This window comes from Melanaphis sacchari, unplaced genomic scaffold (assembly GCF_002803265.2).
Source record: "Melanaphis sacchari strain LSU unplaced genomic scaffold, SCAv2.0 Contig111_pilon_pilon, whole genome shotgun sequence".
Classification (NCBI taxonomy): domain Eukaryota; kingdom Metazoa; phylum Arthropoda; class Insecta; order Hemiptera; family Aphididae; genus Melanaphis; species Melanaphis sacchari.
In genome coordinates this window covers 118711-187812 of record NW_020270431.1, presented here as the reverse complement: position 1 = coordinate 187812, position 69102 = coordinate 118711, and the positions used below count along the sequence as shown (strand labels likewise).

The 69102-nt window shown below is 26.6% G+C and overlaps 4 protein-coding genes across 4 annotated transcripts in view; 3 read left to right on the top strand and 1 right to left on the bottom strand.

Moving 5' to 3' along the window:
• LOC112603849 (homeobox protein rough-like) overlaps positions 1-13955 on the top strand; it is a 14676-nt gene extending 721 nt beyond the window's left edge. The window contains exons 3-5 of the mRNA XM_025352632.1: positions 1-25; positions 7482-7719; positions 13341-13955. The exon at positions 1-25 is cut by the window's left edge and continues 1 nt beyond it. Of these exons, the coding sequence (XP_025208417.1) occupies positions 1-25; positions 7482-7719; positions 13341-13383 (306 nt within the window). The 3' untranslated portion in view covers positions 13384-13955. The remainder of the gene's footprint in view (positions 26-7481; positions 7720-13340) is intronic.
• Positions 13956-23361: 9406 nt separating this feature from the next.
• LOC112603830 (angiotensin-converting enzyme-like) lies at positions 23362-62051 on the bottom strand. Its single transcript, XM_025352604.1, has 14 exons — positions 61583-62051; positions 60816-61179; positions 56190-56348; positions 55813-55909; positions 55578-55721; positions 55318-55509; positions 55149-55246; positions 54861-55030; positions 53118-53242; positions 52816-53059; positions 49704-49802; positions 29806-29946; positions 24213-24379; positions 23362-23673 (listed from the first exon to the last, which is right to left on the bottom strand). Exons 1-14 carry the CDS (start codon positions 61753-61755, stop codon positions 23522-23524), a joined length of 2325 nt encoding a protein of 774 aa, XP_025208389.1. The 5' UTR covers positions 61756-62051; the 3' UTR covers positions 23362-23521.
• Positions 39060-42842, top strand: LOC112603831 (nuclear envelope pore membrane protein POM 121C-like). The gene is made up of 2 exons (XM_025352605.1): positions 39060-39167; positions 40715-42842. Exons 1-2 carry the CDS (start codon positions 39150-39152, stop codon positions 42806-42808), a joined length of 2112 nt encoding a protein of 703 aa, XP_025208390.1. The 5' UTR covers positions 39060-39149; the 3' UTR covers positions 42809-42842.
• Positions 42954-49675, top strand: LOC112603832. Its single transcript, XM_025352606.1, has 2 exons — positions 42954-43463; positions 46886-49675. The coding sequence occupies exons 1-2, from the start codon at positions 43458-43460 to the stop codon at positions 48527-48529; spliced, it is 1650 nt and encodes a 549-aa protein (XP_025208391.1). The 5' UTR covers positions 42954-43457; the 3' UTR covers positions 48530-49675.
• Positions 62052-69102: the final 7051 nt, after the last annotated feature.

Sequence of the window (69102 nt, the reverse complement as noted above, 5' to 3'; positions counted from 1 at the left end):
TTCACCGCCGGCTTGACCGCTTTCCGTGAGTATTTAAGCTTGACACGGTATGTGGACCGGTTATGCGATCACGGTATACCATAATACGTATATAAATATTATATTTTACATGAAACAATGTGTAAAATCATATTTTTCCTATATTATTTTTATCGCATTTTAAGTTATTCGATCTTTTGAACGACGGCACACGTTTATGGTATTTTCATATTCTGAAGCAAAAAAATTATTCGAAACGTTTCGATCTATAAAAATAATTTGCGGACATTATTAGTAAAAAGTGTTTAAAGCTTAAAATAATGGCGTAGATCAGTCATCCAGCAAATCAGTCGAATTCGCGACCAACCAGTTTATCGCGGAGTACCAGCTCTGTTGTATCACTTATTCATTCCACTAATTTTAACCTTCGATTCTCCGTCGAAATTTGATTTTTACACATCAAAAATTATTTTACTTTGAAATAAGAGAATTAACGCATATAAGGATAGGTTAAATCATTTGTTGACATTAAATAAGTAAAAATAAAAAATTATTACGATAAAAAATTGAAAATATATTTATTTTTAGAAAACTTCTAGACGACTTAAAATTATAAAGAAAAAACAATATTATCGAAAATGTTAACTAAGTATGACTAAACAAATGAATTTGGTGAAAAAATTACCGAAGTCTTTTCACGCAAAAGTCATGTTATATTCACAAATATAGGTATATGATGATTGATTTTTTTGTGAGTCCACCACCGCAATTCATAAGAAAACATGATAAGTTTTTAAATTTTAAGTACAAAATGTCAATACGAGTATACTTTATTAAAAATACTTGAAAAACATAAAATAGATAATACCAATTTTCTAGAAAGTTTGATAAAAAATATTCAGTATGGTTTACGATAAAATAATTACCCTGCATAATATGATTGTAACCGCAAAAGGGTTATAGAAATCTTAGTCATTGTGTACGAATACGTTTAATTATTCTGATTCATTAATCTTATCGATTATTATGTAAACGACAGTACAACATGACTATATAAAATGTATTATGCTAGCAAATTATTTCTAGTGTGTAGTAATGTCTTATCTGAAACACTACATCTTGAACCACAACATTATAATGAAAATATAATTTTTAATATTGTTATCATACAAGACAATACATGTTGATATTCGATTTCGACTGACGGTGAAGTAAAATGAATGTTCACATGTAGTTTTGTAATTTTGTATATTCCTCTTACCCTAACTGTATTTTCTTGTTTATGAAACTTTTTTTTTGATACTCAATGTTTCCTCATAAGTCATTAACGTATTTAGAAAAGTAATTTGCATCAGATTATGAAATCGATAATTAATTTAAGCACCTAACAAATCACAACGATTAAAAATCGTAGTTTTATAATAGCTAACAATCAGGTATAACTACTTTAAACTATGTGTAAACATTTTTGTCGATAACACAACAGTTCTCAGATATTAAGCGTCCTATATATAAAAAAAAATATGTGTATTAGTTAACAAAAACGTCAAAAACAATATCGATTGAAAATCTATATCGTTATTTCATAATTACATAACAATTTGAGCTAAGTACCTACTGTATAACTAATTGTTTTGAACACAATGGAAAAAAGGGGAAAAGTGTAGGTAAAACCAATCTGATGTTCAGTAGGTGTTGACTGAACCCAATTATTGAGAAAGTTACTGTAATATGTATGTGTTAAATTAATGATAAAGATAAATTATCGCATTTAAAAAACGATTCTGAGCGAAGGCAGTCAGTTTTTACTTTTACTAAGTAGATTTATGATGTGTTTATATTGCTAACATAGTAATTTATTTTACTATAAATAATATAGTAGGTTTAATATATTTTTTCCGAAAATATAACATTTATTATATAATTATTATTAGAATACTATATATTTATATAATAATATTATATTTTATTAATTTTTAAGTCAATATCTACTTTCCATAGGTGTGAAAAAATTAGTGATTTAAATGTACAATAACATAAAATTAATTTAAATATTTATGAAAATGTTATTGTTAAATTGTATATATAAATAATATACATACATATATACCTAAAAGTTTCAAATCTCTACGAAAAATATTTTTGAATTACAACAAAATAAATAAAATTATTATTCTTCAATTAAATAACTGATTTCGACCAAATATGAATTTAAAATGTATTTTAGAAAAATCATGTTATATATTTTTTAATTTTTTGGTTTTGGTATGAATTAATGAGGCTCTTTACATTAAATATTCAAATTTTTTTAAACTAACCAAGTAAGAAATTTTTATCGATATTTATAGAAAAAAAGTTAAATGTCAAATATGTTTATACGTACCTCAAAAAAGTCAAAATACTTTTTAAATTATACCATGCATAACAAATGTTAATTTTAAATATTTTGTGAAAATTTCAAGAATGTATTTACAGTTATTTGTTTTTAAAACATAACAAAAATAGATTTTATTGAAAATTTTCGTTTTTTCTTTTTATCATTAATCTAAAAAAATACTGAGAATTTTTCTCTTTTGATTCCCAAAGTACCAACTACATTTAATTTCTTTTTAGACAAGATATCGAAGTTAAAAATCAATGCTTTTTTTCTACTATAAATTCAATATAGTTTTAGTTAAAAAAAAAGGAATGCAAGCATTATTGTGAATCAATATATTCAATGTTCCACTCAGAATCTAAAATATAATATTTGTCAGTATTTATACTTATAAATTGTATACCCATATAAATAGTTATAATAATTATAAATATTATAAATGTATTTATCCATATTATAATACATTCAAAATAAAATAATAATTTGTAATTCTTTTATATATATATATATATTTGTAACTTAAAGAAGTCAAGTTGAAAAAAAGTATAGAGAAGATTTAGTAAAATTATTATTCATTTTTATGGATGTTTAATACAATTCATTGGAAGTCCATTAAGGTACATTAGGTAATAATTTAACTTAAAGTATTATGTTACTTTTAAATATCATAAATTATATTTCGAAGGTCCACATGTAAATGACAGTTTAAGGATTTTTAGACAAAATATTTAATTTTATATTCATATACTTGTAGTGTAAATTTTTTTTTATTTTTAGTAATATTATATTATAAATCTATAAATGGTGTTTTAGGAAAATTATTTTTTGTCCTATATGCACTAATTATTATTATAACTACCTACCCTTTAAAAAAAGGAATGCGTCATGTTAACTATTGAAGAATTATATGATAAGCAATAAAATATTGTAACGTATATTATTATTATATTTTACTAAATAGTAATTAGAATAATATAAAAATTTAGGCTGTTACCAAGTTATTTATAATATTTAAAATTTAAATGTTACATTGGAAACTAACTCTATCCTAATTTTAATATTAAAAACACATTTACATGAACACCGTAGCATCATCTACATAATCAGTGTGTTTGACAATGTTTTATTACAATTTTTTTTTTTTAATAAATACATATTTATGGTAATTTGAAGAAAAAAACTTAAGTGTGTATATTAATAATATTATGACATAAAAATACTGATATTATCAATGTATAACCGGTGTCTTCTATGTAGGTACCAATAAAAATAAATACACCTGTAATTAAATAAAATAAACGCGAAAAAATTCGATTTTTTACATTACGCTTATTATTATAATCATACTGATGCGGTGATTTTAGAATACATTTTAACGTATGAACACATATTATTTTGAGTACCCTATTTAATTTTGTTATTTTCCATATTTACACGTTAATTTATTTGATGTATAATACAAAGCATGGACGCAATAATAATTCTGTCATTCAATGACGCAACATGATAATATTATTATATTTTATTGTCATACGAATTAAATAATATAATATGATATGTAACTTAACTGTCATGTTATATTTTTATTATAACATGTTGTGTAACATGTACCTATAAAAATCTCTTTTTTACCCTTCTAGAATAAAGTGTCATTACTGCAACAGTTTATTATTATGAACGGCAACTGCATATAAAAATGATACAATATCAATTTAAGTGTTGCAGTATTTTTATACACCAGAAGAAATTAATTGTCGTTGTAGACATGACGATATTACGGGCATTCGCAATATTTATTGTAATAACATTATGCATTATAAATTGATAATAGCACATCTACGATACTTTTTTAACGCAAAGTGTTCGTCCTGATAAATTTTTTTTGGTTTATCGTTCTTTACTTGGGTATAATATGCATCTAAGTTAAGTTTGAGAAGACACGTTCTACAAGAATAAACGTCGGTCACGTTTATTTCTTCTCTGAAATGCTGTATATTAAGTCAGATTATCCTTCACTTTCAATATAACAATTCGAAGAGCTCATTAAACGATGTAGGTGTTCTGTAGGCAGAACTCGTTTTGCACCTTTAAATGCACTCGTATTACACAAGTATAATAATTATTATTCTACGTTAAATATAATATTATATACGGTTTATATTTAATCCAACATAATATTATAGAAGTCAATCATCTTCGGCTTATTTGAAGAAGAAAAAAAAACAAAAAACATTTTCAGGGTTATACTGAAAACTAGGACTTTCAGTTTAACAAGGATTCGTGATTAACAAATAATGTTACATGTCGTAATTATCTAAATTAATTAACATGGTATTGTTTTAATGTGTAGTTATAATTTATCGATTGCAAAAAAATGAACCATTTTTTTCTGGATCAGTTAATATGCGTAACGCATGTAAGTTACAAATTTTAAATATAAAAATATGTTTTATATATAAAATATAATTTTACAACTAATAAAATCATTATTTCATATGAATTCTTTAGTTACAAAACAAAAATATTAGTATTAAATTTTATATTATTAGTAGGTAAATAAAGCACACACGTTAATTAAATATACTTTATATCAGATACCTACATTATGTGGAATCATTAATTTAAATTTAATGCAATTCATATTAAATTACAGCTAATACACGTTATAATATTTTAAGTTACAAATAATACGAATTGTTATAATTTTAGCGTGTTGTAATAATTTAACAACATAAAAACAAAAAGCATGAAGATGTTTAAAATAATAATATTTGATTTATGCAAATAATCATAATCATATAATTCATTAATTATTTTTTTTTTATAGAAATGTTAATCATGTAGAAATAAATAACTTCAAATACTTATAATGTATTTTTTTATATTTGTATCATTATTAAATTTAAAAGATTATATTATACTTTATTAACGTTAACATGTTTCAATTTTGCAAAATTTTCAATTTTAATAAGAATTAATGAAATACTAACTTTGCCATGTGTGTATCCAATATATTTTAAAGAAGAACGATTTAAAACAAAATATATGAAAATTATAATCCATTCTAACCTCACTTGAGGTATATTTAATATATTTTTGGATTATACATTTATATCTTCGTAGGAGGGAGGGAAGAGGGTTTTAACACCTAAATCCCTCTCCTCCTGACTATGTTCCTAAACTGTTTACACACAAAATTTATTATCAGTAACATTGATTATTACACAATAATGTGAAATATAAATAAATTATAAAACAATTCACAACATATTAAAACAAGTTAATATTGTGGCAAGATTTATTTAAACAATATTTTATAATAGTTTTTTGATTTCATACAATAATTTATAATATAAGTATAGGTGGATATATATTTTTGAAACAAGTTTATACAACATAGAATATAATTAAGTAATACCTATCTCAGTATGGTATATTCTAAGTACTCGATCAGACCGAAGTTAGGTAAAAACGATCACGACTGAATTGCGATCGGCAACTAAACGTTTTATCAGCTGCCAAACACCTTACATCCATACAGATTAATTTTTTTTTTCTTGTACTTATTATATCACCGTATATCTTAATTTAATCGTATAAATTATATTATGCATTAAATAGTGATTATTTTGTATAATAAAATTCTATATACACGTACTGCTATTGTATAACTTATATCATGTAGGTATATTGTATTAGTATAGTCATATAAAAAGATACCTATATACCTACTGTATATTATTATTTATTTAGAAACTTACCTTTATTATTTTGTTTAATATTATTATTTTATTTACTTATTGATACCTACTTAACCTATTAATAATCATAATAATTAAAATACGATTAAATTGTTTTAATTTTTTTTTTCTTATTTAGCAGTTCTCAAGTTATCCCATTCCAAATAATATACTGCTTCGGAAACTTTCAACCAAGATGAGTTTTTTAGGTCCCTATTCATATAATCATTTGAGGTCATATCTCAAATACACGGATAGTTTTGAACCTCGATTATTAATTTTTACGTTGAATATAATATGTTTATGTTTTAATATTTAAAAAAAAAAATACTAAATTCAAAAAATAACGATCACTGATAAACGTCCAGTTTAGTCAGCGCCATAAAAATTAATATAATTTGTAATAAGACGGGTATGTATCGTCGTTATCAAACCGCAACGACGAGTGGTTTATTTCAAACCGATTTTGAACAGTTCGGAGAATCGGTCTGGTCTGGTCGCGACCATATGCGGTTTGTATGTTAATTATAGATGTCTCAATAAGATCAGTCGCCGAAAAAACAATAGTCTTATAATAGCACTTAGGTAACAAAATGCATCATAATATAGCTATCAACAATATTTTAATACCTATAAATCATAAACTTATGTATTTTGTCGATTTTAAGTTTAAACGTAGACGCACTTGTGGTAATTTCATATTATATTCTGATAAATGTATGATGTATTAAATTTAAAGATTTCGTAGCTTAAGACTATATAATACTCAGTGAAGAAAGGAAATCTTTCTAATATTGACCCTTATTAGATATATACAAGTATACCATATGCCATCTAAAGTTTCTTAAATCACATCTTACAACGTATGGAATATGATACTCGGAAGTCGTATAGTTACCTTGACTGACTACAACTGGCATATTTATTATTATATTACAAGTTAATATACACCGTTTACTGTGTAATAATGTCAGGACACAACAATTAACCCTCATACTTAGCCGCCGAAAATATTTCGTAGGTTTCCTAATCAACTGCCTATACAACTTACTTGTTTAAAAAAAAAATAATAATAATAATAATAATAATAAATGCGTTAACATGGCAAACCTATTGTATTCAATAATAACACAATTTGTAGCTATACAATAGATATATTTTAATATATTGTGTGTAATAATAAAAAGTAAATAGTAATAAACTAATGTCAATACCGCGGAACGCGGAACGTGGAATGTAAAATTGTTGTTTAAACTATGAAAATGGTTAAATTTGATTGACCGAAATGTATAAGTACACATAGTTTTCTTGGCTAATACAATATACTTTTGAATCACTATAATTATGGTTTTAACGATGTGTCATGACGTGTAATTGGTTTTTAGTTGAAAGGAGACGACGGAAAGAAGGCCGGGCTCCTCGGCGGCAAAGGACTACCTTTAGTCCAGAACAAACGCTAAACCTGGAAATGGAATACAGGAACAACGAATATGTGTCTCGGAATAGGAGATCGGAATTAGCCACCGCATTAGATTTATCTGAAACGCAGGTGAAGATTTGGTTTCAAAATCGTAGGGCCAAGGACAAGAGGCTGGAAAAGACCCACTATGACCAACAAATCAGGTGAGATACATAGATTTTATATTAGGTACCTGTTTCGAGTACACAACAATAAAATATTACTCATTTAAAACGTCCCTTTAATTTTAATTTTAATTTGTATTTGATACAGAATATTTGAAAATATGCATATTTAAAAATATAGGTAAATACAATCATCATATAAGTATCTAATATAATATTTATTAATTAACAACATTTTTAAAAACTATAAAAAATACAAGAACAGAAAATATATGAATAATTCAATGTACTTAACCTTTAATATTTTAAATATTAACTCAACGATATAAACACATTTGAGAAATTATTTTTAACTGTTTTCTCAAAAAACAGCAATTAAATAACCTGTGCTAGTAAACCAATGTAAGTACTTGATAAATATACTGTTGTCGAAACACCACACACAAATTACTTATTCATTTGATTATTATTGGTGTACTTGACAACTACACCGAACTTGGAAAACCTGCTTCAATGCATTATGAGTTTAACAAATGACATTACGTTAAGTACTATTGTTATGTTTTTGACTTCACGTTTAACTTGCTAAAAAAGAATAAAATAGACCTGTGATTTGGTTAAATAAAATTACAATAATTGCATTCTTAAATACAAAAGGTTTTCGTAATAATGAGACGATAAATAGAAAGTAATAAGTTATTGGAAACAACGTTAAAATTTACATAGTGCCAATAGAAATAAATAAAAAATAACTATAAAAATATGATAATTTTTCATAACTGTTTTGATTTATTATATTATAGTCGTATTGTTGTATATCGTGACTAATTTTGGATTTCCATTACGATCACATTAAATTCCACACCGCACAGTGCGTAGCCAGAATTTATATTTTTTTCTTAAGAGAGGACACTTAACGTTTTTCCTTCGTTTTTGCAGTGCTAGAATACCTTCGTTATCACCTATAACTTTGTGATACCTTTGTTCGTTAACTGTTCATTACATTTCTACTTTTTTTCATGATTGTACCACTGTGTTAATAACAACTACGGAATACATTAAATTTAACATGACAAAATACATATTAATATTATTGTAAGCCGTAGATTAATATATTAACTAATTAATATAAGTATATTAATATGACGTGTTACAAATATGAAACTTCATTTTTAATTTGAACGTTATTATTTATTAATCACAGGAAGTAAGAACTATAACTTTTAACTTTTATAAACATATAATATAATATAAAAAAAACTATAGTTAATCTTATGTAATTGGGATAACTAAAAATAAAAAAGATTATTATAATGCAACTAAAAAAAATTTAAATGATTAAAAGCATAACAATAAAGGCAGTGGTGGATCTAGGATTTTTTTATGGTTAATAATAATAGTCCTAAATTACTTATTATGTACAATTTGTGCGTGGTCACCAACCGGTGTTTGCTACTCCACTGTGCGGGGCGCGCGTTCTGATAGCCCGTACCAAAAATTTGCCACTCGGCGAATTATTAGTAATTTTTAATAAAAATATGTGGAACGGTGGGTGCTTCAGCTCCCAAGCACCCCCCCCCCTCCCTAAATCTGCCAGTGAATAAAGGTTACAATTTGTATTCGAAGTTGCGATAAACAATTTACTGAGTGACCGCGTTAAGGTAAGGTCTCACTGAACGCGATTTGCGATGCGAGCGATGTTGTTCAGCGATTTTTACGATTTTAGTGGGGTCAAAAGGAATTAATCACAAGGAAACAAACTATTTGATTTATTTGCGTTAAAAATGATTTATCATCGTTAAACGGAAAACGTGAACCGCTCTCAGTGCGGTCATGTCATAATTTTAATATTCTAAAGTTTTGATAAAATCGCAAAATTGTAAATCGCATTCAGTGGAGCCGTACCTTTAGTTCGTTGTATTCGTACGACGTACTTACCAAATCTACAACAAATAAAAAATAAGAAGTAGGAGCAGGTTTCCAAGTTACATTATTTTAAATTTTAACATTATGTTCTAGAAATTATGGCTATACCTATTATATTTATATGTATGTAATACTGTAATAAATTAGGTACAGTATGTGGCGGGAACCTCGTATTTAAAAAGTAATACTAATGGTAACTATTAAATGAAATCGATCATTTATTTTAACATCATACTGAATACTTTATCATTCTTATTAAGTTTTCATGAATAAAAATTACGAATAATTTACCAAAAATATATTATATAACTTATAAGAAATGTTTGTACACTACATGATAATAAAAAAGATTTTATGGAGGAGGGGAGCACGTGATCCCCAGTTCTTCCCCTCATTGGTTACGGCACTGCCAAACTTTATCTGCAGTATGTATATTATTATACATTGTTTAAGCGATTAAACGTTATTGTGCATTATATTTTAACATAGACTTCAGATGTCTAAAATATATAAAAGATTTAGTACAATATGCACTCACTGAAATGATGCAAAGATTGGATTAACGCGCATGTTCAATATATTATGATCGTATGTGAACAATAATAATAAAAATAGATACCAAAGATACCTACTGTACCGGTATTTCGGTAGAATAAACATGCGAATTACTGCGAATAATGTTGAATCCCACAAAAAATAAACTTTTTATTCAAGCTGATGTATTCGATTTTCTTACAACAATACATCCTTATATTGACGGTTCGTCTATAGCAATATAAGGTATTGGCACTTGATATAATATAACAGTCACCGCACGGCACAAGGTAAAATTCAATACTTTGAACAATGTACAAACATAAAAAAACAATGTTGAATCCAAAAACCACAATATTTTAGTAGATTAAAATGGCATAAATAATTTAGTGGGTTAAAACCAGATATTTTTTTAAGGTCGTTGTATTCAGAATTGAACACTCTTTAATAATTTAATGATCATTTCTTAAAAACATAAATATTTTTAAATGTACTATGTATTAATTATAAAATAATATATATATATACATAATATAAATTTAATTAAAAAAATATAATAAGAAATTACCATCAAGTACCCATCTCGTACCCACTACCCGCAGGGCCAGTTGTATCTGTCTTGAAGACATCATAAACAAAATGTACGCGGGCTTAAATAGATGTCCAATACGACAGTTTAAGAATACCATTATAACTAATTTTAAAATCAAAATTGCGATAAAAGAACCGACCACAACGGACAACGTTCCATCTTTAGCATGGATTTTACTTTATCATACGATTATAATATTCATATTTCATACTAAATAATATTAAAAACAAATGCGTGTGGAATATTGAACGTACGTTTAATATTTCATTTGTGTGTGAGGCAGAGACAACGGATGTGTGTGGTGCACCTCAAAAGACATCTTAAGAGATTCGTCGTGTAACGACTAGGTAGGTACGCGTAGAGGTATATAATATTATTATTACGTGTGATTACGTACGATCCATCAGCTCTTGTTTTGAATTATTCACACATTTGCAAGAACAAAAATGCTCGTGCAGTGTTCACAATACGTACATTTTATATTATATTATACATTTATACATGGTTTATATTGACAGCAATTTTGCCCTTTTATCGCGATCGTATATATTTTAATTCGAAGAGAAAAACCAACGTATTTATGACGACGATGACGACTGTACTACATCATAATGTAACATACAACTCGATAACATAATGATCGCGTTGTGTATAATAATATATTGTTGTATAAACGCGCCGGGCGCAAAGCCGATTCGTTTCCGCGTATTTTACCTTCCGTCCGTACAAAAGCACTGTGCGAAAATTAGTCAGATGTCGTTATAACGTTTTATTTGCATTACTTTTATTGTTATTTCCATGTTTTTCGTGTACGCCCACGTGGATTTCACGGTTATTTACATCGGTGCTTGTTCTTTAATAAAACGGCTCGCGTGCGCGCGAACACTATACATTGCACTTACATTTCCACTCCCCGATAAGACCCTGCACCTTGAATTATATACATACACACACATATATATATATATTCACAGTAACGGCGTAGATCACAATATGCATAGTAACGAATCCTAATCAAATCATACAGCTCGATTGGTTTTGTGCGCGTCTCCGACAGCTGTTTAAAATGTTAATTATTATTTATTAACGAGTTATATTGATGGCAACAATTATTATTGGTCGCGAGGTGGTATTATAATACCTAAGCTATACACGACGTATGCGCACGTGTATTGTATTAATATGATAAATTCAGTTTCGAGTTAACGAATTTACCTCACTGAGAAAATGTTATGGGGTTTACCCCGAATTGTATAATTATTGTTCGCTTAAATATCAAAAAATAATTAAGTAACGATATTTATTCGAATGAGCGAACATGATAATATAATTCTCTTATATGTTCATCCTTTGGGTTAGATAAATTGGTAAAATTTCAAGTCACCAGCATGCTAGGCGATTCTTTGATCAATAATAGTCAAAAAATGTATTAATGTTTTTGAAAATATTTGTTTTAAATAAGTTCAAGTCAAAATAAAACAACATTTTTTTTTTATATTTTTTATCATTTATTTTTTTTATGTTTTTAATTTTTACATTTTTGATTTCATATTCCGAAGCAGACTATTATCCAGAATATTTCAATATACACAAATCGAATTTCGAATAAGTGGTTTATAAGTTATAAATATTTAAAGTTTTGATTAGCAGAACGGAGATACTCCACAAAATTTCGGTTTACTATTCCGCTCACCAAAACTTTAAATACTTTTAAACTCATTCACTACTTACCCGAATTTCGATTTTAATGTATTGAAATATTCCAAAAAATATTCTTTAAAATATAAAATTAAAAATGTATATTGTAATTTGAAAAATAAAAGCTTAAAAATTATAACAATAAATAAATAATTAAAAAAAAAAAAAAAAAAAAAATATTTCGATGAGAAGTTATGTTTAGAAAGTAAATAGATTTTAAATTATTAATGTGTATTGTTTAACAAAAGAATAACCTTGTATAGACGAGGTTAGGTCTACATGACACAAGAGTTTAAAAAATTCATTTCTAATTAAATTTATAAATATACATAATAGTATAAGAAATAAAAATTCTTAGTATAATAATTAACAATATAATTGTGTATTTACTGACATAATATTAAGTTATATATCAAAAGGGTTATTGAAGGAAAATTGAATATCAAATGTTAGTGCCGAGAATATAATATGTGACAAAAATGTTTTATGTTTCTATCTACGATTTTAAATCTGGTTAAAAACAGGAGATTAGGAATTAGGACAGTCAATAGTTAAGTACATCCAGAAACTAATTCATAAAAGAAATAGGAGAACGACTGTTAATAATTAACTTATTAAAGGGTGAAAAATTTAAGAGGCTCAAAAATATTTGTAGTTATACACAATCCATGAACCAGATTTATATCAAAAGATGTGTTTTAGCGTTTAAAATTCTCATTATCCAATAATTCTGTACAAATCAAAATTAATTTTACCACTTGATGAAACTGAGCCTCTTTTCGAGCACACACACAGCCATTTAAAACGTACTATATACTATAATAATTTTTATTATGTGTAAAACATAGCTGTTATCCTGTTACATCTTTTATCATATTATAATGACGACATTATTGTTTTTGTTTTCCAGGCAGATGTTTCAGCAAAACGGCTTCATTTTGCCAAAGATTTAACGGCGAGTTACGCGTGGTCAAACATTAACGATATAATATAATAAACCTATCTCGGAATAATCATCACGAAACCGCTGTTATACCATGCTCTACATAATATATGATATATATATATTGTATATAGCCAACGGCAATGGGCGCCTTAATCTTATGGGATGAAAAGTGTGGAATTCGTGAAATAAGACAGACGTGTTACGTGTATTATTATATATTATGCCGTCGTCGTTGTCATCTATCAATTTTATCATTCGAAAAGCAAAGAATTTCTCAATATCTAATATTATTACTACTACTGTTATTATTATTATTGTTTACGAGAGATCTCTCTTCGCGCCGTTTATGACTATTTTATTTATTATATTATAATAATATTGTGTAGGTACAAATAGTGAAATTATTATGTACGTTTAGGATTTTACCATTCGAAACTGTATTATATTTCGTAAACATAAAGGACGTTGTAAACGGACGATTTAAATGCTTGTCGTTTTGTTAACTGTATACGTACGAATGAAATAATGTTTACAGAATAATTGTTCAGGCGTATCAACTATGCAGTTACCTATATTATATTACTATTTAATATTTATACATATTTTATGATGTAAATTCTATTATACATAATATTATATACTCACGATTGTGTCGTATGATTAATATTACAGTTGTAATTAATATTACGTATGTTCTTACAATATTTACATATTCTAGTCATATGATATTGTTTTGTATCTTGGAACTACCAATGTAGTGTACGTGAAATAATGAATCGAATAAATCAAAATTTAACATAAAATTATTAACATCAACTGCGTTCATATTATCAATGTTTATTTTTGGTACGCGTAGTTTGACTTTATGATAACCAGTTATCCACGCACATCAGGGTAGTCAATTTGCATCAAAAATGACTCTAAATATTTACACACATGAGTAATTTGAACCAAAATAAAGATGTTTAATTTACACCATCTCAGGTAATAAGAAGTAGGAAAATATTTAATTTTCACCAAAATTGAAATCGATTATTATAAGATAAGCAGGTACTATTGAAATAATAATCTTACAAGTTTCCTTAGTAGAGTACAATTTATTGAGATATGAGAAGCTAAAGACATAGAATATTTCGTTTATAGATTCTGAATGGTTATTTCACTTACCATTTAAGTATATACATCGTCCTACAATACATCAATATTGACTTAAAAGCTATGCTTTATTTCTTATAATAATTATATAACAACAAACATATTTTATAATAATTTTAATAATTGCATTATTTTAGACAACAATTATAATTTGCTATGTACTTTTGTGCTACTAAAAAAAAGTCTTATTATTTAAAAAAAGATTAGCCAATCAAAAAAATAGTATAAAAATATTAATAAAAAAAGTGTAAAAATTGATGTTGCATTGATTGCTAGATTGTTTGAATTGTACTTTAAGTTTTACGATTAACTAAAGATGAAATTAACTAAAAATGATAATGATTTATTTAAAAAAAATTAATTTACATATTATTGTAATTCATTGTTTTAATACTTACAAGTTTTTTGTCTTTGTATGCAACTAATTCAATGAATTAAGTTCTTAATATCGATTTATTGTTATTCTGGTCTAACGCAATTTAAATTTGATTTGTTCGTTCATTCATTTGAGAAGTTATTTAGTTAGGTATATGTATACTTGATAGTCGTATGTACGAATCTGTTTGAAAATCGATGAGAACTTCAATGAAATTGAACATTTAAGGACGTGAATGATAAAATTAAATTAAATCTACTATGAAATGATTCACAGGCATTCATTGTAAGTATAGAAGATTATGATGTAATAATTACCAAATATTAGATAGAAATAATGAATTTTTGTCTAAGTAACAGTCAGTAAAATAGTTAACAAATATTTTAAATTTAATATTGACTGTTATTATTGATACAAAGTCATCAACAAAAAATAATCCTACTTCAATAGGATTTAAAAATATTAAAACAAAATTATTATTCGACAGATGGTTTTCTAGTGTTTTATTATTTTTATACACGTTACATAATACAAATTTTATATTTTTCCGTACCTAGACTGTGTTAAACTAAAACAACATCCAAAAACATCGACAGTATTTCAAACGTCTTATAATGCGACTTGAATCGATTCTACATATATATCGATCACATATAACTGTTTTAGGTTTTAATATCGAATCAACATATAGATATTCGTGATCGAAGATGTCAAAAATAATGTGAATGTTTGTTTGGTTTTATTGGGTAATATACAAGTAGAACGTAATGATTATTTTAATATTTGCGTAAAGTAAAAAGTTGAGTAAATAATTTCGACAGTAATCGAATATGCCATCAAGATAATTTATTGTTTTATTTTTACATAAGAAATCAACAATTGTTTAGAAAGAAAATATATTTATATTTTTATGAGAATTATTCGATAAAATAAATGGTTCATCTTTATGTGTTTTAATATCCATAGTCAACAGCATTGTATGAACTTTATTTAGTGATACTGGATATTTTGACAATATTTTCCTCTTAAAATTATAATATTTATTACGTCTTATATCAGAAACATTCTATGATGGTGAAAACATCGGAGAGTGTTGAACTTTAAACTATATTATTTAATAATTTTGGCTAGTTTTTCGTATGGGGTTTCTTGTATCTTTGTTTTATATAATCAGATAAATTTATAAATTTATAAATTTTTCTTATTGTTATTGATGCGTGAAGTTTCATCACGAACGATTGTTATATTTTCACCAATATAAATTATTTTACAGAACATTTTCTCTGTAAACAATGCCAACGAATTATGTTCGTTCTTTAAGTTATTTTTGTTTTATATGAAAAATAAAACGTGTAACTTTAATACTCTAAAAATCTTACCCACAATTATTTTTTATTATTTTAACTTCCACAATGCAAAAAAAGAAAAAATACTCATGGAAAAACGCACTACGCTAGATTATATTAATAAAATGCAAAGACTAAAGATTATATTAGTTATTTGGTCGAAATAATAAATTTCTTCATATATAATATATAAATTACGTGTACATTTAATAATATTTTGTTACAACGTGATGCAATGCGATTACGATGGAAAATCGGACGTCAAACTTCAATATAATTACCAAATAAGACGGCCGGTAGTTAAAAGTTCCGAAAAATTATTATTATAATTCGGGTCTGTCAAGTTTAATTTATAAATAGCTATTAATATTTTACAAAATTATGTTCAAATAGTTCAAATAGTTTATAACTCTATAACAACCGATTACTATTCGTTGCCCATCACTAATAGGTATTAATTTTGATGCAAATTATAAACTCCCATTTATTAACACCCACGGTCCAAGTCAAAATTATGCTGTACAACTAGTTGGGCAAGGTAGGCAACTGTCATAGCTTAACATTTTTACCTCTTATTACATATATTATTATATTATGATCAGTGATCACATAATGTATTGAATATATAGATAAAATTATTGTCGATTTTACTAATTTCTCAATGACTTAATAGATACATGTGATTCGTTTTAAATGATGAATAGATACCTAAACATATTTTAAATAAATAATAAATTGGTTAAAAAATATTATTTCATTACCTATAGATACTACTTTTATGTTCCTATGATTATAATAATAATAATAATAACCAAATAATAGAATTATATTCATAATTAAATCATTTGGCTGCATTTTTATAAAATAATATAGTTCAGTAATAATACAACTTACAAGCTAAAATGCATTGTATATTCAAATAAAAATCACAGAATATTTTTATTCTTAATTCAATACCGAAGTTCTGTAAAACTTAACATCTAAGTGGATATTTTTTATTGTTGTTATTATTTTTAATTTTGTGCATTAAAATACACTTATTATTGAATAATAATTGTATAAAGCCATTTTAAATAAGGATTTACAATAAGAAATCAGAAGGTACAGCAATTTGTGTTTACTGAATGCATCAAAATGTATAAAAAGGTATAGATATATAGTGTCGAGTACTCAAATGAATAACATTACAGAACGTATAATACTGGCAGTTCGAGCAAATGCTTCTTTTTTATATATTTTATCGATAAAAAATGACATAGGATTACTTTGGAAAATTATATTTTAAGTTACACTATCTACACACTGAGTATAAATGGCTAACATTATGGCGTGTTGCTTTATTGTTGCTGTATTTTTCTGCGTATAATTATAATATGATCTCGGAGTATAATACGAGAATGGTAGGTAGTTTATAGCCGAGACTTGGACGCATTGTCCAGCCATCGAAGTCGTGCACGAAAGACAATCCGAACTGGTATCGTCGTCGGACCAGTCTGCGTATCCGACACGAACAGAGAGACAAATACGCGGTCGTCTATATTTATTATTATTATTATTATTACGAGTATTCTATATTTGCGAATGTTGATCCACCAGATGCCCTTGAAAAATCGTTGTATATATATGGTGGTTGTATTCATACCATCTTAAATCCACCGAGGCGCACACCAGCACACCGAATAGTTCAACAGGATGTATGTACTGTTGCAGAGTGTATCTGTGTAAGCTAATGGGTTCTCCGACTATGACGATGAATTTTGTTCTGCTAAACAATCTAAACGATAGAAATTATTCTCGGCAACGTGAAATATATCGTAAAAAAATATGATTTAAAATACGAACTCACCTCTAAATTTTTCATAATTGTGTTTAATTGTTAAGACTGCAGTCAGTTAATCAAGGCATTCTAGGATAAATGGTTAGGTCAGATATAATTATCATTACTATATAGGTTTGGACATTTTTTGGTTCACAAAAACGTTAATTTACGGGTTGAAAAATATGTTAAAGGTTAATCGGTTCAGATACCTACTATTATGAGTTAATAGTTATTAAAAGTATTTTGTTTTTGTATGTATTTTAACTTTTTCACAATTGCAAAACGTTTTTAATAAAGTACATTTTAACGTTTTTCATAGTACTTAAAAAATATGTAAGATGAACATAACAAACCTAAAGTACAGTAAAATATGAAATTCGTTAAATTACAAATAATTGTGGTATTTCATGTTTAAAGTAATGTTGGAATAAATTATTGAAAGAAGTTTAAGACTTTTTGTGCTTAGATACATGCATGTATTATGTAACCCGCTGATAATATCTTTTATTTTGTGTACAACATTAATGCATTTTACAAGCCAATAACTGAACCGAAAATGTCCCCAGATTAATGATTAACTATTTAAAATGATTTCTTATAAAAGTAATTTCAACTGTTATTTCTGGTGTAAAATGTAATATAATTATAGTTTCTTTTTAATATAATATACAGGGATACTTGTAAAAATTAAATTAATTTTTTGAAGAATTTGATTTTTTGGTGATTTAAAAGGCATAGGTATACCTATGAGTTTTTGCAATTTTTTAGGACATTTAATACTCAGAACTTATATTATATGTATTTATTATATTATACTGTATGCTTGTCCGCTGAGTACAAAACGTGATATCAGAAAAATATTTGAACGCTGCACAGGACGTGAGGTGATTTCAACAACCTGCTACACAAGATCTCGTGTACACGCATCTCGTATATCCATATAGATATACATATTTAAATAAAATACGATCTGAGGACTTGCACGCATGGTAAAATGTGCAATATATAAATTATAATGTGTATATAATTAATAGTCGTACGTCACGGGGGACGAGCACGTTTAACGACGAATTTATTTTTACAGTCCAAAGCCGTGATGGAGGTATGGATTTTCGCCAAGTCCCGATTACGTTGCTCGGGGCATTGGATGTAAAGCCGATAAACGCGCGAAAATTTTATAGACTTTTTTCGCATATTTTATACTCGTTCTCAGATTTTTGGCGTCGGATCGTACACGATGATGACCATATCGTTAATAATTGCGCGGACAGTATTTTATAACGACGACGAATCGATCCGCAAATTAGACGTCAGGGAACCTAAGCCGTAAATGATAGTGACGATAGCACGCAAAATCCAAATCCTAGTTCGCGTGCAATAACACGCGACATTACAACGATAATGACGATACAGCTAACCGATTTTCACTTGTATGAAATCCGTGTCGCGACGTAATACGGCACGTAGGCTCATTATCGCGTGGTTTTACTTTTTATCTAACCCGTTACGGGTGACTCGTATTTATCCGACCTCCGGCAAAATCTGCAACCACAATACGGTATCACGGCTGCAACTAAACACGCTGATGCACGTGCGCGTAATTGAAAATTGTGAAACGACGACAGCCGCTTGTCGATTCGCGGGATAATCCGCGTCATCATAACGCCCACGCATCGGTGCGTGACATTTATGATGCATTATTTTACTATGGATATTGGCGCGAATAGGACGGATTTACGCGAAGTCTTCCTATAATTCAATATTTAGTATTTGGTATGAAACATTTTTGTAGTTTTTAGAAAATATTACGGGCGACTCGTGGCTATGATTATAATAACATGATGACTTTACGTAGGTATACAGTGATTACACGCAAACCATGATTTTTGAGGACACGTCAAATTATTTATTTATTTTTTTTTTTTTTTGATTTTGCACACCCAAATGGTATTAAACTTGCAACTTTTATTCGAATTTTAATCGAACCGAACCGTCGAGCTTTACATATTCTGTATCTGTACTGAACTCGTAATATAATAAATAGGTATGTCGACCAAGGTATGTCAGCAAAAATATAATATTCGCCATAAAAATATTATTTCATATATTTATTTTTATTTAATTTTCGAACCTATCGAACCTAATTATTTTATAGGTATTTTGTTTAATCCCGATATTTTCAATTTTCATTTCATTTTTTAAATTGAATTATTCAAACGTCTCGAGTTTGATTCGATTCGGTTCACATATTATTGTATATCGTTGATAATAATATAATGTAAATAATATAATAATAGTACGTTTAGTTTTTTTCTTTATTTTTCAACAATAAACTCAATTATTTTGGTTACAGCGTAAAATACATATTATAATCTTACGTTGATCGTATTTCTTTTTTACGGATCTATTGCACATGTCGCGTGAGCACAATATTATAGTGTAATATTATGTTAATTTAATCCGCACACGTGCAGATTTCGTATAAATTAAATCATTTCATATTTGATTTAAGTTTAGTACCTACCTATATTATATATCCACACATACGAATATTACAAATCAACGAGTTTAAATGAAGTGTTAATTAACATTGTTGTAAGTATGAAAAATAAAATATTTAAAAAAATAATCATAATCAATAGCCAAATTCAGGTGTTTTGTTTGAAACAAATATAGTTCCTTAAAACATATCACTTTATGACTATTTAACGCATTTTTACCATATATAATATTATAAAAAAGCAAAAAAATTAAAAAAATTGGGACTTTTATATTTATAAATACTTTAAGTGAGTACGAAAATTGTTTGATTTATTTGCAAAAATGAGACGCGTTTTGAATCCAAATCGGAAATATAAAATCATAAATTTTCAATTACATATAATATATATTATATAATTTTTATAAACTTAAATCGTCGAGTTTTATTTATCCACAACTGTTATTTGTAGGCTAAGTTGTTATGTGGCTGACGCTGCAGGGTTCGTCAATAAATACAATGGTTAAAAAACACAAAAAAAAACCAAATATCGTAAGTATCTACGCATAAAAATAGATGACGGTAGTAATAATAATGATAATGATAATGATAATGACGAATAACGTATATATGGTGCACACATCATCGACGGACGGAAATCAGCAAGGTATAGGTACATACAAGGTATATATATATAATACATAATAATATATGATATCATCTCACATGTCACTGACGCATTATCTCGGATCTGTTTCGCTCGTTAGTCAGTCTCGCGTTTCATCGTTTATATACGCGACGACAACGAGGAGTGGGTTTAAATAAAAAAAAAAAGACTCCCTTCTTTTGATTCGCGTTCTATATAAATCTTCCGATTAGCGCGGACAACACGCAACAGATTACACACGACCCTCTGGGAAACTGAGTGCATTGTTGTACGGGCCGGCACCGCTGCGGTAAATGCGGGAGTTAAGTGAGCTGTATATACCTATGATATGTATTCGTAATTGCAGATGACGAGGGGTGCAATTGAAACCGCAAATCGTTTCATTCACGACACACACGCGCTATTGAGCACGAAATGAATTGGTCATAATATTTTCGTGCAGACCTCCTAAGTCCCTGCAGTGGTAAATAGGGAGGGGTCGAAGCGTAATAAAGGACACAGTAAATGAGGTTAATTCATCGTGTATAGGTACAAACGTATAATAATAATACGTATAAATCTATATAATCATTACGCGCGCGTATGGAAAAAAAAACTCTAAACCCCCGCAAATGTCGCCGCGCGATAAAATTAAAATATAATAGAATTTTATTCTCCATAATCCATTAATTGTGTGTCAGACAATATCTTGTTGATCAAGAGCCAACCAACCGTCAGGTCTCGGATCATACTGATAATTTAATGTTATTGAAGCATAATAAATAATTTTTTTTTAAATTTATCACGGAAAAAAATTTTATTTCTCAATGTACAATAAATGTTATAAGTACGAAACCCTCTCCCCAAACGACAACATTATATGTATAATTAGGCATAATACATTATTAAAATATTGTGTTCCTGTTTTTGTTATAAAATATGTATATATCTTGTTTAGTTGGTATTTAAGTATTCAAAAAATCCAATAATTATGCTTTGATGGTAAATTCTATGAGTTCTTATATGTTTGCAGTTATTTATTCTAACTGAATTAAAAAAATATTTTTATTAGTGACTTAATATATAAATTTGTATACACCACATAAAAACTTACCTAGACAGTTAAACAAGTTCCGGTTCAGAAGACCGTTCCCATAAATAAATAAGTATTTATAAGTATTTACGATATTTTTAAATTGGATGAACAGTATATCCGCTTACATATATGTATAATGGGTAGATGTTTATTATTTCTATGGTTAGATTAGTTAATTTGTTAGATTTTGTTCTCGTATTTATTTACCTAGAGACTTGATTTTTTAATATTCCTCTTAAAAACACATAATACTAAGATTAGGTTGAATATGTATTTTATTTATATAATACAGTTTCCAGTATTTTATTGACCTGAAAATGTTTTCTCAAATGTTTAAATTTATTGTTGTTTATAAGGATTACTTTTTACATAATACATGCATCTAACAATAATAACAATAATTTGTAATTAAAATATATATATATCTATATTTAGTTATTTTATATGAAACATTTTTACAACAAATATATTTTATTTGAAATTCTTTAGCATTTCTTCCACATAATAATAGCGGAAATTAACTGTCTAATAATAATATAAAAGGTATTACAAACGTTGAATAATAACATGGTATGCAATTTAATTTGAAGTACGTTTAACGCTATTAACGTAAAATGTATTCATTTATATTCGCATAAAAGTAATATTATTGTCATGCTTTTAAATGGTAATATGTATCATATAAATTACAACATTTATATAACTAAGTATTTAAGTAGTAGGTAAATATTTTTTCTAAAAAAAAGCTCAATAATTTTTAGCTCCAGTCTTACAGTCTAATAATATCTATAAAACTAGAAAACATAATTTAAAAATATTATAATCATAAATATCATAAATAAAGCTTAAGAAGTAATAACATAAAGTTATGACTTTATGAGTTCATAAGACTAAATTAGTAAAATATAAAAAACGATTATTACTTGTGCGATTATACAATATTTTTTTAGTTACATATGCATAAGTATAAATTAAATATCAAGATATTTATTATATAATAGAATAATATCATATTATTATGTAGCCAAAAAAAAATTAATTTTTTTGTTATAATTTTGAATTAAAAAGACAAGTATAATCAAGAAATATTAATTAAAAACAAATTTTTGTTCACTGAAACTAGTGCCACTATTTTGATTAATAGATGCTGGTTGTAAGCGTGGATGTATCAAGGTATGTTTATAATATTAATATAACTTTGTACAAATTTTTTTTTATATAAAACTCATCACATTAAATATCCACTAACGCATATTAATAACGGAGATAGTAAAGATATTAACACTAATGTTGATGTTACTGGAGAATTAGCTCCATTGTAAAATCCTCCATAAACTTGTAGATTAGCCGTTTCAATACTATGTTTACAGTAGTCCCCATCTAAATGAAAAAAAAATATAAATTTGAAATATTTTAATTTTTTTTTAAATTCTCAAGTAAATTAAAATAATATTAAGTAAAATTTATTGGCAAAAATCACAAGCCCATTACATTATATTACACAGTTTGTATTTGGCGTATATATAATATATAATATTATACACTATTGGCAATGTATTATTTTTTTGTTACCATATTCCAAGTTGTGCAAGGTTAACTGGTCGCTCATCTCGATTTTTTTTTATATACTCATTAAAGTTAAGTCATTAAGTACCAGTATACTCAAATAATATATGGTCAAAAACATCTCCAGTTGAACCAATATTATAACTATTTACATGTTAAAAAAACCATTTGGCCACGTTTCAAATATTTTCAGAGTATAACATATCTCCCAATAGGATGAATCCTTTACTCATTAATTTATTTATGATGTTATGTGTTTTAGGTTATAATTCACATAACTATCATAAGTATTATATACATTTAAATTTAATAGAATATTAATATTTATGTTTAATTATTATATTGAGACATACCGTAATTCCAGCCTATGAACTGTCCTGTCCTGAGATTTTCATTTCGTAACCATTCTTCAAGTGGTTGGAAAAATTCTCTTAGAGCTGAACCGTCGAGTCTATTTTCACCAATTGCTAGAGATAATGTATCCCTCCAGTTTTCCGATGATCCGGATTCCATTATTTTTCTATAATATAAAAATATGATCGTTGAAATTTAAAATAAAATATAATGTTAAATAATTGAAAAATTGATACTTTTTTTTATAAAGTAGAATTTTACTATTAGAGATTGGTATAATTTAATGGTATATAAAAAAAAAAAAAAAAAATAATAGTAATATACAATTCCGAGTCTTAGTGTTGCGCGGAACGGGTTGCAGAAAGTCGTTGGGACTCTAACAAAAAAAAAAAATTGCTTACTTCGATCGCTTTATTTTTATTTATACAGCTTTAATTTAATCTATTTTAAATATTAATATATAAAATAAAATAGTTCAATTTATTATTATATAAAGTTATTAATAAACAAAATATATAGGTATAATAAAGTTATACATCACATATTTGAAATATTATTAAAATAATTCGGATAAGTTTCTCAGATGTACAAGTAAGTTATAGTATAGTATAATAGGTTTTACATGAACCTCGTCAATGAGTATAAATCACTGTAATGGATGTATTAAATTTGAATTCAGTAATAAATCAGTGATCAACTTTTCTTAACGAAGAACGTGTGTTAGTTTTTATGAATTAGGATATTCAACAATTAATTTATATTGTAAACTATTAATTATTCATTTTTTTATTAGTATTACGGTATATTGATCTAATTGTTGGTCAAAATTCACATTAATCTATTAATTATTATAATATAGGTTATCGAACAATAAAATTATACTTTATTTATATACACGTTTTAAGATCATTTTATTAAATTAGTTTGCAAAGATAAATTTCATTTATAAATCGTATGAATTTACTTGTTGATTAGTTTTCTTGAAGCCTTTAAGGTGTAAGAATTTTGATTTTCTAAATGATAAAGTTTGTTTTTGAATAATAATAATAAAATACTTAATACAATTAATTTTCTCAAAAATTGTTATTGCTTAAATATTTTAGTTTTCCATAATTTGTTTTTAGTTTTTTCCAATTAATTTCAAAATTACTGAGAATTTTTTATGTAGATATATAATATTTTAAAACTAATACGTTTATCTCTCAGCTCTGAATCTATAAAAGGTGACATTTTAAAATAGTTCTTCCTTTTTGCAACCGTACCTTCTTAATATCACAATATACTATATAATTTGTTTTACGTTGTAGATGTCCTTCATTCTCTTTCTTTCTCAATATTTTATATTGCAATGTCATCAAGTTTGCCAAAATTTGCCTGATAAAATGTGTTTAAAATAATTTGTTTACTAACTTTATTTATGAAAATATCACTAGACTCTTGTTTTTATGGCATTATTATAGGTACATTTGACAACTCCTGCGGTTATATAACGTAATAAGTAAAAAAAAATAGCTCACACTAAATATAAAGATATAAATAGTCAATAGATGATATTATATTTAATAATTTCCAATTGCAGTTACGATGATTTATAATTTACAACTTAGGTACAGTGTTCTGTAATTTTGTTAAAAGAAAAAAAAATAAAACAATTAAGTAAACCTTTCAAGGAAACGTCCTTATATGTATAAAATAATATAATGTACCGCAATAATATGATGGTCAAACGCGGTCGATCTTGGTCGCCGCCGAATATTAAGTATGATAAATCGTTCTATCATATAGCACCACGTCATTATATTATTATATTGTGAGCTTTATAGAATGTGGAAAAAATCGATATATCGCATAAGTCAGTGATATATCTATATAAATTATAAGTACACATCTCGCACTTGTTATAACGATGTATGATACAATCGTATCAGCCAGCTTTAATTTCCGTTCATATATCGCAATTTAAAAGTATGTATATATTATGTGTAATAATATAATATATACTGAATAATAATATGTATGTCACATACGCGCATTTCGGCCGCTGTCAAGAATATTATTATTATTGTAATTATTATGAAGTAAAAAACGATCGCAAACGACCTCGTTACATCATCACAATAATTATTAACAACCCGTTAAACGTTTTCCGTTGATAAATACACACATTATAGTTATACCTGTATGGTGTATAGTGCATATATGCACGTACGTCTTGCGCGGAGTACAGACCTATTCTCTACGATTATTATTTATTATTATTGTAACACTCTCCGTATTTTAGTCCTCTACAGGAAATACGTCTACCGAGAGTTTCACTTTTTTGTGTTCCCGCCGACAAAATACTTATTGCACCATTACAAGTATACAGTAGCGTACACTGTACAGCGTTTAACATGAGAGTACCAGCTGCTACAGTCGCATGACAAAATTCAACACGCCGAGCGCAGACCGGACGTCCGGACGTGGTGTTAGATAATAATAACGATAATAATAACAATATTATTGTCGCAGCGGCGGTCGACATATAACTGTGGCATCTTCTACCTATATAATGATATGATATTGCAAAAACGTTTCAGAAAGCCCGGAGGTGCGGTTGACGTGATGCGAGAGGAAGATACAGTACCTATACATGACACTATTTACATACATATCTACAATAATTCAACATTATGTAATTCGGTGTATCTATTTATGAAATTTTAATTTAATTTATAAATAATTGAATCGATCAAATTTATTTCATAAGCCCATTTATAAAAAGGCGATGCTTATTCGACAGGATAAAACATTTTTTTACTGGTTTTAAGGCTTTGATTACTGTTTAGTTACACTTAAAAAATAGATATTGCCAATTTTTAAATTTTTGAAGATTATGATAAAATCGTTAAAACTATAAATGGTAAATATTTATATAGACTCTTGAATAATTAATGAAACGTAGGCTTCGGATAGTATCACATAACAACTAATTTCAATATATCGCAATAATTTGCATATCATGAACATAATGACATAATTGTATGATATTTTTTTGTTCAATTTTAACAACACACTTATTTTGCCATTTAAATTATTGTAAAAAATAAATTGAACTAAGTATTTAAAAGTTTTAAATTTAATTTTAACTTTTTGTTGTAACAATCAAATATTATTTAGAGTATTTAACCAAAAATATAATATATTATTTGATAAGTTGCGATTTTTCAGTTGAAGGTAATTGGTTATTTTAAAATATCGGTTTGGCGTACACAATATAGATAAATAATGTTATTTATTTACTAAGTTAAGTTACTCAAATATAGTTTTTTGGTATAATTATTCATAATTCATTATACTCTGACCTTAAATTATACACATCTTATTCCGCCATCCATTTATTTTAATTGTATAATATAATATTATTCTGTAAAATTTTAATAAAATGTTACGATTCATATTTCACATAAATATTATTAGGTATATTATTATTATCACATAGTAGTCGTCCTTTCTTCAGAGCTATTTACGTCTGCACTGCGAGTATTACAATCGAATAGATTTCGTGGTAGCTCCCGAGTTCATATCAAGAGGATGTCACACCTATATCTGTTGTAGATACCTGCATTAGTGTCCTACCCTTATGAACTCATAGAAAATCAAAATTTACGTCATTAACGTTCTATAGTTATTTTGTGTTTTTATCATCTTTAATATTAAAGTGAAAACACCTATTATCAAACTTAAATGTAACGTGTATGTCTTTATTATGAGTACGTTAAATATTTGTATTTAAAAAGTCTCCTCTCACATACATAAAAAAAAAGAACCCAATTTATGTTCTTAAATTTAAGTTTATTAATTGGACAATTTACTCTGATTTTAAATCTAATAACACGAAATCGATTCTGCTAAACGCAAACTGGCCATGTTGTGCATTTATAGTATAGAGACAATACATGTGCTGATATAACTTCTCAATGAACGTTATGTTCTATTAATAATATTTTGTCGGTAGAATATTATTATATCGACTCGATTTAAAAGCCAAGGACGAAAACTATAACTCTGAACGCGGACGACGAGCAAAGACCAAGTCCACGAATGACATTGAACGATGAGTTTAAAATATATTTTAAATAGTATATTATACTATCATTACTATTATTATTATTATTGTTGTCGTCGTTGTTATTGTGCCGCGGCAGTAAACACCACTGCACATGAATTGCGTCCCAAAATCCCTTTTTCACATGAATTGCGTCCCAAAGATATTTAACGACTACACGAATTGCGTCCCGACCATATTTAACGACTACACGAATTGCGTCCCGACCATATTTAACGATTGCACGAATTGCGTCCCAACTTAAAAACATTATTTTCCTTCCCATTTCATACAGACTTAGGACTGTCGATAGCAAATTATGACTACCGGTAGGTTAAAAATATCGATTTTTATCGTTGGTATGCAATTAGAAGTAAGTAAAATGAAAATGTGTAGGTTTAAATTATAAGAATGTCATATATAATAATTTAAATAAACAATAATAAAAAAAAATTATAAATATAAAATTAAAAAACTGGTAAAAACTTGAATGATACCTTCTTAATATAATCAAGGCGGGTTAATTGTCCACTTTCATATTTTGCCATGTTTTGTCTTAAATAATCTTCTTTTTCACATACCATCATACGTCTGTTTTTAATTACATGAATACTTCGTTGTTTAATATAAGTTTCTTTTTGTACATTTTTTAAAACATCTATAAATTGGAATATATTTGGGTGTGCTGAGTAAAACATACTATTAAACTTGGAGTGGAAGGCTTCACAACTATTCGTAGTTCGAATTATAGAACATGAATACATTGCCCACACAGAAGGCGGAAAGTCACAATCAGGCTTAATGTATGTATTTAATATATAATCGGAGAATTGCTGTACTTTTTCATCTTCGGGTAAAATTGATACAATATCGTCAGTAAAACAATCCTCCACTTCATCTGGCTTTAAAAATGGGATATACAATGTTCATATAGTCGTTTAAACAAAACCGGACGCAATTCATGTAGTAGTTTAGATAAGGCCGGACGCAAATCGTGTAGTCGTTTAGATTAAGACGGACGCAATTCGTGTAGTCGTTTAGATTAAGACGGACGCAATTCGTGTACCCACTTATCAATTTTTTTATTTCGGGACGCAATTCGTGTGTAGCCGTAAACACGAACAATACGGCGATCTACGACAATATATATTATTCACGTATATTATGTATTATGTAAATTGTATATCATGCGGCGTCGTATGGCACTCTATTCCATGTCGTAAAAAGAAGAGACGGAAATTAATGACAATCGGCTGGACGGTGGCGGCTGCGGGTAAACGCGCGTATAATGTGAACGTTTCACTGGAAAATTGACGTTTGAATAGACCGCACCAAATATAATAAAATATTTTAAAACATGATATATCTACACGAACAACTGCTCCGTTACATAACGCAGTGTAGTTATATAGTTATAACTACGTATAGATACTACACGGCGATCGATTTCGCCAATATTATAATCTAATGATATCCAACAAAATCATATTTCCCACATCACTCACTTGATTATGGCGCCCGCCTCCTTGCTCCGGTAAATGTCGCATTTGTGTAGCAATTTGTTGGGATCATTGGGCCTGTACTGACCGGACGCTAAGCACATCGCCTTGTGGATCTGGAACTGCAGAACCGTTCCGAAATAATACCTAAACAAACATTGATTTATTATTGTGTTAACGGATACGGCACAGTGCATAAAAACATCATAATCGTTTCGGTAAACAAAATCGCCAAAAGATAGCAATAATAATAATAATAATAATAAAAAATGTTATTATATAAGCAACGTGTTTTTTTTTTTGTTTTTTTGTTTTAAGGCTGGTTATAGAGAAGAGATAAGGCGTTCGCGTGTAAAGGTGTAATATAGTATTTTTGTTCCAAACTCGTTTACTGTAACTCGTCGTCGAGCGAATTTAAAATAATATTATTAACGTGTAAAGAAAAAAAAAATACTCGTTTTATTATGGTTGAGTTTATGTAATGGACAAATATTGTTGAAGACTAAAATAGCATCGCCAAGTCTGAAAGAATTTATTTTCTAAGTGCAAATGTCAACGACCCACCCCATATTGGGTAGTTGAATTTTCAAATTCAAGGTTAAAATGGTATATATTTTCTTCTTTTTAAATAACAAGCCTATTTGCAAAATAAAAACGTCTTTAAAAATTTCGAATAATATTCAAATTTTATGTAATTTTAATGAGTTGAATATTTTTAAACAATTTAAAAACAGGTTTATTTTTTTGTCAACAATATAAAAACAATGACTGCAAAATTCTCAAATAATAAAATACCTAATCTACAGAAATTTTAAATTTTTTCTTAATTTCTATAGCTTATTTGAAAATTGAAATTTTATAATTTAACTAAAACGTGTCTAATATGTATATTAACATATCTATAAATGAATAGAATATTTTGTGCCTAAGCATCTTGGATTTTAAATTTATCTTTTTAATTATAAGAAGAATTATGAAAAATCTACATTATAATTTTTCTATAGACGGCATTTATTAGCTATTTATTAATTATACATGGAATAGGTAATATCATAAAAAAAACCACATGCCAATCAAATTCTTACCATATATACGAGGTCAAAATTAATAATATGATGCTTAATGATTAAATTGAAATATTTTCCTCTTAAAAAACAACGCATATATTAAATAAAAATTAAATTAAATTAAATTTTAATAATTTGTTTATTGGCCAGATTGGTTACAACTGTTATAAGTAAGGAGTTACTTAATATTGATTTTGATTGACGTAAAAGAAAATAATTATCATATTATTTCATATCAAAAAAATCATTGCCTACTTTGAGTATTAGCGCAGTGTCTGAGTATTTATTTTTTGATACGAGAGGTGAAAAACACTTATTAAATTTTCCAATGAAAGTTAACAATAATGTTATTATTATTATATCGGTCGTAGAACCAATAGGTATATTGTCAAACTGTTGACACGTAGTAGTAATAACAATACCTTTATACACATAATTTTATTTTATGTTTACGTTCAAACGCTATTACACAATTTAACTATACAACGAAAATTGGTTTTATTATTTAATTTTTTTTTTTTTTTATATAAAAATATATAGTACATACATAATAATATAATATAATATAAAGTTATCAACAGAACGAATAAAATAAATTATATACGCAACTACAGTAGTAAACATGTTATAATCTATATCGTGCTATGTGATTACCCAAACACTTTTGTTCAAAATTATCGTGATGATTTTTTTTTTACTTTCCCCCGATTTTATATATGAGATATTATATTTGTTTTGATTTTATTAGGTGTTATTATATGTAAATTATATTTGACTAAAGCGCTCCAAAATCGTAATATTAAGCAAAACCAAATGATTTATAATTTATATTTTAAACCAACAAGATTGCAAACCAAAACATACCGTTTTAGGTGGTATAGGTATACCACCTATACTCTAAAAAAAAATACTATAGGTAAAAACTTATATGTATTATTACTTTTAATTCCGAACTTGTATTTTGTAATAGAATTTAGCTTTAGGTACATACAAACATTTCAGTAATTTATAATCCACAAATTATATTTTTTTATTTTGTTTTGTTTAACTTAATAATTTTAATTATAATACTATCTTTATATCAAGTACAAAAAAAAAAACAAAAAAAAAAAACGTAACAGCAACAAATATATTTTTTAAATTTAGTAGCAAATAATAAACTGTAATAAAACATCAACTTTTCGTTTACACCTAATAGACAAATGATTCAGAAAACAGGAACAAAATAGAAGTCATTTGATGTTTACCGTTCTTTATGCGGACACGAAAATGTATCCAAAAATATAAATAATGTATTACTAACTTAGATAATGTCACAGTAATGTTTTCATTTTGTCTCCTATTTATCATAGATTTATTTTAAAATAGAAATTTACTATTTTTTTGTCTGAGTGTAAGTCTAATGAGTATTACACTAATAGTAAATGTAACTACGTGTATAGTGAAATTGTATTTAATTCTATATATTCCAAATGTATTGCTTATAATCTATAAACAAGTTCAGTTTAACTTGACTTTTAAAATAATAAAAAGTAAAGCCTTTTATTTTACAGTTACAATTATTTTATTTTAGAACAAAATATAATTATTCTTATTAATTTTTTTCATTTAATGAATTAAATACGTTTAAAATTACTATTATACAAGAAATGCTTATAAATGATGCTTAAGATAAAAAGAAATGTATTACTGTAGAATTTGGAATAAATAGTTTTTAAGTGCCCTTCTTAAATACTCAATCAGCAGATTAAAGGATATATTATACAAAAATATTTAAATCTATCTAGTTTTTTAATTTTAAAAATATATAGGTACCTACTATACCAAACAACAAAATATTTTGTAGGATTACATTAGAGTTATACATTTTTAAAAAGTAATATTTAACACACATGGCTTCTATAATATTATTGTACTTGTAATTTAAATAAAAACTAAATTCATAGCAATAATTATTATGGCTTATGAAGTATGAACAAAAATGAAGAGGATTATTGTTTTTACATCAGCTAATTGTATAACTATAGCTAGTATAAAATAACTCAAACAAGTTTGACAGAAGAAAAATACAATATTATGTGACAGTTATTTGTTTAAAATAAATATTAATGAGATAATCGAATTACCCGAATGAATATAGTCAAAAAATAAACATAATGTGAATTAATCTATAGTTTACATAATTTGTGGAAATGATTTGGGTCAACAACTATGAAGTTTTAAAGAAAAAAACACTTTTTTCTCTTTTTTTTATACCAAACAAATAAGCCGGTTTTTGGGACATATTAATATGTTTAGTTAATCATTTACATTAATAGGCTTAAACTACTGTTCATCCAAGGCTAAGATAATTGTCACATCTATAATATATATTTAAAAAACAAATAATTTACAGTTAAATTTAATTTTAAAATAACTGTGTATCATTGCGTTGAATAATCATTGAATGAATTACAATTGATAGTAGATTATATTTCGTACATTGAAGATATCAATTGTAGATGTCATATTATTATGGCTGATCAAATACGTACGAAAAAACACTAAAATTCTGTGTGGATGTTGATCTAACTAGCATAATATGATGTAAATAGAGACTAGAGAGAGGCTGTGAAATGAGGTAGACATAATACGATATTAATAATTTTTATCATTAATTACACACATCAAACGTATAATTTTTAAATATTTTAATGTAAAATAAAGTATTAGTTATTATTTATAATTTATAACATTTAATAGTCATAAACAATGTATTTGTTTTTAATTATTTCAGTCCATTATATTATATTAATTTTATAAAGCACTGGTACAATTTTTACTTAATATTATGAAAAATATAATAATTAACTAGATTTATATTAACGTTAATATAATATATTAGTGCACAGCTACACATTGTATCTGCCCAATAATATATGTGTGTGTGTGTGTGTGTGTGTGTGTACTCCATACCAATAACAATAATGAATAAAACCGATTCAAAACACACCTATTCGTGCGTTAAAATTGTAATATTACATATTGTAATGTATTTTATTTACACACTGTTATGTATCGTATTTCTATACAAAACCACACCACATTATATGTCGTACATCTATAATAATTTAATACGTAACTCGATGACGTACAGTTAAGCAATTTTTATTAAATGGCAAAAAATTAAATAATCAAATAAATTGATTTCATAAATCTATTCAAACAACCTCGATACTTATTATATTTTATCTTCTGACAAAATAATAACACGTGTGTTTTTTTTTAAATTCCTTTTATTTGCGTTTGAATTAAAAAGTTTTATTTTTCGAAAAAAAATCGTATACGTATTAACTATAGTGAACACGCTTTAAAGCAATCATTTTTTAACAATGAATATCAATGTATCATATTAAATTTTATTGATAAATATGAACTATATGAATTATAATAATAATATTATGAACAGTATAACAGTTTGTTGGGATTTTTATTTGAATATATTATATTAATGATTTTTATCATTCATACTTATAATAGTAAACTTTAAGGGGGATAAAATATTTTCCTCTTAAACTTTCTAATTTCCCAGCTGAAAAGTGCTGCGGACATACAAATACACACTATTTATGATGACATTTAAATCAATCAAATAATTAATTGACATATATGTTAAAATATTTAAAATTTACTTTAACACATTAAAGGCGAAAAATAAACTGACACGTATAGTAAGAAAACCACATAACATGGACAAATAATTTCAAATACATAATTTTATTTTGTAAATTGTAATTTGTAGTTAATTTTTATACTTATTACTATTATTAAAAGACACTCATCTGAACAATATTATACTCTACAACTGCCCATAGAGATATTTTATTTTATGATTGATTATTTACGAGTAAAATAATAGCATATACTAATCTAAGGATAAAACTTGTGCAACACTATAATACTATAATATAACTTATTTACTTATAATATACCATTATTATAACCTAGTGTAAAAATACTTCATAGTAGATAATGTTATGACCCAAGTAATGATAAATATTGTTTTAGTATTTCCGATCCGAAATGCGAGAAATAATTTTTAATAGTACGTACGTATAATAAAAAGTATGGAAATCGTATAATTGAGTATCCGCCATAAGTCATCAAGACGTCTTTCAAAACATTCAGTACGATTAGTTATAATAATATATGACAAACGTTAAAATAGTTTTTATTATTTGACGATAAATGGACGGGTTTTCATGTATTTAATTATTTTAATATGATAAAAATGCAAAACGTTTGCCAAACAAAAGAGTATTGCACAGCAGGGAGAAACCGGTTTTGAAGAGCGAAATTCGGTTTTTTTCTTGATACACCTCGCGGTCCAGAGGAAATTGTAGAAGAAGAAAACATAATAGAAATATGAATGTTAAAATGAAATAGCTGAGAAATCGTTCAAATGTGTACCTATATAATGTAAACAATTTTAAACGATTAAACACCAACTTCCTTCGACTATACCATAACAATAATAATTAAATATTCATTTTTGAACTTAAATTCAAATAAACTATTTTAATTAATTATATTATATTAAGTATGATTTAACTATTTTATAATTATAAGAAATTATTAGTTAGGCAAATATCCTTGTATCTTAAAATAAATTTAACATATTTTTGAATTATTAAAAAAAAAAAAAAAAAAAAAACTTTAAATTTAATTTTAAAAAATATTATTATGGTAAATATATTACAAAATAGGTAATCAAATAAATAATAAAGACTGGATTAGTCGGACATTGTTGCATCGAAATTATGTAATATATGATCAATGAATGTATGTTATGAAATTATTATAATAATTTAAAACTCAACACAAAATTATGAAATGAATAAAAAATAAAAGGTTTCAAAATTACAATTTCTAAGTTTAATACGAACATTAAGTATATATACAATCATTCGTAACATGTGTACAATGTATAATAAAAAACCTATCAAAATTTAAAAAAAAAAAATTAGTGGTAGGTAGTAATAATTGTCATATTATGGTAATAATTCTGTGACCATATGTTATTACATACAAATTGGATATGATACAAATTAAGTCAATACAGGGTCATGGGTTATGAAAGAGGAAAAATAGAAAATTATTTGTAAACTTGATGAAAAATTAACTTACAAATTAAAATAAATTTTTATACCAATAGTAATTGATCTAGTAATCATTGATTTAAACATTAAGTAAATATTTCAAATGTATTGTCACACATTGCGTGAATTATTTTATACTAATTTATTTACATAAAATTGTAAAGAATATATCAACTATAATTAACTTAAAAATATTATATAATAAATGTAAAATGTGACTAATTAAATGTTTAAGAATTTTACTAAAAGTATTCAAATTTTATTAATTAATTTATTTATATCTATAAATTATGTATTTTATTTCACATCATTATAATTAATATAATACACGAATTGTATAGAATATATTGATATTTAAACAAATATGTAATTACATTTATTTTTATATTTTTTAAATGTATCAAATGGTATTTTAAGTATCAAAGTGTAGGCATGTAGTACAAATGTACCTATAACCCTCGGCGTCTAACAGACGTTATCAGTTTCTTAGTCAATAATAAATATTATTATAATAATGCAATAAATTATGAAATAAAAATCAGATTTTGTTTTTTGTTTTTAGAAAATTAAAACTGTGAAAAATTAAATAAGCATGATAGGTTATTGTAAAAATTTAAAGTTAAAAACGTTACAAAAATACTAAACAATATAGAGTAAAGAATTACTTTTTATAAATAAATCATAAACGTTTTTAATACATTCGTTAATCGTTTTATGATTTCATTAATTTTATACTCAAAAAAATATAATTTCTATTATTAAATATATATATAAAAAAATAATACTTTGACTCATCCTTTTAATTAAATTATTTTCATAATTATTTAAGTAGGTATAACTATATAGGTAATTACAATAAAGCATATATTCACAGAGTTTATTGGTTTTTAATATAAAATATTATTTACTTACATTTATATGTCTATATCTATTATTTCATTATTATTTATCATCATAATTTGTTTTCCCGCCAAAAATATATTTTAAAAACCATTTTATTATTATGATTTGATTGGGTATAAACTAGCTCATTAAAGTAATTATTAAATACCCAAACCTGAGGAAAATTAAAGAGATAATTATTTCCTTTAATTATTATCTTATATGATTTAAGAAGAAGGAAAATAAAATTAATCGACAATTTCTCTAATTAATAGTTTTAATAACTCAATAATAATAAGTTTTTTATGAAAATATACTTTTCTTTATTTTAAATCATTATTACTCTTCAATATCTCTTGAAAACTAAAAATATATCAATTACATTATTTATATTATTTATATTATACACATAATTACATATACATACAGATAATTTATAAGGATATCAAAGAATAGCAGTTATATTATTAATTGATTTTCTTTTTAACTAAACATACAAGCAACATTTTTATGCATTTTGTATAATACTTCATACTAATAAACTAATAACCTAACCGCATACGATTATTATTAATACTATTTGTTATATTGATTATTCGATTATTAGAATTAGGCAGTATATTGGAAACTTAAAAACATGTTGGCATATGAAACTATAATCTATAAAGTAGGTATACTATTTATTTAATACACCTACAGAACTCGACCGGTTTTTATGCAATTTTGTTATACACTTAATTTTAATCGTACTATTTCGACGTGGGTTTGGAATAATATAACAACTTATCAAAATAAATAATATGTAATATGAACTTTTGCCTTGGCCAAGTTAACTCTGTGACTATTAAAATTTCGTTTTTAAATATTTTAAAGTTTAAATCATAAATTTTTAAACATTAAATCAAATTATCAAAAAAACAATTATAATCATGTATACAAATTGATGTAAAATTAAGTCTATATTAAAAGAGTATGTTGAACATTATTATTCAGTTTTCATATTTATTACACATACCATTAAAAATTAATTGTTAGTTTAAACCAGGGACCTCTAATGTATGGTTAACTGGCAGCATTTAAACTGCACAAAAAAACTCATCTAGCCCTCTGAATAAGGATTAATAATTTAAAAATATAAATATTACCCAAAATGGATATTGTGTACATTCCTCAGTCGCTTATTGCACGTGTAAAGTTTTATCACCAGGGTTGTAATTTTATATAAATTTTAAAATAAACAAATGACATAAGTTTATTAGTTTTTAATTAATTGAAATCTTTTAATTTTTTCATATGGTTTTCGAAAATAAAGCTTAGTTATTCCTTATCTAAACTATCCAGAAAAATATTTTGGTAAAATTAATGCTATAAAAAATAATGTAGGATTTTGTTGATTTAATAATTTATAGCTTTTATATTAATTTAAGACGAATAGAAATATGAAATTTAATTTAACATTTCTGACACCAAAAAAACAGTAATATGTTTAAAAAACTAAACATTTATGTTTTTCATACAGATATGTTATTTACATATTAAAACAAAATGAAACCTAAAAGATAACTGAATATTATTATATCGAAAAATACTTTATTTACATTATTTAAAAATCAATAAATATAATAAATAATATAAATTAGAGACAAAAAATAACTTACGTATAAATACTACATTTAAAAAAAATTTTAACTGACAAAATGTAGTTATATAATGCATAAGAAATGTTCAACATTTAACCTAAAGTCAATTAAACATAATGTTCCTTTAGTAGGAACGTATTCTAAAATATTTTAAAAATGAGGGAGTAAACACAATATTGTTAAAAGTGCGAATTAAATGAGAATACGTTGCAAGGTACCCGGTGTGTGAAAGGGGATATGGATGTAGTGTTCGAAGGTCGACGAGGCCACCGATCCTTCGGAGTCCATAGTTGTGCACCCTTGACTTAGCGTAAATAACCGGTTTGCAGTACGAGATGAGCGACAAAACGCGAAAAAATAGATTTATAAATATATATATAAAAAAAAATCATAATAAAAAATACTGATAAAACAGCAGTTTAACTGAGATCGACAATTTATTAGTGGGAGGAGCAAGCCGCGTTAGAGTTCGAAAAAAATTCTCCCATCCCGGATTACTGGTTTTCGACAGTAATTTTGCTGGATACAGTCCAAGAAGAAGCGCAGATATATATAGTAAAAGCTGATGTTCAACAAAGTATCCAGTCAATCAGTCGCTGGATTGAAGAGAACCAACAACAAGCATGGCTCCACGTGCTATGGTGAGATTGAACATACATACTATTATTTCTTATAATTCCATTCTTATAGTACCAACATTTCTATTTTAATAAAATTATTTTTTTTTAAATTATTATTTTTCCAATATATAAAATACGATCTTCAATTTTTATATTAAATTTTTGTGATTGATAAACTAAATCATTAATTGTTAGAATTTAATAAATATTTCCAATTCTTATAGATACATAGATTTAATATAAATGTCTATAATTTTATATTTTTATTTTTATTTTAAATTTTATTAAATTATTGAGCAAAATATTTAATTAATTAGGTATTTATTTTAAAATTAAAATAAATTTATTATCATGTGTATACATTATTGGTAATATAATTATTTATATAATAGAAACTTGTTAGCATTATAATATTTTAAATATTAATTTAACTGATAAATAAATAAATAAATAAATATATAATATATATATATATATATTCATATATAAAAAGGTCTAAATATATCTCAAATAAACATTATATTTCTGTAAATAATATTCTATTAGAATTTAGCTTTTTATAGTGTATACAAATATACAAATTTTGATTATAAGACATGTTTTTGGTTTATCAATATAATATAAAAATTAGTATTATCCATATTGACGAATTGTAATTAGAAAAAGTAGTTTGGTAAATTTTTTTTTCTTGTTTTATTAAATAAAAATATTATTATATCATAAGTTATATAATATCAGCTAATAATAATAAATTGTATTCTCAGCGCTATATTAATTATATTTGTACATATTATTGATTTATTTTAAACAAAAACGTTAATTGAGTATATTTTTATGTTTGTTATTTAATGAATTTATTTAATATTATAAATTAAATTAAAATATAAACTTTTAAATTCATTTAAATTATAATTTATAATGAAATAATATATTCTTACACTTTAGTACAATTTCCTTCTATCAAAAGATTAGATTTAAAGTAAAATCATCTGAAAAGTTGTGTCCTAGAACTTAATTAATTTTTAAATACTCAGAAAAAATGTTGTTGAAATTCTACCTGTTGAAATAATATTCTATTACAATATTTTGTTTTGATTTTTTAATAAAAGGTTTTTGAATTACATGAGCATAAACTGCTTATTAACTATCAAGAATTTACTTAGTATAATAAACAATTAATGTCATATTTCTTACAGTTATAATTAGTGAATTTAATATCAAAACACGATTTGATATATTAAATTACTATGAAATATTATAAAAAGGATAAAAACTAATAACAAATTAAATTAATTAAGAAATGGAAAACGTACTGTAAAGTATAAACTACTAGGGGTAAAAATAATATTTTATGCAACTATCATTGCGCTAAGTTAGTTTAAAAATATAATAATTATAACTAACTATAGGTATGTACTATTAAAATATTTTGATCCGATTAATATTTAAATAAAATTCGTATAATATTCTTAAAAGTAATTTATTTTTCAGTGATTTACCAATTAAATAATGATAATTAATTATTTATTTTGATTTAACCTATAAAAATAATAATAATATTATTTCAGATTCAAGCAGCTTTCCTAGGACTCCTAGTTGTGTCCACATTTGCTGAAAAACTCAATAGTAACGAGAAAACAGACTCCATTACTGGAAAAAGTATTGGTGGTTCTGCTTCCGAGAAGGCCAATTTCCCTTTCTCTAACCCATCTTCATTCTCATTCGGAACCAAGAGCTTTGGCCCATCAACCCCAGCTCCGTTCTTGTTTGACAGCTCGTTCTCAACAACCGCCGCACCTTTCAAGTCTGTTTCTTACAGTTCCACACCAGCTCCGTTCTCGTTCGACAGCTCGTTCTCAACGACTGCTGCACCTTTCAAGTCCATTTCTTACAGTTCCACACCAGCTCCGTTCGTATTCGGTAACTCTTTCGCGTCAAATGCTTACTCCGGCGCCGCTGCAGCTCAATCCTTCGACGCTGCTTCATTCGCTGGATCGTCCACACCAGCTCCCTTCTTCGATGGATCTTTCAGTTCATCTACTCCGGCAGCTTTAGTTGGATCATCTACCCCAGCACCTTTCTTGTCTGGTTCCGCTGTCTCTGGTGCCGCACTATCCGACGCAAGCTTTGCGTATTCTTCCACCCCCGCTTCAGTCTTATTGTCCGGAGCTTCACCAGTTGTGTCATCTACCCCAGAACCCGTCGTTCTGAACAGATCACCGGCTTTTGCTACATCATACGGTTCATACTACTCAGGAGCTTACGCCCCGTCGTACTCTCAAGGAACAATCGTCAAGTCTGACTCAGTTAGCCACGATGCAGTTGAAATACCAGCCGTTGCAAACGCTCCTGCACCTCATCACGAAGTTACCATCACTAAGGAAGTTCCAGTTCCTTACTACGTTCAAGTTGAAAAGCGAGTTCCATACCCCGTGTTGGTCCGCGTACCACACCCATACCCAGTTACAGTAGAAAAACATGTGCCATACGCCGTTAAAGTCAACGTAGACCGTCCAATTCACGTTCCTCGACCATACCCAGTAGAAATTGAAAAGAGAGTGCCATACCCAGTTGAAAAGCCAGTACCTTATGAAGTGAAAGTTCCAGTCGACAGACCATACCCAGTTCATGTTCCAGTTGAGAAACCCGTCCCATACGCAGTTGAAAAACCCGTCCCATACCCAGTAAGAGTAAATGTTGACAGGCCATACCCCGTGGAAAAACCAGTGCCATACCCATACCCCGTTGAAAAACCAGTGCCTTACCCAGTAGAAAAGGCTGTGCCATACCCAGTAGAAAAATTGGTACCATACGCAGTTGAAAAGAAGGTTCCATACCCAGTCAGGTACGATGTCCCAGTCAAAGTACCAGTTCCGGTGGAAGTCAAAGTTCCAGTATCTGTGGACAGACCAGTACCATACCCAGTAGAAAAGAAGGTTCCATACCCAGTTCAAGTTCCAGTTGAAGTCAAGGTCCCAGTTCCAGTTGCAGCCCCAGCTCAACGTTTCGCTACAGTCCACTACTACCAACAATCTCCCGTTGGTTTGGGATACGAATCCAGCCAAGCTTTTGCTGGTCAAGCTGGATACAAAGCTTTTGCCGCACAATATAACGACGGTGTACCTAACGTCTACTACAACACACCCTCAAATGCCGTTATTCTTAACAACCAAAACTTGAAAACACCAGAACAATTAGCTCTGACCGGTACCAAAGTCACATACGGCGCATCTGGATTAGCTCCAGCTTTTGACGGTGCTTCTGCATATAGTTTTTCATCTGGAAGCGCTCCAGCTTTTGGAAGTGCATTCTACAGTTCAACCCCAGCTTCTGGAAGTGCTCTGTTCAGCTCTACATCTAGCCCAATAACCTCATACAGCACGACTGCCAGCCCCGCTGGACTCTTCGGCTCAAACTTCGCCCAAGATGGTTTTAGTAGTACATCAGCTCCATTCAGTTTCGGCCAACAATCTTTCTTTGAATCATCAACACCTGCTCCATTCAGCTCTTTATCTGTTGGATCAACTGATGCATCGTCTTTATTCAAGTCAACTAACTTTGGATCCACCGGTCAAGAAGCAGTTGCCATTGGAGGTGCATCCATCAAGGCCCAAGATAAGGTAGAGTCAAAAACTGAAGACTCTAACGTTGTAAAGAAATAGATTTTCTATATTTTAATTAAAATTAAAATGTGTACATTCATTTTTTTAAAAAGCTACTAAATAATAGAACTATTTTCAAATTTATATATATATATATATATAGTTATGAATAATTTGACCACACATTTTATAAGTTAAGTATTCATTCACTTGTAAAATTATAAATAAATAAAATGCATTAAGTACCTCTATACAATGTATTTATTTCATATTTCACTAACTTCATTTTTGACGATAGCTATGTAAAAAGAAAACACAATATGGAGTGTATAATAAAGAAATGGCGCATAGAGAGAGGAAACTAGTCTTCTGATTACTAGCCAATACCACCAAAAAATTGTAGCATATCAACGTACAGACTAAGAGTTACTACCATAATATGGAGGGGAAATTGTAAACATTATTTTTTTGATATATTAAGAAAAACAGTATGAAATATAACATAGTCTGAATGTACACTAAGCATAATTAGACGTTCGTGAAAAGTCGATTTTTTTTTTTTTTTGAAGCAGTTTCAGTTCGCGTTAGCTGCAAATGTTTCTTTGATAATGTTTTTCTACAATCTAACTTGAAAAAAATACTGTGATAAAATATTTTACCAGTTATACTATTATTTTTTATAATACCAACGGGAATATTTTATCGTTCAATGGAAGTAAGTACATGTTATATTATTATAACTTCATTATACAAATATGAATGCATTTAATATAATTAAATACTTAAAAATGAAAATAATTAATTAATGCAAATGCTTAAATTCATTTGTTAGTTACGATTAATTTTACTAAGAATATTTGTTACAAAATTATCATGTAATAAAAAAAAAAAAAAACTAAACTTAAAAAATAAAATAAATATACTGATGTATAATAAATTATGTTCATAATTTAATTTACAATTAAAATGTTATACCAAATTAAACTATTTATGCAAGTAACCATTAAAAAAATATGAAATTTTTGAATTAATTTATTTTAATAATAAAAAAAGAAAAATGCAAAACTTAGATATACAAGTTTTTATGTTTTTTAAACGGCGAATAAACTAATATTACCAAGGTAGGTACATTATTTTTTTAAATATATGACTAGATTTCTAACTAACAATTAACATAAAACCATAAAGGTATAATAATTATTATATTAATTAAAAAACATTGTAATTACATTAAAAATTTATTAAGCTTATTGTTATTTATATCATCAAACAACAAGTTTAAATTAAATAGGATAAATAAATGCTTAAAAGTCAATATGTATAAGTATATTTTAAAATAAATAGTTAAATCAGCAAGTTGACCAAATTTTGGAAAAAAGTAAAATCGTAGAACATTTTAGTATTATTATTACTTATATGCAATAATCATAAAAAGGCATTTTATAAATATTTATGCACTAGTTTTGAACTTTATTTTTAATATGTATAAAGATTTCTCGTTTTTATCAAAAAATAACAAATTTAAATTATTATTAAACATATAAACTAATATTATCAGCTATCTATTAACTTATTAGTTAATAACGTCGTACCATAGAACGTTGAGAATCGGTTTGTTATAAAAATAGTTAGAAATTAATCAAAATATTTTGGAGATATCATTATCATATTGTATAGTTAATAATTATATTTGCCGAGCTAATAAGTATTAATTCCTACAAATAATATTTTATCAAATTATTACGACAAAATAACTAAAAAAGTAATTTTTTATTAAAATATACAATTTTATCAACATTTTAATTCAAATATTTTTAAATGTACATATAAAAATAAAAGTATCCCTTTGTATTCTAGCTGATAATTTTAAATAATTATACGTAATATTTATGGAAAACTTTAAATTCAATTTTCTAGTCTTACTTATTAAAATTTAAAATTTAATAAATTTTTATCTACAAAATAATTTAGAAGTATTCGTGGTTTAGACAAAATTAGTCATAATTTTAAAAACTTCAAACTCTTATACAAATTTTAGCTATGTATTTCAGTTGGTTTTTTTTTTAATTTCTGTAAGAACTGAGAATATTGTTTAAAATTATTAAATGTTTAAGTAAGAAATAAAAATCAAAATAGCAAATACTGATGAATAGCTTTGATTTATTAAAATAACTTTTTTAATTTAATTATTGTGTATATACAATCATAATTTAAGTAATAGTGAAATTTTTCAAATTTCAAGATTATTTTTTTAACTATAAAATATCATAAAATTGTTAGAATCTGTATTATTGTTATTAATATAACTCATAAAAGTTTACGATTTGTTATACTATTTTTTTTTTTTTAGTTACCAGTAAAAAAAAAATTGTAGAATCTGATAATTCATATTTAAGTTTTAGGTATAAATTAAAAATTCTATTCATTTTTAACAACAACAAATTTACTTATTTTTATGGTTTTGTCAAATTTCAAAAAATGTTAGCTTAAAATACTTATAAAAAAGTTGTAACAGTATGAATTTTAGATATTTTTAATTGTGGTAAGAACTATTGGTTGAGAATTTTGTATTAAATTTTAGTTTTATAATTAAAAATTCTTTTCAGCATAAATTGAAAAATATTTATAAACAACTCTAAAACAAAATATTTAAAAAAAAATTATGCTATGCTTAAAAATTAAAATATAATAATGTAGATAGTTGGAGATCAACTCAAGTTTTTACAGTAATCAATATTTTAATTACACTAATAAAACTAAATTTATTTCATTGTTGAAGATTAAATTTAGTAACTCAGAAACTGTTTATTTAAATTACGATTTATATACATCAAAATATAAAAAAAAATGCATTTGTTTAAAAAATCTACAGTACAAAAGAGTACTTATATTATATATAAAAATAAAGTTGGTACTACAGAAATAATCTAAGTATTTGAAAATGATAAAGTATGAAGAATATATTATAAGTTATGTACTCTTATAGGTATATGTTACATAGTTTATATAAGTATTTATTAATAGGAAGTAGATATTTTTAAATAATTATAAATCCTCCCTCCGAAAAATCAAATTAAAACATTATTAAAGGTTAAACAATTTTAATATATATTCTATATTTTGTATGTTTTAGGTAAATAAATTATAGATTTTTACAATTTTTCATATAATTAAAGTTATTTAAATTTTAAAAACTGTTTTAAATTATTTTTAATAATAGAGCAAATAAATTATGTTTTATTAAAACTTTAATTCATATAAATCGAAATTCGAACGATTTTATTATTAATCTTTATTTACAAAAATGTAGTTTACGTGAAGGATAAGATACAAGTGTAGCTCTAGAACGGTTTCTATTATAAATAGACAATAATTAAAAATAAAAACAATTTATTTAATAATTCATATCAATAATTATAATTTTCAAATTAAATCATTATATCTCTAAACCTTTTACGTGGAATATTAATCTATTTTATTCAGTTTTAAATAAATATTATGTGAACAAGAATAATGTTCTCGAAAATAATACAATATTTTATGTTAAAAAAAAAAAAAAAAAAACTATGTTCTACATTAATTCATAATATGATTAACGTGATAATATGTGGGGCCGTGTTTACAAGGTTGATCTTCCCTTGGATCTATAACTAACATGAATATATAGTCTATTCGGTCCACAGAAATTTGAAATTCTAACTATTTTAACGAATTCATAAATGATTAAAAATAAAAATAAATTTTGTCTAGAAATTACAAAACACACACGTACAATCCAGCACAATTTTAAATCTTAAATTCTCTGATGTTATACAAAACGTATTTTTAATTGTGAACAGTTTTATAAACAAATATGGACGATTCAAATTATTTAATATTATTATTGATATACATTTGATTTTAGTTTATTTTAATACACTCAAATCCTTCACTGTTATATAATATAAATGTGTGTACTATGTATACTCTACAGCATGTCGGATAATGTAAGGTAAAAATTGTAGAATATAATTTTCAAGTAAATAATATATTTCTATGAAATAACAAGAATAAAGAAATTGTTTATAAAAAACTTAATATTTAAATATTATATTATTGTAAATATAAAAATAATCAAACAATGTTTTTTTTTTACAGAAACAAAAATGGTTATTTTTAACGTTATTATTGACTTATGCATTAGCCGAACACAGCACAAAATCATCTAATAGAAAACAAATCGACAACACAGAAGACTCTACAGAATCAAAACCTCCAGAAAAACGAGGCTTAGAAAATGTACTTGGATATGGCCGAGGAACTAATTCACACTCATCGCCAGAAAATTCAGGCTATTCGGGGTTTCCATTTAGGAATAATCATGGTCGAGATGGAAATGAAGAGAATACTGAACAGCTATCGGCTAACAACGAAAACCATAGCAGTAACGGTTTTAGTCACTTTTATTTCGAAAGGGGCATCCATGATAACGGAGGCAATATACAAAGACCTAATACAGTAGGATCAAACGACCATCATAGCTCGATAGGAGGAAAAAATGCTAACAATCATGGTTGGATGGCTAATTTTTTTAACAACGAAGGAAAACACGAAATTTCTGGTAGAGGACATTTTTTCAATACAGGTCAAGGCGGCGAAGACCAACATGATATTCAACAAACATTCCAAGGGTATGAAGGTGGCGGAAATGTCGATGCACACGAATCAACCAACAATGACGGCTTTAGGAGCAACATTGGTGGTTACGGTGGTGGCGATGAAAGTTTCGGGGGCGGTGGACATGGAGGAGGAGGTGGACACGGAGGAGGAGGTGGTCACGGAGGAGGAGGCGGACACGGGGGAGGAGGTGGATTTGGAGGAGGTGGATTTGGAGGAGGTGGTGGATATGGAGGAGGTGGCCATGGTTTCGGGTACGGAGGACACGTCAAGACGGTGTATGTGACAAAAGAAGTACCAGTTCCGTATCCAGTTCACGTGGAAAAAAAAGTTCTCTACCCCGTCCGAATACCGTACGAAAAACCCGTGCCGTATCCAGTCCACAGGCCATATCCAGTGCATATTGAGAAGCAAGTGCCCTACCCGGTCAGGATACATGTGCCACAACCATACCCAGTAACGGTGGAGAAACACGTACCGTTTCCAGTAAAAGTGCACGTGGAAAAGCCTGTGGCAGTACACGTACCGAAACCTTATCCGGTATACATCGAGAAAAAAGTACCAATAAGTGTAGATCACCCAGTTCCGTATCCCGTAAAAATACCAATAGACCGCCCTGTTCCCGTACACATACCAGTAGAGAAGCCGATACCATATCCGGTGGAAAGAAAAGTACCATATCCAGTTAAAATACCTGTGGACAGACCGTATCCGGTCCACATACCCAAACCATACCCCGTGCACGTTGACCGACCAGTGCCGTATGCGGTCAAAGTTCCAGTCAAAGTACCAGTTAAGGTGCCAGTTCCGTACCCAGTGGAAGTAAAAGTCCCTGTTCACATACCTGTTCACACGCAATCGCAGCACGGTTACGGTAACGAACCGTCAAAATACTACCATCAACAACAGCAACAACAACAACAACAACAACAACAACAAACACACCATGACTCATATCGCCAAGGTGGGCAACTAAATCACGAAAGCTCGTCGGACACTACGGGATATGGTACTGCGTTCGTAAATAATTACGATAACGGATTTACCTCGTTCGGCAACGGCCAAGAGCAAGGGACACCAGACGCCTACGGTGGTAATGAAGACTACGGATCTTCACACGGATAATCCCTGTTCAATTTACCAATGTATATACCATAGTAAGTGACATTTGCTGCCATTTTATCGAGCTTGTTGCGCTCGACACAATTAAGCATATTTTAGAGTTGTATAACATTGTAATAACAATACTTTATATACAAATAAAAATAATATTTGTACACATTATTGTTATAATATCTGCTATAGGTTTTCTCATGATCATAGTCTTTAGAATAAATGTACGACAAAAATAATATTTAATTCGTGTTTGTAGATATTTTTGCGGTACTTATATGGCTGTACCTGTGCACCTTCATTATACTATCGATGCGTTTTACGGTTCATAATATCACTCTAACCTTGAATTTCTTAAAGTTTCAGTTTACGAGTAGAAATGTATATTAATCGACGCGTGGAATGACTTGGTGTAGGCGGACTACCAGTTTCTAATTCCGTATCGTAAAGATACGAATACAGAAAAAAAAAACGTAATTTAAAAATTCGACGTAAGTAGACGCAACACGACAAATATGTGAACGTCTGTCGGTCTGTTCCGGCGTGTAAAATGAGCTCTATTATTTATTTAGCAATCCGCACTCGCAATCCCGCGTATCCGTGTTTTCTTATTTGTAGTACCGACCTAGAGTTATAGTGGATCGCGAAAAATGCCAGAGCAATTACTGATTATTTCGGTTATTATAACATTTTTGAAAACTAAAATGAATTCTACTTTCGTTTCCCGTCCGGTATCGCGTGTACACGCATATTCTAACAATACAACGACAATAACAACGACGACGACGACATACCGAATTATAGAAGAAGAAACCGAAACCGTTCGTTTTGTCTGTATGCGGTTTCCCCCTACTGGCTATCACGAATATATAACGATCATCATCTGTATATAGTGCATACCGATGAAATCGTATTAGACGTCTGTTGACAAAACTACAGTATAGTTCTATTAAATAGCTATTTGATATTCGCGACACACTATATCATTATTATTATATTATGATTATTATTATTATTACTATTATTATTATTAAATTATCGTATTGAGCGACAGGTATTGTTGACGTTAGTGAAACTACGCCGCGTAAATACAAAATTCCGTTACCATATTATAATAAAATACAGTTAATCATATAAGTATATATTCGTATAACTACCTATTGAAAATATACAAATGGGTACTTACCCAATGTAAGGAATGTTGGCGGGTACGTGATATTTTGATCCCGGATCAAAATCTGTTTCGGACCGCAGTACTGGAGGCTTGACACCACCAAGTCGTTCCCTAAATATTAAAAAAAAACAAAAACATTGTAAATTTATATGAGTACTATTTTTATTTAAAATATAAAAATTATAATGAATAAATATTTTTGTTTAAAAACCATTAAATACATGTGTATTTAAAATTGATAAAATTGATTTATTTTTTTTATTGAATATAATTTTAATAATGATCTATAGTTCTAAGAAAATCGATATTAATCACTATCTAAATACCTATATTGTATACCTACTTATTAAAAGTAATAAACATTAAAAATATATTTTTATAATTAACACAATCAATTTTTAATGATTAGTTGTATGTACAAAATTATTTTATATTATTGAATTTCAAATAATTAAAATCAGTTTACCTAAACGGTAAGCAGCTGTAATCTAGTAAATCAATATTAAAAATTAATACGAAACAAAAATAAATATTAAATTGAAAGTGTTATTAATAATTATTCATTTGTGTTTTAAATAATTTTAGAGTGTAGTATTTAATACTTTTAGAGTACTTATACCTACAGATAATATTAGCATTTAATACAATATTTGTTTAAAGTTTAACAAATTAAAAATAATCTTCTATAGGTACTTAATATGTCCATGTTATAAAAGTAATTATTATAAAATATAAAATTTTTCTCTTAAAGTATTATTAATATAATATGATATAGTCTATATTATATCATACTTATTATGTCACAAATTATAGTCATTTTTCATATCAAATAATTTAAGTTAAAAAAATTATTTGTAACTTAAATTAGTAAGATAATTAATATTATTTTAAGTTAAACGTTTAAGAATAACATGTTTTAAATTGTATGTATAATAATATAATTAAGTGTTTATATTTATGAATAAATTATCAACTACCAATATTAATAACCTTGGCATTTATAATAACTCTATAAAAATATTCCGTGTGAATTATGAATATAAAATTTTCATTGATAGACATTTTATAATTAAAAATTCACACAATAAATTGAATTCAAATTTTATATTCTAATACAGTAATGTATACTAAATGTAAAATAAACAAATTCTTACATTTTTTTAGCAATGAAAATAATTCTGTATTATAATTTAAGTACACCATAGTTATTTTGAGGTATGTAACCATTTATAAATTTTTAACAACTAATATTAGATACTTATGTGTTATGGTAAGTAGACATATATTATAAAAAAATAAAATTTTTATTCTCAAGTCAATATCATTATATTATGTCGTTATTTTTAAACATTTATATATTTTTAATTATTCTTAAGCCAATTATTAAAACTAACCATTGTATGCTATGCTATATATTTCGTGTCATTATCATATGAGCAGCCTAATTACCTTTATGAAGTTCAATTAAAAGTTATAACATTAGGTACAATGCTACATAAATATTTTTTTAAATATATTAATACAAATAATAGTATGAGAATAATATTAGAATGGCCATACAAAAAATACATATTATGCATAAAAATGTTTAATCATAACAACACTGGCAAAAGGTAAGAGCCGTCCGTCATTTAAAAATGTGTATGGTATTTAATTCTTTAGATTTAATATTATGTTTAATACCTATATTATAGTATGATAATAATAAACAATAATATATTGTTGGCACTTTGGCCTTTGACGATAAAATATTATATCTGTACTAAAGAATAATCAACAAACATTTTTTGGTTAAAGATTTTTGCTATAACTAAAGCTAAAAAATCATTTTGATATTAAAATCTTTAATCATTTTTTTTTTAATTGTTGTCTAAAATTTGCATACTTACACTTAGTGTAAACATTGAATTTGTACATTTTTTTATAATAATACAAAAATTGTATCAATAAAATATATAAACAAAATAGTATTTGTAGCTTAATATTTAAAAAAAAAAATGTTTTTACATAAGTTATGTAAAATAAAAAATGTCATACAAATATTAAGGTGTCCAAATAAAAATGTTTCTAGCTTCACAAAAAAAAATGTTTAAAACCCGTGAAAAAATTTTCCCCGGACCCCGTAAAATCTCTCACCAGCGCTGAGACATAAATATGTCTATGTAAAAATGATCGGAGGAAAATATAACCAAACACAAAAATGAGCTGGAGAAAAATTAGCCAAATAATTAATGGATAATAATTTAGTATATCTATCTATTTTTTTAAATGATAACTTTCATTAAAATTAATAATCCAAAGTCATACATATGTTTTTAAAAATGTAGTTATTATTTACTAATATTATAATACAATGTACATGCAAATTCGTTTATAGTGTTTATAGCTAATCATATAAATGTTAGCATTGTAACATCAAAAAACAATTATTGAAGCTTGAAGGTACAATTATTTTAACTTTTTTAAACGAGATTATATAACTATATTGATTATAAGATATTTAAATAGATATAATGAAATGCGATCTGGAAAACCAAAACAATAGAAAGTACAAAACGTTTTGCTTTATTACTCCTTAAAGTTAATTTAAATCTTTTCGATGTATTATAATGGAAATATCACTAAATGCTAAAACGCAAGTAAATTGCGTATACACAGCCCCTAATAAACAAAAATGGTACTACGCGGGACTATAACATTTTAACTTAATATGTAATGAAATTGAGAATATGATAATATGATAATAACATAAAACATTAAATTATTTGCACATTTAAATAAATTTAATAATATCTAAATAATTTAAGTTTATTATACTTTATATTATTAGAATACAAAATATATTCATTAATGGAGATATCTGTAAATGACATTTTTTCCATGGCCATTTTTAATATAGTCATTATTATCAAAATGTATTCGAATTCTATCTACATATAGATATCATTCTATACTATACTTATATAATTTAAATTGTAATACAAAATAATGCGATCAAATCATTATTTATCTTATGACTAATACTTATTAGTCACTATATCAACAATAATATTATCATTTAATCAGATGTAATGTACCTACTGACAACTACTTACTATTAAATATCATAAAATATGTAATTTACCGTAAATCCCACCAATGACAATTGTATCTCTCTTTGTGCGTGGTTCCTTTGAATATATCCCACCGCCATAGGTCGAGTGCCAAGCTGAAAGGCAAAAACGTAAGCTTATCCATCGCCAATCCAAATAAATAGTTTATGTTATGAGGAATGTCATCTACAGAGTTCAATATAAGCCCTAGCGTTTGCAAATGCTTTGGAGTTGACACAGAAAGTGATATTGCTTCACTCAGAGCTTCGTGGAAACCTTTAAAATCCAAAAATAATAAATATTATTTTGATTAAAATCTATTTAATAAATATACCTGGATTAGCACCATCACGATACACCTTTGGTTGTTTTTTGTAGTTCAAGAAATATTGTACATGAGCCATTTCATGATGGACAGTAATGAAATCTTTCATATTAACTTGAGTACACATTTTAATTCTAAAACAATAACAATTTTATCATATAGTTATAAAAATAAAAATAAACAAAATTAATATCACAAAATTTAATTTTTACAATCTTGTATTAATTATTAATTAAAGTCTTATAAATCAATATACTTTAGCATTTTCATACTTGTAACTCACAATATTCATATTTAATAAGTAATTAATATAATAATCAACATATAATTTGTCAGTGATTGTTTAATTTTTATTTATTTTATTCCAGTTATTTATAAATAAAAATTCTGCAATGTTAAATTTGACATAAAATGTATAATAATAATTTATAATTATCTATAAGTAATAGTAAAAATCAAAATTATTCTATTAAAAGTATAAATTATTTATTAACATTTTTTTTTAAATTCCCAACATTTGTAATCATTGCAATAAAAAGGGTGCCTAATATTAAATTATTATACCTATTAAATTTTACATTAAGTTAATTTAATAATTAAGACATTTGATGCTCTCAAAAATGTATTGAGATATATTTTAATATACTTAATTATTTAATTTGTATTTAATATTTAAATTGTATGAACATTGAACAGTTTAATATTTTGTACTTTTAATATTTTTAAGAATTTAAAATGTAATTATTGATAAAATATAATGTATAAAGTGTTGTAGCCAAGGAGGTTTGAGCGTTGTACCCCCCCCCCCCCCCCATTGATTTTTATTTAGTTATTTAGAAAACCAGCGATGAAAACAAGAAGACTATGATTAATGTAATGAAGTTCAAATACTTTTACGTTATAAACAAAATAATACCAATTAAAATGCATATTTTAAATGACCTTTTTTTATTTTGCTTTCTATATTCTGGCCCGCTACAATTTTGAGTTATCTATTCCAGGTATATACCTAAACCAACTCCTCATTCAAATATTTTGGCTATTCCACTGTATGTATAAGTAGGTACTAAACTTTTAATTTTTAGAAGCTTAACATTTAAAACCTTTAAGTCTACTCTAACGTAACAATATTAAATTAAATTATGTAAAACATTTTCAAGTTCATTATAATATAATATGAGCATAAACAGTATCTAATCGTTAAATTAATCTTTTAAATAAAGTTTATTTTTAAACGATTATACTCAACTAATTTAACATTTTAAACTAAATTTACAAACAAAAGTTATTGAATAAAATAGATATTTTTATAATGGTTTAATTTTATAAGCTAAGTATGCTATTATAAAGGACAAAAAAAATGACATTTTTTTTTTCAAATTATTAGTATACCATGTTAAATAAAAATACGGCTTGTATGTATTATGTTATACAGTTAAATCATATTATCGTCAAACATAAAAATTTTCATATTTTGTAATTTAAAAAAATTAAAGTCAAACTCTTATAATTAAATTTACGGATTTATAATAAAATATTTTTCAATAAGTATTATAATTTTTTTTTTTTTTTTAATCTTTGTTTTAAAATAATTATAAATTTAAAAAAAAAAATTATTTATCACATTTGAGCTTTTATCTCACAATTTGCGTGATAATATTTTATTTCCTAGTTATTTCTGGACATAATTATTGTGTAATTTATTTTAAGAATTCTCAAGATTATGACATATTTTCAAACATTTATATTAACCTATAATCTTGTCTGTTGCAAAAATCCCAAGCAGAAGGTTGACAAATTATAGGTTGTCCTGGAAGTTCCTCAACGACTGAATTAGCCCAAAAAGATTGAGGCATTGAACTCATGTTTAAAGATATGAAAAATTCTTCTGCCACTCTAAACATCGCAGCTGGTGTGTATCCCTGTGAATAATAATATACTTTTAAGTATTTAAGAACTTTTATTTCATATTTTTTTTTTTACTTTAATACTAATATTGTATTACAATACATACAACTCGTTAATAAAATAGGTACACACCTGTTTGATCATTTGAGGTGTGACATCTAAATAATTTTTTCCCGGATACGGTATGGTCAAGTCTAAAATATTTTCCCAAGACTGACCCCACATGTTTCCTAAAGCCCATAATATAAAATCAATAAAATTCCAAAACAAATAGAATAATTCAAAATAATTTAATTACAACCTAATATATGTGCGGGCAATGGCGCTTCTCGGCTTATTCTCTCAGGTCCGTAAAGGTCACGTAACTTCTTTCTGACGTAGGCATGGAGTTGTTCATATAAAGGTTTAATTTGTTCCCAGGCATCTTCCAATTCAAACCTCATCGATGGTGATTCATAGGGAAATTTCCACATCTCAGACGCATCCGACACATCTAGACAATGTTTAAGTAGTAAAACATAACTCAAATATTAAAAACATAATTTAAAATCAGAAACGTACTGTTTAGTAGAGCTGCCTGATTGCTAACGTCTACTAGCTGTTCGAACATGTCTCTAACTTTTTGTCCTGTTCTTCTTCTCCATTCAATCCAAGTGTGTTGTAGTTCATTCCAGTCTCGACTTCGAGACATTATTATGTTTAAATCTAAATTAAAATAATAATTTACATATATCTATTGTATATTTTTACAGTTTTTATTATCATATCCAAGATAATACTTATTGCGAACACATACCTGGGTCTAATCTTAGACCACATTTCAACGGTTCGTCGAAAGCACAAATAGAAGCGCTATTGTAAACAGCTAACATGTCATTAATAAGCCGGTTGTACTGAAAATAAAAATAAAAGAAAAGTTAATCGTTATAATATGTGATTTACATAATTTTACGTTTAAAAAAAAGTATCCACTGAAAAAGAAAAGTATGTAAATGAATGGAATTCCCTGTATTTATAATGAGTTTTTAAAAATTATGTCTCTTGTTAGGAGAAAAAAACCCGAACCAAGTCAATGAAAAATATAATTGCAAGTATTTTAGTAAACTCATTTTAACAGAAGTTCATTAAACTTGATTTAACTACGCACTAATCATGTGATTTTTATACTCTTACTCGACTCAGCTGTTCTTGAGGTAGTGCAGCAGGTCCTGGCATTGACAAAAACTTGAGCTGCCTTCTAAGGTTGGGATCGATGACATTATCCAAATTCAATCTTGTCATTATCGAAAATACTTTTCTCTGGAATTCTGAATACAACAGTTGTTGCTCCAACTGTAAAATTTACCAATTTATATAACACGGATTAATAAAGTATTTGTATATGAGATATTATATTTTTTTATAAATATATTTATCTATCATTTACACTCAAATTATATTCAAAAACTTTTTAAATATAAATTAATTAATATTATTATTTAAAATAATCAATTCAATTTAACAATATCAATTTAATTTCTGGCATTCTCAACACCATTATTATGGATATAATAAATGCTAAAAGACAAATAAATTGCATATACTCAACGCCTTATAAAGAAAGAGAAATTCCACGATTCAATAGGAAAACAATTACTAATACATCGTATGATTCATACGTAATGCAATTAAGAACAATATGATAAATATCTTGATATAACATGGATTAACTTAGCTATTTAAATAAATATAATGTGAGTAAAATAGTATGTCATTAATTTAAATTACATTTTATTTAAATATACAATACAATTATGTTACATATTTTCACAAAAAATTATTAATATTTATTTAACCATCATTAATGTCATCTAAAATATTATATCATGACACAATGATTACAAATAATGTCCTGAATAATAAAAATACATATTTTTCTTAAGTTTTAAATTTTATCCCAATAGTTTTTTGTGTCTTTCTACCCACGCTTTGCCAAATCAAAAAAAATTTAAGAACCGAAAAAATTATACGAATACATATTATTACTATACACATTGTACATTTATAAAATACTCTGAACATTGTTGAAAGATAATCGTTGATCATAATACTAAATATTTAACATTATAATGCTATATAATACATATTAAATTATATGTACTTATACATAAATATATGTTTTGTGTATACATTTTATACAACAGAACACTTGGAATAATGTTAAATCGCATGTACACTTAAGAAGGCAATATACATTTATTATATGCATTGCATATTATGCTATATACTCCTACTAGCTGTGACGTAGTAAATAGTATAAATGATATCATACGCAACTATTCGGACCATGCGAGAACAGTTATTAACCAACTATACTATGATATACAAGCGTCATTCGTCAATCCAAACACAGATTTCATACTACCAAGGTTGACTGTGGGGTTCCCGTGTAATTTTGGTCAAGATTCACATACCTTTGGTCTCACGCTTATGGGACAAACAATGCTCCGTAGCTGATAAAACGGTATAATATTTTCTAATCGTTACGCCACGCCACCGCGGTAGACGATGAGAGCTAATTGGATTTTGTAATTTCGCGTAGGTATATAAGGCGTATTATAAACCTATAATACTTTATACACGGGAAGGGATGAGTGAAATATTAAATAGTATCATGTTATAATGAAATCGTAATCCTCATTTCATGATCACCTCAAACACAGGACGTCGTCAACAAAACTCGTTGGTGCAATGTATAAATAAAAAAAAAATTAAAATGAGCGCACACGTTCATATAATTTGATACTTGTTTTCTAAAATACGAAACGAAAATTATTTTAATAGGAAGACATTGGCGTAAAAAAAAAAATAGTGGACCAAACGATTTATATACCCATGAAACCCCGTGCTATTTTTTAACGTAGATTACTGATAATCGCATTATTACATAAATAAAAATAATTAATAAACTTATTTTATTTGAAGACAATATGGTAATATAGTCAGTTGTTCAAAGTGTTTTGTAACAACCAACCTCCAGAGAAGTAAAAAAATAGTTGGAAAAAAATTGCAGTTAATATAATATTATAATAAGCATCAGATTTTTCTATAGTGTTTGATATACGTCGAATTCGTCGAAGGACTCTGAGCCCAATTAGAAGACAGACAATATTACCCTTATTATTGATATACGAAATGAAAACTTTATAAAAAATGTGTCATGCCTAGAAAAAAATATCTATTTCGATCATATAATACTCTTTCATACGTTATATATTATTTTATATGTGCAAAATACAATTTTGAACATGTCTAAAAATAAAGAAAAAAAACGTTATAAATAATATTATTGGTCATTTTTTTGTATATATTATAAATTTATAACATAATACATATTATATATATGTAGGGTATTCACGTACAACAATGTCAAGGTTGTGCTTATACGTTAGTCATGCATATCCATCCAACTGAATAATTGTTGGTCGGTTGTGTTGTAAATAATTTTGAATTACCGCGCCAAAAACGACATGGATATATAAAAATAACCACAAATCGTGTAGTTTTACTCGAGAAATCACTGGACGTGAGTAGGTTTTACAAACGCGATGCGACCTTCTTACTTGGCGGTAGCTCGAACGCAATGTTTTGCACCTAGTCGCCACCACAAACGTTTTATTGTTAATGTAGGTAATTTTAAATATGCTGTGGATAACCTTATTAATATAAATTAAAAACCACCGCTGCCGTAGTTCCAAATAATTTCGATTATCGCAAATGTGTAATCAGTACAGTATATTAAAACACCTAAATCTAATACGAGCTCGTGTGCGTCCTCCATTCATCTATAAATCCCAATTAGCGTATAGATACGATTACGTTTTTAGCAACATTAAAAAACTGATGTACAAACTTTAGCTTGAGCGTTAGTAAGGTAATAATTAGATAACATTACAAGATTTTATTATCATTTATTAATTACACATAGGTATGTAAAAGAAACAACTTGATGTTTTTATATTAATTATTTTAATACAATATAAATTGTACGATGGATGTATAATATATTTTATGTTTTATGTAAACAATTTGAATGTATTATCTTATTTTTATACCGAATTTTCAATTTACTTATTATAATTTATTTGTAATACTAAAATTTAAAACTACTTAAGTCAGATTTTAATTAAATCGAGGAATTGTGTTTTGATGAAATGATAAAGTCATAACTCATAAGTTTAACAAAAAATTATATTAAATATTTTATTAGATTAAGTATATTTCATTACTTCTTATAAATATTTTGTCAATTGCCTATATGGTAAAAGAGGGAAATCATTTTTGGGATTTTCAAAAACGTTTATTTTGAATTAACCTGTATAAAAATGTAAATATACAAGTGCCTATTAAAAACACAAATAACCATAGTTTTATTTTCCTCAGTAAAAATAGATAATAGAAGAATTATCTGCCTTCTCATAATTCAACCAAATGGGCAAATGTTATATTTTTATAAACTGCAAAGAGTAAAGAATAATAAATTTACAAAAATAATATATCACATAATAGCTGTGAATACAATACTTTAAGCAGTTGAATTATATTGAATTAACGCGGTGGTTAAAAATTCACACCGTTTATAACAAAATTAACTAGTGAAATATGCCCATACTGAATACGTAATTCTCATAACATATACAATTAAACAGATATAATATATATTGTACATATATAAGGCACAGTATATTATTATGTTATATAAATGTGAATAATATTACTATTATTAAAATTAAAAACGATGAATATTTTTACGGATATTTGTAAATTATTTTAACAATTATAAATATTAAAATAATTGATTGTCTGAAGATACTATAAAAATACGAATATTTATTCGTCATTTTTTTTTATCAATTTTTCACCAATCGAATATATTATATGTTTAAGTAGAAATATCAAAAAAAAAAAAATTGTTAGTTTATTTTATTGTGACTTAAAAAAAATCATATACATAACATCATGTCAACACAATTATATAATTTATATCATCATTATTATTATTGTTAACTCGATACAATATATATTTTATTACCGTTTTATTTTATACTGCAAATTTTACTAGTTTTTCACTTCAGTTTACAACCGAATAACTGTCTGTACGTATTATTATTTATTTAAAAAAGTTCGTAACTGACGTATTTGCTAGACTTGTCTCAAAAATAAGCATTTTTTTTTTCTAAATTATTAACAACAAGTTGTATAATTTATGAAAATTACCTACTCACGGTGTAATGATGTATATTTAAATATAGAATTATATAATACATGATTATTATAATTGTGTTGTGAATAAAATTCACAGAGATACGAGTTTAGTATGCTATAATTTTTTACATTAATATAAATACCTATACAATTGCAAGAGATAAAATTAGCAATACATTTTTATGTTTACAATGATCGATATAAATTAAATATAAAATTATTTTAGATCATCAACTGTAATATAATCATTTTATGACTCATTGTATAAATCAGTGGTGTAGTATTATAGCCTATAGGTAAACAAAAAATCATAAATTTAGTTATCGTCAACAATTTTCTTGTGGCCAACATAGGATTCCTAACTGTACGAGTATAGCTTAAAAAAATGTAGGTATTTACTTAATTAATTAATAAAAAGTATTTGTTATACATATTATAGTTATATTATGTTATAAAATATTATATAGTAGTAATTTTTTATTAATATCCCGGACATCATCCAGTTATATATATAACCATTATAGTAATATTACTAATAATCTCAATAGAACTTACCGCTCTTATTTGCGTTCCTTCGTTGACGTTTGTCTCGAAATCCCATTGCGCCTGCACGTTAAGGTTGCACTGTTGCGATCCCGCCACGTCAAGTTGTTGCAGTAATTGTCGGATGTTGCTGTTGGATAATGTTAACGGTCCCTGTTGAATCGAAGGTGTCGGTATAGGCGACGTCCGTGGATCAGACCGGGACGTAAACCTTCCGGTAGTTTCGAAATTCTGTTCGGGTTCATCGGTAGTGAACTTCCTGCCACCCCGCTGGAACCCTTGCTGCTGCTGAGGTTGCTGCTGTCGTTGTTGGAATATCCCATCAAAACCAGTCCGTGGTTGCTGTTCCTCCAGTTGTTGCTGCTGTATCGAGTATCTGTACCAAAAAAAAAAATTAAAATTGTAACCAATATATTGAATGTAAATTTAATAAATTTATCGAATTTGAGAAGAAGTAGTAGGTAAGATCTAATTTGTAACAATTGATTGCTAAAAATTACTAAAAAATATTTATTTATACGCATTATAGAGACATTGAAAATTTGTATTTAATTAATACTCGTATGTTATATATTTCTAGAAAGTTATAAAAAAATTATAAGTATAAAATATTACATAGACATAACACTTTAATGTAATTTATCTCTTTTTATTGACCATTTTTTTTTTTCAAAAAAGATTAAAATGTACATCATATATTAATAATAAATATAGTGTTGTATATATTTATTATTGCATAGGTTGTAAAATTACTGGATAAAACTATAAGATAAACACACCTGTTGAACGCGTCCTGCAGAATACGACGTCGGTCTTGTTGATTTCCACCGGCTAGAAAATAATCGTTAGGATCCAAGTACTTATTGTCCACCTGGTCAACTTGGCATCGGGCCAACCTCACGATTGAAAGGATCGTTGCCGAAACGACAACGATCGTCGTTAAGACGTTCATATTATATTACCAGCGGAAAACTCAATGAAAATGATTGTTACACTTATACGATAATATACTCGTTTTTACTGAGTTTCAAAGTATAATAGAACGATAGGTTCTTGTTTTATATTATTTATAAGCGTGTTTATCGGAAAAAGAAACGTTTTCTAAAAAAAAGTCAGAATATTCAAAAAGAGACAAACTCCATCACACAAAACCAAAACTACGCGAACACGGCGATGATCGGACTGCTGGCAGACAAATCGTGTGCATCGCATATATGAGGCGGCCTAATGAGTCGTACATAGATACTGATAACGACGCCGACGATGGCGAAGAGACTTGAACGCTGCCGCCAGGCTTCCTAATAATAATAATAATAATAGTAATAATGGTAATAAAACAACGGTTCGGCGTAGGTGGGGAAACGATGTATATACACAAAAACGATTCTCCGCTGGACGGCGGCGCGTGTCGAAAGTTCGCCTTGAACCGCATAATAGCATAATATAATAGTCAACGAGATCTGCCGACGAGAAGTCTCATTTTTTTCTTAGTTGCTTGTCTTTCTGAACAAAATAAACGAAACATAATATTATATTGTAATAAAAAATAAAAACATCAAAAAATGTATTTTCAGAATTGACATTACAATAACGTATATTGTATGATTTTTTTTTTAATGCGATATTATCAATCAATTAGACTGTCTATCATTATGCTAACATACATATTATATTATATATATATAAGTACTCTAAAAGTCTGGATTCACATTTCCTGATTGGTATAATACCTCTGTGCGTTTACCCCGGTGACCGCATTGAAATACGTGATCATCGAATACGCACCTATCGACAATCATTACAATAGAGTATTATAACAATATATGCCCGAAAGTCTTCTGTCACAGTGTCACACGTTTGTCTTCCTTTCGTCAGTTAATATTATAATTTTTACAAAGAAATGTATAATAATGGTCAGGACACATACAATTAAATAAAGTATAATACAGTATTACAGTATTACAAAGTACATACAATTCAACAATCGACTTTATTTAATGGTATTCTTTTAAGGTTTAACTCGCATACTATACACTAATAAGTGCACTAGCTATTGCTATATACATATTTATATATATATATATATATATGTTCAGTTTTAATTTGTTTATGTACCTTCAAGACATATTATCTCAACTCATATGGAGCTAAGCAGCAATTTTTACCGATGTTTCATTTGTTTTCGTCGACATCATAATAACAAGACCTAATAGTATTCCAATCTCAGTTGTTGTATTCTTAAAAAAGTAATGATGCTCTTAAAAATTTTTTATAGATGACCGTATAACTACTTTAAATAGTTAATAATAATAGCTATTTGCGATTACGGAATACCGTCATCGTTATTAGAATATAAAAATAATACCAATGTTTTGTTATTACAACTATATTTAATAGATTAAACATTTTTTATCATTTTTATGATATAATGGGACGATTAGAGTCGCCCTTATGTATACTATAAAGAGTATACGTCATTTGAATACATGATTGGATTACCTAGCCCTGTAATCTAACGTATATAATTTATAATAAACATTGTATAAAAGTTATTGTTTGAATTATTTACATCAAGTCTGAAATTATATGTTATGTATATAGAGTGATTCATTAACTGTAGGCTATAAATACTAATATAATTATTATTATATTTTGGTAAAAATATAAGATCTTTGTATATAATTTATAAAAAAAGTTTTTTGTCATAAACATGATTAACATTATTACTACTTTTTATCATGATAAATGTTAAGGTTTTTAAAATATTTTTAATGAAAACTTATATTTTAAATTATATTATAGAAAGCAAAATGTCTTTTTGAAAATATATTCTTCTTGTCTGTTACCATTTCAAGTGACTAAAGACTTAAAATATAACAAGAGATTTAATAACTTATTAGTTTAAAAAAAATTAATTTTTCCACAGACTAAAGTTCTATCTATGAACTCTTTAATAAGACTTAATAACGTTTTGACATCACACTTCACTTACATTTTCAATACTGATTGTAAACTTAAAATAAAACATGAAAAATTATTTTTTTTTTATAAAAAATATTAATGCTACCAAGATTAAAACAGATTACTCTGTTATAGATTGTTATAAATTATAATTAACGCGTGTATTGTGTATTCACGCGTTTAATATATAATATGCACATGTAACCGTGACTACTGTAAGATAGTTCGAATAACAAACTATAAATATTACGGGTGTTTGCTATATTTGCATAAATTATAGGTAGGTATGTAGAATTTTCACAATTTTTCAAACATAATATTATTATATTAGCAGTGTGGTCCGATATAAAAACAGGAAACCCGATACCACCTTGTCGAGTATAAATGGCAGGTGAGCCACGGAGATCGCTGGGACATTACCAAGTGGCTGTCATCACGTCGATTTAGTCACGATAATTCTTAATGCACGTGATTTTGACGAAAACAGGGCTTAAAGAGAGATGATGTTTTGGTAAGGAAAATGAAGAAGAAGATGCTCGCATAATAATTCTCGAGGACACGGCCGCGTTGATTTATGTCACAAGGCTACTTTGCGAAAATGATGAAAGTCAAAGCAATGATCGTAATAAACGTAAGAAAAAAAGGTAAGTAAACACATATAATATACACTTTTTTATTTCGTTGCTTATGTTCTCGCACACGGGTTATAAGAAGGTCGTTATATTTTATTATATAGGTGTATATGCGTGCAGCCTGGTCTAGCTGGTCTGTGGGAACGTTTCGGCGGACGATTGTATTCGGCATGAGGACTCGCGTGCATCGTGTATGAAGGTCTATAGGTAATATGGAAATCGGACGTGGTTCTCATGATAAAAATATTGTGCGATAATATTATTGTGTTTGTGTGCGTTTTCCATTCGACATCAAATGCTGAATCATTTCGAACTTTTGCTGACAGCCAGAAATGAGAAAAACTACGGCATAGTCTTCCGACTACCGGTCACATATTGTTGTTGAACGTAGAAAGCAAACGGTGACAATATTGTATTATGCAGTCGGAAAACAATTTTCGACGACAATTATAATTATTATCTACGATTCCCTAAAAACGGAACAAGACGAATCACTGACAGCGATTTTTTTTTTTTATAATAATTGCATATTTTCTATAAGTGTCCACGCATCGCATTTTTATCAATGCAGAATTCTATTTGAATCTATTTGTATATTATAGAATATACACAGTTTTGGTGTTGAAAAATATTAATATATAGACGAACCATAGAAAGTTCGTTAAAAATTACGCTATGGATTATCGATATTAATGTATTATTAAAATTATTGCTTAAAAAATAAACAATAGAAAATATATTTCTTAGATGTAATAGATGCTTATACTTATACTCTATTTAGATATAATATACGAAATGTGCGTGATATGTTGATTAAAGCGTAATAAATAAAATAGTTGAGAAAATAGTACCTACATAATAACTTATAGTACATTAGTACCTATACATAAACTAAATATAGTTTGTAGGCATATTTGTACGTGCTTATATTTTTTCTTTCCCATTTTAAGGATATATTATTGCTAGGTAATCATTACAATTTGTTATTTATTATAATCGTTAGTGATGCAGATTTGACTTAATCAATATGTAAATGAATTTTTATCCAAGTTTGTAAGAATATTTTACTAGTGTTTAAATAAAGGATATATTATAGGAGTTTATTTTAAAATTCAGTAATATATTTTATATATATATATATAACGCTCTTATTATGTAATTTAATATGAAAATATTAAGTTCAACAGTAAAAAAGAAATTATTAAGATTTGAATCTTAATAATATGTAAAAAAAAATACGAAATTATAGGTAACTTTACATTTATAACTTGCATATAATATTATCGTAGACATTGTCAAGATTATAATTATCTAGGTATTATACAAGATTTAAATGCTTATGAATAACTTTTTTTTTATCCCACGTCGGAAAATTAAAACTCCAAACAAATTTATAATAATATAGCTTATAGTTAGCCTAAAAAAGGGTATAGGTACATGTATTAATTAATAATCACTAAAAGTGTCTAAGTATACTCAGTTTCTCAGTTATCCGTGTTGTTAACCGATGCAAGTACGTAACTGGCTAAACTATTTGAAAATTTATAAAATACAACACTAGTTTACTATTATTTTAAAGTCAAACTTTAACAGTGGATACTAAAATAATAATTACAATAATCTTACTTTACTTACTTAATAAAAGTACTTACACTATGTAAAACTTACTAAATAGTAAATACTGCAGCAACGATACGTCATCATAATTTTTAACTATGAAATTCTGTTAACGTGCAATTAAATGCGTTAACAATAATTAATTATTATGCGTTGCACACTTAATTTGTATCGTATAATAACGCTAATCAAAGCTTGAGGTCACCCGTCACGCATTTTCCCAACAGGAGCGGCTCAACGGAATACTGCACTATACAGTATATTTTTTTTTATGATATTTATACTCTCAACTTGTATTTTTATATGCACTCCACCGATTGTGAAATATTTTTATATTTAAATTAATTTATGAACATCTATCTATAGCTGTATGTGTTCACGATTAAGGCAAATTTCACCATGTTGTGTTCATATGATATTATAACATATTTTACCATCATCTATATGGTAAATCCATATTTATAAATAAATTCTATTGTCTGCTGATATACAATAAGTACAATACATTTTTTCCACCAAAAATCGCATATTTTTTGCTTGTCGTAAAATATATATACAAAAAATTATCATCTTCACGGTTCGTTGATTATTACATAAATATATATATAAGTATATATATTATGTAGGTACTAACGTAAACAAACTGATATAATTATTATTTTGATTTTTCAATTTTTCTTTCAGTAGGTGTAAAATAAGTAATATTTTTGAAATCGTGCGACTTTATGGTGTTTTTATCTTGGTCGCGGGTATATTACTATTGTAAACAATCATTTTAGAAAGCTTATACCTGTTGTCCCAGGAAACGTATTTCCGCCAGCGATAATAACATATGATATATAATCAAGTAGGTACACATTCAAACGAAATGTATTTACGATTTATAAACACAGTTCATATCATAGGTACTTACCTATATCATTCAAATATAAACGTCCGCTAAAAATAGTATAGGTACAGTATATAATATGGTATGACTGTTATTGGTCCGTGTGACTGTTTTAAACAAACTGATTATTACTTTATATATATATATATACACACATAAATTATTGAGTATATTACATTTAATAATTTATACATTTTTAATAACTATTCGATATTATTGTGTAAATAAATGAAAAAGAACCGGCACCATATCACTGAAAAATAGCCATAATTTTATATTTTTTTAAAATAGCTATTATTATAAATTTGTTATTATTTATTTAGCGCTAATTAACCTACATAATACTACAATATTAATATTAATATTATTATAGGTATATAAATATAATACAACCGTTCTCGAATGAGCCACAATATTACATGTATTACAACAATACAATGATCAATCAAAAATTATAATTTTTTCATTTCTTTTTAACAATTTTCGGTGAAACAATTACAAAATAAACAATAATAATACACATAATACATTGTCTCATTGACATGGAAACTAAACAGTATAAACAAACCAGTTTCACTAGTTACCAACATTTATAAACTTTTTTGACAGTGAAAACAAAAGTTTTGAAGTTTTCTAAAGTATTATAATAAAATTGTCAAGAAGAATTATAAGTTATCGAAAAATTTGTATAACAAAAATAGTAACATACTATTTTATTATACCGTCTACCACAGAGTTATTACATCAGTGAATGTTCAGATATTATTGAAGATACCATATTAAATCACTCGGTCCGACACACTTCTGTTTTCACTTTTCACTCATATTATTTCCAAGTATCAACTGTTTACACAAATACACATACTTACATTTAATCGTATTTGTTTCATTCCCTAAGCAATATTTCACTGTATTCCCTGTTTTATAATAATAATTTCAAATTATTTATTTGTACACTATCAAGCAATTATTTTTATTACACTATCAAAGTCTCGTCAAGATTGAATAAATAAAAATTAAACAGGCTTAATATTTTTTACAGCATTTCTTTTTCAATCAACATAAATGAAAAGCGCATGAAGTTAAGTGGTGTTAAGTTTCGTAAGGGGGCTGATAAAAAAGATAAAAAAACCAATTCATTATTTCCAAGACGCCTAAAATTCAAATTTTCTACAAAAAGATAAAGACTAGCATAAAATATTACATTTATAATTGAAACAAAATAACAATTTTTTAAATTATAGTATTCATAAATAATAAAAAAGAATTAAATATAATATTGTGTTATTTGAAAATGAAAAATATTAAGCTACGATTCATTTTTCATTTTTATTCACAACTTTTTAAAACGTCTAGTTGCAATTTATAATATTTCGGGTTACAATTTTATTTCATACAATTTTTTCTTTATTGTTTATTTTATATAAAGGGCGGATCAGCATTATTTGACATATTATTTAATATCTTTTATTCTATATAATGTCTTACATTACATTTTTTTTTTTTTTTTTTAATAAATATAAACGTTTTAACAGTGTTATTTTAATATAATTTAATATTTTTATGATGAATACATGGGTTGATCAAATGTCGAGAGAGGAATTTTAAAATCTGCGCCTAGGTGGCTTATTTGTTACCCGACATTTACATTGAGTATTGACTAAAATAATACATTTTATCATTTAATATAATGTTTCTTTAGATGTTTATTCTAGGACACTATGTGCAGCATAAATATATAACTATGAGAGTGTTCACATAAACATTATTTTTATTGCATTTTTAGAATAGATATTTATATTTTCATTACTATCAATAACAATTCTATAGAACATTACTCAATGAGATACTATCTTTATATTACCTTTTTTGGATAACAATGATTTATTTTTTTAAATTGATAGACAATTAGGATAACAAGCCATTATTTAATTTAAAAGTGCAATGTACCTACTGCAGAGTTCTTACGCAACATTTAGAATAATATTAATTGATAAACATGAAAAATAAATATAAATTCAAAGTCTCAAAGACTATTTTATTTCGGTCATACTAGTATTTTTATTTGGTTTCAATATACATTATATACCTACATAAAGTTTTAAAATTATTAATAATTTATTGTATAAGTATTTATTCAACTATTCCTTTTGAACACTTTAGTTTTACAGGTATCTAATATATATATAATATAAGCATA

Bases quoted from the DNA above. Each gene is read 5' to 3' on its own strand.
- LOC112603830 (XM_025352604.1), bottom strand. From the start codon at position 61,755: ATGAACGTCTTAACGACGATCGTTGTCGTTTCGGCAACGATCCTTTCA. The intron at 56,349-60,815 runs GTAAGTTCTATT...TAAATTTTACAG, and splicing joins AAGGAACGCAAATAAGAGCG to TTGGAGCAACAACTGTTGTA. The intron at 23,674-24,212 runs GTATGTCTCAAT...TTTTTCATTTAG, and splicing joins GTTCATAGGCTGGAATTACG to ATGGGGACTACTGTAAACAT.